At 41.3% G+C, this 72,089-nt stretch overlaps 3 protein-coding genes and 3 long non-coding RNA genes across 7 annotated transcripts; all 6 read right to left on the bottom strand.

Moving 5' to 3' along the window:
• Window positions 1-9,005: 9,005 nt before the first annotated feature.
• On the bottom strand, window positions 9,006-11,485 carry LOC146716429 (carboxy-terminal kinesin 2-like; the record flags this gene model as incomplete). Its single annotated transcript, XM_085441371.1, has 6 exons — window positions 9,006-9,050; window positions 10,275-10,350; window positions 10,502-10,575; window positions 10,667-10,806; window positions 11,045-11,183; window positions 11,315-11,485. Coding segments are annotated over 6 exons (645 nt in total), but the record flags the coding sequence as incomplete, so codon positions are not given.
• An 11,592-nt stretch (window positions 11,486-23,077) lies between these two features.
• On the bottom strand, window positions 23,078-26,004 carry LOC146716428 (uncharacterized). The gene is made up of 2 exons (XR_014919210.1): window positions 25,835-26,004; window positions 23,078-25,159 (listed from the first exon to the last, which is right to left on the bottom strand). It is a non-coding gene; the product is annotated as an uncharacterized LOC146716428 (long non-coding RNA).
• A 2,339-nt stretch (window positions 26,005-28,343) lies between these two features.
• On the bottom strand, window positions 28,344-37,027 carry LOC146716427 (ribonuclease inhibitor-like; the record flags this gene model as incomplete). Its single annotated transcript, XM_085441360.1, has 2 exons — window positions 28,344-28,555; window positions 36,828-37,027. Coding segments are annotated over 2 exons (396 nt in total), but the record flags the coding sequence as incomplete, so codon positions are not given.
• Window positions 37,028-39,843: 2,816 nt separating this feature from the next.
• Window positions 39,844-56,530, bottom strand: LOC146716426 (protein NLRC3-like). Its single transcript, XM_085452531.1, has 7 exons — window positions 56,236-56,530; window positions 53,199-53,334; window positions 49,447-49,548; window positions 47,901-47,977; window positions 45,969-47,784; window positions 44,282-44,458; window positions 39,844-40,359 (listed from the first exon to the last, which is right to left on the bottom strand). The coding sequence occupies exons 2-7, from the start codon at window positions 53,306-53,308 to the stop codon at window positions 40,164-40,166; spliced, it is 2,478 nt and encodes an 825-aa protein (XP_085308657.1). The 5' UTR covers window positions 53,309-53,334; window positions 56,236-56,530; the 3' UTR covers window positions 39,844-40,163.
• Window positions 56,531-58,253: 1,723 nt separating this feature from the next.
• On the bottom strand, window positions 58,254-59,623 carry LOC146716425 (uncharacterized). Its single transcript, XR_014918992.1, has 2 exons — window positions 58,586-59,623; window positions 58,254-58,505 (listed from the first exon to the last, which is right to left on the bottom strand). It is a non-coding gene; the product is annotated as an uncharacterized LOC146716425 (long non-coding RNA).
• An 8,933-nt stretch (window positions 59,624-68,556) lies between these two features.
• LOC146716424 (uncharacterized) lies at window positions 68,557-71,131 on the bottom strand. Of its 2 annotated transcripts, XR_014918991.1 has the most exons (4): window positions 69,853-71,131; window positions 69,536-69,768; window positions 69,025-69,208; window positions 68,557-68,863 (listed from the first exon to the last, which is right to left on the bottom strand). It is a non-coding gene; the product is annotated as an uncharacterized LOC146716424 (long non-coding RNA). The 2 variants fall into 2 exon arrangements; XR_014918990.1 differs by lacking the exons at window positions 69,536-69,768; window positions 69,853-71,131 and having other exon boundaries at window positions 69,025-69,529.
• Between the last annotated feature and the right edge of the window lie 958 nt (window positions 71,132-72,089).

Raw genomic sequence — 72,089 nt, 5'->3', positions numbered from 1 at the left:
GGTTCAATGCTGGGAATGACAAATGTTAGGAAGGTATCCTGCTGACTGTCCAGCCTTCACCTGTACACAAGACACCTGTCAAGGTCCTCGCTGGGGTTATAGTTGATAAAGCTTTCTAGCTTTTCTTGTCTATTCAGCTTACCTGCTTAAATCAGACCTTTCTGTTAAAGCTAATGCAGACTCCACTGATCCGCCCGCTCAGTGTGGACGGGAGAATAACCTGAACATGGCCTCTGGGACATCATCGTACTGATGTTATGAAGCGCTCAGTCAGGTTTTCTTCTTGATCAGACTGAGGGGCAGACTGAGTGTGTTTTGGTGCCTCAACATTCAGTCATATTCTGTAAAGCCATTTTCTGTCTGCATGCTGCACATAACCTCTTTGGACCAGAGTGCTGTGACACCTACACCTTACACCTGCAGGAGCTGCTCGGCCATAGAAAGCTGCTCTGTGAAGTGCACGGCTTTTTTGCCAGTGTTGATTTTATGGGTTTAATGTAATAACTAATTTTTCACATCATCGTCTGAGTCGTAATCCCAACGAGGAAACCTGGAATGTAAAACTTGATGGACGCTCCAGCTGAAGAGTGAAGTGTCAGGCCTTTAATGGATCTTTCAAGCATTAGCGTACTTACAATGGCAGAAACAGTGCCACGTCTAAAGCATAGGAGCCATCTTCATCTCATTCTTCCCATTTCATGCAAGTTTCTTCTCATCCTCAGATGGACAGAATTTGGTTTGCTGACTTCATTCAGTCACACCATACTAGAGCATAAAAAGTGGAAATAAACTGGTCAGTAAGAAAGTGTGATGCTTGAAAGTATAGCGTAAGGACAGCAGCAGCACTGCATTTACAGCTGATATGATGACTTCAGCATCTTTAAAGAACTGTGAAGGAATTATCAGTGCTAACACAACCTTAAGCACGTGATGTGACCGTATACACTGCTTACACTTTCAGTATCCTTACTTAAAGAGAACATCTCAGAAAAAAGTACAGTTAGCAAGAAGCTTTGAGAACAAGGCAGTGTTATTGTATGCTAACCACCGTGGTGGTGTAGCTTGTCCTGATAAAAAGTGAATGTGGTCACATTATACTTGTTAACTAAAATGAAAAAATAAAATAATTCCACTACATGGGTAAAGATATTTATGATATTTATGGAAAGGGTACTATAAAAGTAACACTGGCCTTTCCATGAGAGAAACTTGAAGTACAGTATGCATGTTGAGATTAATGTTTTTTTAATATGTTTTTGCTACTATGTGAAGATGTGATGTTATTAACAACACAGAATAGACAGAAATAAAGATTTTCATACTCTTGGAGTTTTATGAAGAGTTTGTTGGGTTGTTCTTCTTTGAATGTGTGGATCGATGCTTCTGCGATTTATATCTTAATCCTTCAATTTGTAAAAAACATTTTGAATTCTGTTTGAGAAGATAAATGAAGGTTCTTGCGTTCAAGTGGAGGCTCTAGCAGACTGAGAAAGTAACTGCATAACTGGTCAAAGGAGCTTGTAAAGAAAAGCGTCTGGACTTCTTTAAGTTACTTGAAGACGTTTCACCTCTCATCCGAGAAGCTTCTTCAGTTCTAAGGTCAAATGGTGGAGAGTCCCAGATAACTGCATAACTGTGTTATTCCTGCACCCATAGCAGCAAGTAAGTGAAGGCAGTGATGAGGGCTGATGAGTTCTCAGATCACTCAGTCAGTCTCTGAGCGTCACCTTTATTGTGATCGCGCACTTTAAGCTTTCATGCCTGTATTTTTGCACAATTGTGATAATACTGTATTGAAAGAAATCTGTGCACAGACGAACATGGGGTGGCTTTGCTCAGGTAGTAGAGGAAGGTGCTTCAATCCCCGTCTGCATGCCAAATATCCCTGGGCAAGATACCAACCCAGAGTTGCTCTCCGAATGTGTGTGAACATTACACAGAAAGTGCTTACAGAGAAAAGTGCTTGCGTACACCTGAATGAGGCAAGTTCTTTAAAGTGCTTTGAGTACTATATAAGAACCAGTCCATTTACATCGCCAAAGCACTCAATACTCTCTTTACGAAGTTCTCTGTAGTTTGTTTCTCCAGCACCATATTTGACCGCGGTCAAGTGAGCCCTCACTTAGGACGACACAGTCAAGCCAGCCGCACCTAAAATGTTGTTGCACTATTCTTATGCATATTACGGTACGGGTGCCGACTGGCTTAGAAATGCAGTCTTTTGTGTCCTGACCAGAGATGGGCAGTAACGCGTTACTTGTAATCCGATTACTTTTTTCAAGTAACAAGTAAAGTAAGGGATTACTATTGCAAAAACGATAATTAGATTACCGTTACTTTCCCGTAGGAACGCTGCGTTACTAAAACAGTGATTTTTTTGCGAGAATGTCTCATGACAGTGACGTAAGCAAGTGCAACGTCCGTGACAACAGCTGTGTGCAGATCAACAATGGATAATATATCGAGTGCGGGAGAGAATATGAGCGTGCAGCGTTTAAAGCGTGGAAGTACTGACCTTACTTTGAGTTTGATTCCATAAAAAGTGACAAAAACATTAGTGTCCGTTGTGCGTGGGAAGAAAACTTCTTTTTACAGCGAAAAAAACCCCCTAAACTTCCAAGCAAGCACCGAGTGCGCTACGACGTAATGGGAAAGTCACAGAGAAACTCGCGGATTCTTCAACTGACCGCGGCACACCTGCACCAGGGTAAACCTCCGCCTACCCTACTCCTGCTTTACAGGTGAAAATAGAGCCAAAGGACCGCTAGTCTTTGATTTTATTTATTTTCTGCTGTGTTTTACTTGCATCTATTTGAAAGAGTGAGTGTAAACACAAAAAATATTTTATTTTATGTGCTGGAATGGGCAGAAAATAAGTTTAAATATTAAACAAATTTCTTCCAGTCAGAGAATGTTACATATAATTCAATTTTTGCTTGATGCATAAAGTTAAAAGATTAAAACTAATTAAACAAGTTTTAAAAAGAGAGACTTTTCCATTTGATTACATTTTATATGATGAATTATGCAGAAAAAGTAGAATTGGGCTGAAAGGTCTATCGCTTTATCACCTATTCAGGTTGTAAATCGTGTTTTTAAAATGTAACTAAGTAATTAATTACTTTTGAAAATAAGTAATCAGTAAAGTAACAGGATTACTTTTTGGGGGAAGTAATCAGTAATTAGTTACTGATTACTTTTTTCAAGTAACTTGACCAACTCTGGTCCTGACACTATTGTACTTCACAATCCACTCCCAGTTTTGGTTCATCTCCACTTTTCCACTTTTTCCACTCCACCCTGTGATCCACAGCCCAAATTACTGTACGATTCAGAGAAAATTAACAGTAAAATTTACCCAATTTACTGTACTGTACTCTATATTTTCTCATATTTGAGCTCAGATTACAGGAAAACTGTAAGAGGTGACACTGATATCTCACTAGATTCTGACTCTGGGTGACCCCCACACACCCAAGATTACTGTACGGTTTCTGAGATTGCTTTGTTAACCCTCTCAAGGCAGGCATTGCAGATATGCAACAGTTAAAAGCTAACAACCTGATCACCCCACATACATATTTCATGAGTTTTTTACTCAGAAGTACCACTGCAGGTATTCTTTTGTGCATTAGCAACAAAAACTTAATTTGAGCCTGAGAGGGTTAAGCATGAGTATGACAAAGGCTAAGAAAATATACTGCCTACAATAATATCAAATTTAAACAACAAATTACAAAATTGCCACACCTGCTGTTATTGCCAGGTGTTCGATAGAGCATTATTTAGTCATAAAAAATACATATCACTGAAATATCATCAGTAAAAGAAACACTCTGTCATGGTCCTGGGTCAGTGACCCAGTGCTTTTAGTTATCATTTTCTAGTTTATTATGATGATGATGATTATTATTATTGTTTGAGTTCTATGTGTGATATTCGGTCTGCCTTTGAGTCTGTGTCTCTGTCTGTCTATGGTGTCACCCCATCTGTTTGTGAAGCTGTCTGTTTAGATCTGTGTCTTGTTTGGTTCCCCGTGTCTGAGTTTCCTGTTTTATTGTGAAGGTCTCTGTCTGATGTGAGTATGTTCAGTTTACATTTCCCCTGTCCCATCAGCTCTGATTTCTCCCAGCTGTGTTGCCCTCCTGTCTCTCATCCCCTGATTACTGGTGTGTGTGTATTTAAGCCCTGTGTGTTCTCCTGCATGTTGCCGGTTCGTCTGTATTACTCAGTGTATCCACCGTGCCTTCTCCCTGCTTTTCATCGTCATTCTCCTCTGCTCGTTTTCAATCAGGATTGTGCTCTGTAGTTTAGTTGTTTCCCAGTTTAGTTTAGTTCGAGCCCCGTTTGCTGTTTGTCCACATTCTTTTTGTGTTCAATAAATCACCTTCACTTCTCCACGACTGCCTGTGATTGGATCCTCATTTATTCCGCACGGCTCGCCTCGGCAGCCGTGACACACTCACTATGTAAGACATGTTAGCAAATTCAGTTAATAAATAATGTATCAAATCTATACAGATGTTTGAAGGTATATTGCAAAGCATGTTTGTTTCTTATGGCTTACAAATGTGTTTGCCTTTAACATAATTTACATTTTATTTATACAGTTTCACAGACGAAACAAAATAGGTTTCCTGAACTGTTCTTCGTGGCCTAATTTTGAATCCTTCTGAGGGGGATGCATTATCCATGAAGGTGGGCAATTTGTTCGTCGATCTCTGACCCTCGCTGACTCTGACGCCTCCTAATTCTGCTTCCAGCCTCGCTGATTAATTTGTTGTCACTGATGCTGTCACCAGTTGTACACAACATCTGTTTGTCCACCAGTCTAATCTGTAATTCAGGTGAACCCAGAATTACCTGCATCTTTGTAATGTTTCAGAAAATATACACTATATGTTGATGGGCTTTGTCCCACTTTTCTTTCCTTTATAAGTAAGAATCTCTGTGGTTTTAATGACAATTCATATACAGATTGTGGAGGACATTTTATTCAACACTCAAAAAAGTTCCTCACCAGCAGACTGTAGTACAATTTCAGCCCACCGTTAATAAACCCATCCAATGCAGCGTTATCAGAGAAATTATGCAAGTGTTATGTTTGTATGTACTGGTAATCTATTTATCATTTATCATGATTCCTGCTCTGATGATTACTTTCTTCTCCTTCTGTAATTTTAATAGATAAAGGATGTTGAACATTAAGCTCCAAACAGGATGAATGAGGAAGACCACAGAGGAGAATCGTGGATGTAGTGAAAGAATATATGCAGATGGTTTTTTTCATGGTGGAAGAGCAACTTCTGATACCATCTTAAAGAAAAAAAACACATAAAATTGAAGAGTAAAAATAATGACAACAATATGTCTAAATTTTTTATTAATTCTTTAGAGCAAATGCAGTCTTGTCATGGTCAGAGTTGCCCACTCATATTTAACTAATTCAAATACAATTACTGCATTTAAATGCTTATGTTCTAATAAAAGGCATTGTTTAATACTTCTGCCATGACAACCCAAATAAATCAATGAGAGGGAAACGGGAAGATTAGTCATCAGGCAAGGTTTACTGTTCATTTACCATGCCTTGATAACAGTAAGCTTAACAAAAGAAAAATGTTGGGGACGAGAACCGGTGTTCTGTCAAAACATCCTACCGTAGCGTAAATTTATAGTCTTGTCTATCAATCCGTGCTAACTTATCAGAATATGCTACCTTACGTGGTTAATGGCTCCGTTGTATAGGTAGCGTTTTCAGATGACCCAATCACACTATTAAAACATGCTTCCTGCTGGGATTTATATAGGTAGGGTGTTCAGATGGCCCAATCACACTATTAAAACATGCTTCCTGCTTGGATTTATATAGGTAGGGTGTTCAGATGGCCCAATCACACTATTAAAACATGCTTCCTGCTGGGATTTATATAGGTAGCGTGTTCAGATGACCCAATCACACTATTAAAACATGCTTCCTGCTGGGATTTATATAGGTAGGGTGTTCAGATGACCCAATCACACTATTAAAACATGCTTCCTGCTTGGATTTATATAGGTAGGGTGTTCAGATGGCCCAATCACACTATTAAAACATGCTTCCTGCTGGGATTTATATAGGTAGGGTGTTCAGATGGCCCAATCACACTATTAAAACATGCTTCCTGCTGGGATTTATATAGGTAGGGTGTTCAGATGGCCAAATCACACTATTAAAACATGCTTCCTGCTGGGATTTATATAGGTAGCATGTTCAGATGACCCAATCACACTATTAAAACATGCTTCCTGCTGGGATTTATATAGGTAGGGTGTTCAGATGACCCAATCACACTATTAAAACATGCTTCCTGCTGGGATTTATATAGGTAGCGTGTTCAGATGACCCAATCACACTATTAAAACATGCTTCCTGCTGGGATTTATATAGGTAGCGTGTTCAGATGACCCAATCACACTATTAAAACATGCTTCCTGCTGGGATTTATATAGGTAGCGTTTTCAGATGACCCAATCACACTATTAAAACATGCTTCCTGCTGGGATTTATATAGGTAGGGTGTTCAGATGACCCAATCACACTATTAAAACATGCTTCCTGCTTGGATTTATATAGGTAGGGTGTTCAGATGGCCCAATCACACTATTAAAACATGCTTCCTGCTGGGATTTATATAGGTAGCGTGTTCAGATGACCCAATCACACTATTAAAACATGCTTCCTGCTTGGATTTATATAGGTAGGGTGTTCAGATGGCCCAATCACACTATTAAAACATGCTTCCTGCTGGGATTTATATAGGTAGCGTGTTCAGATGACCCAATCACACTATTAAAACATGCTTCCTGCTGGGATTTATATAGGTAGGGTGTTCAGATGACCCAATCACACTATTAAAACATGCTTCCTGCTGGGATTTATATAGGTAGGGTGTTCAGATGACCCAATCACACTATTAAAACATGCTTCCTGCTGGGATTTATATAGGTAGCATGTTCAGATGGCCCAATCACACTATTAAAACATGCTTCCTGCTGGGATTTATATAGGTAGCGCGTTCAGATGACCCAATCACACTATTAAAACATGCTTCCTGCTGGGATTTATATAGGTAGCGTGTTCAGATGACCCAATCACACTATTAAAACATGCTTCCTGCTGGGATTTATATAGGTAGGGTGTTCAGATGACCCAATCACACTATTAAAACATGCTTCCTGCTGGGATTTATATAGGTAGCGCGTTCAGATGGCCAAATCACACTATTAAAACATGCTTCCTGCTGGGATTTATATAGGTAGCATGTTCAGATGGCCAAATCACACTATACATAACATAAGTGGTGGCTCGTCCGGGATCTTTGGACATTTTAGTGGAGACTGAATGTCAGTTTGTTTTGCTTTTAAGTGGGTGAGTGATGGTGTTCAGTGTAATTGAGCAAACTCCCTTTAGTGTGTTTCAGCTGGGTGACTGTGCTGCCCTTCCATCGAAGCACTTGTTTGTTGTTTTGCTTTATTGTTTTAGTTTGTGTTTGGTGGCTATCCTGGGTGGGGGTACGCTTCAGAGTTTGGTAGGAGACTATATCTCTGGTCTGCTGCCTGCTCTCGAGTTCGCGTTTAAAGTTGCCTCGAGCCTGGTACACCACTGAAGACTAGGGTAGGGAAAGTAAGGGATTTGTTTTTAGTGTACTTTTGGTTTTGTGTTGTAGCAGGTCAGGTAATCATTTTGGGTTTGACTGTTGTGCTCTTGTGTTGGTCACATGTTACTTTTTGTGTGTTCAGTGTGGCAACTTCAGATCCTCATGTAGGGGCATCCATGCTTAAAGATGCCAACTTGCTTCAGAGGAACTTTTAATTTGTTTAGGGGTCCTAGAGGAACCCTTTTAAGGGAGGAGGTGTTACGTCCCTCTGCAGCTTCTAATCGTCTCAGTGTTTTCAGCTGGTGCTAATTGGCCACACCTAGTCAGGTGTGGATAAAAGCATACCTGAGGCAAGCTTCCCGGCAGTGCACTAGTCTTTGCCTTGGTGGCACCAGCCATTTTAGCCAACCTGGTTTTCCATTTTAGGATGAAACCTCTTCTCACCCACACTCTGCTATTCATCTCTGTTTTTATGTTGCGGCTTTTGAGCCGGGTCGTAACACTGAAGATTACAAAGATCAACATTAAGACCAGTCTGTGCATTCAAAGCAGTGACAGAAAAGAGTGTGGGGCATTAACCCCCACTCACTGAAATGGCATCCAAGATGCCTTCATAACTTTAAGAAAAGGAAAGAAAAAAGGCAATAAAATGCAACAGCCTTTAAATTTGGTTTTATTTGTAGAGTAAATGTAATAGCGTACATGTTAAATAAACATTTAATTCCCACGAAACATACTAATGATATGGCAGACATCGAAACAGGTAAAAGAAACAATCATATTTATTCATTTTCATTAATTTAAAATACCCTTTACAAAGTATATATATAGAAACATAATCCAACATATGTGGAAAAAAAACAAAAAAACCTGACACCCTGCTTTAAACGCACATATATAAAAGTTACTCTTTTAATAATTTCTACTTTGTTGTCCTGATGACGCAGTCGTTCACCTGCATGTGGTGCAATCCAATTAGGCTGTCAGTAGTACTTCAGGTCTCCCAGCCCTTTGCCAGACAGGAGGAGACACCAACCCCCAGGTAACTCAAACAAAGATGTATTAATATAACATAAAACAGAGCTTTGACCTTGCAAGGTTAATATGTGTGCACGCCATATAAACATTGGAAGGTGTGATGGAAAAATGAATACATTTAATAAAAAAACGATATTGAACAATAAATGGAATATTTTAAAGTAGTGACTGTAAATTAAACTAAAGTGAATCAACGGGTGGTGAGGTGTGGAGCTTACCATGTGTGGCATGCCATCACACATGGCAACTGTCATGACCAACTCAGCGTGGAAACCTGAGATGAACCTAAAAAGTAGAAAACTCAGGGTTTTTTTTTTTTAATAATTTCTACTTTTTGTTGGCAGTCGCTGTCCTGATGACACAGTCGTTCACCTGTGGGGGAGAAAACAAAACAAAACTGTCAAAAATGTTAAAGTTACAGTGAAACTTCAAATCCTTGTACAATTCAGTGGTATTTATACTGTAAACTTAATCCCTATGCTGTAAACTGACATGTAACTCTAGGAATCACTCATTTCAGCCACCTTTGCCACCATTTTCCACATTAATTAGAAGAAGAAATGAAATAAATGAATCGATTAGCTCAAAGAAATTCCACTGCAGACGAGTGTTTTGGTGGTTAAACTGCAAAGCAAGCCACGCACATGGTGCAGGCCACTTCTGTGGGCTCTCAGGGATTTATGTGACTAGTCGACTAATTGTCACTAGTCTGTATCAGACTTACCAGTCGTTCAATCTAATTGTTAACATTTTAATTGATGCCCAATGCTGGTACATCATTGTGTTCTAAATGTTAGGCAGCGATCTACCACCAGATGGTGCACTGTTGTTGAGAAACGCCATAAATCTATTAATCTACCCTGATCTTCTTGTTAACACTGAGATCGCAGATACACGCAGAGGAAATTAGTTTCCTGAGAGGTGGAAAACCTCTCCTTTAGGAGAGCAGTTAAGTCAATGGGGGAGGGGCTCAGAGTAGAGTCACTACTCCTTCACATCAAAAGGTGACAGCCACCTTGGCCAGGAGGCTGTTCCAGCTGGGCACGTCCTACCAGTAGGAGGCCCCAGCATCCTTGGTCATGCTAGCCAGTTTACATCTATCAGCTGTGGTCAGGAGTAGTCCTTCCTGCTGCCCCCACAACCTGACTAGAAAACGGCTGTATAATGTATTACCTGAATCATTCTCGCCACACTTAGACGTACTTTTAGATTCTCAAATGATTGTCATACTTTAATAGAACATCTTTTGTAGTAATGCATTTTCATTTGTATTTAACAGAATGTGATGAATGGTTTAAGATACCTCTGCGTCTAGTTTGACAGTTTCTATTAATCAGTTCTGAAAATCAACTCAATATCTGAATGTTCCTTAGTTTTACATTAGTTGGTTAGTCTAATTATTTCCCCCTCGATTAGTCGACTAGTAAATAAGACGCCAGGAACATCCCTACTCTTCAGACAAAATGTGAGTATGAATTACACACCAAGGTATTAAAATGGATATGGAGTATGGCTTTGGTTTACCATAAACAGCTGATGTAAGGACATCATTAATGTACTCTGTCCAATGAACACTGGAAACAAGACTGCACTGACCTTGCTGGCAAACCTCAATGAGTTCAGAGTTTCCCCAAAGCTGTCGGGCTCCGGAGCAATGTTAACAAACATCAAGCTGCAAATAAAGACATCCAAAATTAGTGCCAAAGAATAAACAGTCACAATCTGAAGTGATGAGATCAAACGCTGTTAAATATTTTTTGGGGATAAATTCCTTCAGTTTTATGTGTCGTCATTATAAAGATTTGTGATGTCAACAAACTCACGTTTTGCCGTTTCCCCCCAAACATCCCTGAAGGAGGTACGTGAGCTTCGAGTTCCTGTAAGCTACGTAAGTCTCCTGGAACACAAAGGCCAAAAAAATCATTAATACTGTAAATGTAAAGAAAGCAGGTGTGACATCTAAGACTACAGAAACTGCAGCTGCAGACCTTTTTGGCCAGAGCGGCGATAACGACGCCCAGGTTGGACAGTGAGCTGTTGATGGCGGTCATCTCTTTGAAACGGTCACCCTGAGACTGGCTCTTCACCATTCGCTCACTGCCAGCCAAGTCCACCAGGCACAGAGTGGCTACACACACAGAGAAAACCAACTCTTATAGGAAGCAGTGATCCGTTTTTCCTTCCATTAAAGGTAGTTTTAATACTTTACAAAACACTTCTTTTAGCGCTCAGGGGCTCAAACATTAACGTTGAGTCATCAGAGCAGATTTTGCACTGGTTACAGTAACAATAACTAACCAGACTAAATATTATAGATCCAAAAAGAAGAAGCCACATTCCTGATGCTGGTACTTCCAGTGTGATACATTTGCACTTGACATCCCTGCCGGCATTAACTCCCTCAATATCCAGCTGGAAGACTGAGTGGGAGCGAGACGAGCGGTCATTCTGGGCTGTCTGGGCAGTGGAGCGATTCTGATTGGCCAAAGCAATCAGACGGAGAACCTGAGAGGACGAGGGAACGTTTTAAAACATAGAGCATCGATAAAGTTTGATGTATTTTCAAAGTTTGGTAACAATTTGTCAGCAGATTTGAAATTAATTTGTTCTGAGCTACAGATGTCTGTCTGCTGTACCTGATCCTCATTGGAGACCCGCTCATAGGTGAGATTAGTGATTGTCAATTCGTTGCTGGCTGTCTTGCGGATCTCATGCTCAGGTCTCTTGCTGGACTTGCCGGTGAACACAAGGTCCCTCAGGGTCTCATTGTAAATTTCGACGAAGCTCGCTGTGAACGTGAACTGTGAAGTGAGTGGGGGTTAATGCCCCACACTCTTTTCTGTCACTGCTTTGAATGCACAGACTGGTCTTAATGTTGATCTTTGTAATCTTCAGTGTTACGACCCGGCTCAAAAGCCGCAACATAAAAACAGAGATGAATAGCAGAGTGTGGGTGAGAAGAGGTTTCATCCTAAAATGGAAAACCAGGTTGGCTAAAATGGCTGGTGCCACCAAGGCAAAGACTAGTGCACTGCCGGGAAGCTTGCCTCAGGTATGCTTTTATCCACACCTGACTAGGTGTGGCCAATTAGCACCAGCTGAAAACACTGAGACGATTAGAAGCTGCAGAGGGACGTAACATTCAGTATTGATATTTGTAAATGTAAACTATGAGGATTTATTTATTTTTAATTCTTTTCTTTTTTTTTCTTTTTTTTCCCTCTTTTTTTCTTTTTCCAAATAAATGTCCCGATTGAGTAATGAAACTAACCCAAAGGAGAATTCTAACAATATTAGACAGGCCATTCAATATGCTTTATCGTGGACAACTCGTGGCTAAAAACCCACACACACACAGACACACACAAACCTCTAATCAAACATGAAAACGGATAATCCAGCTGAAGCTTCAGACAGCCGTCAGACAGTGAAACACTGCCATCTGCTGGACGCGAATAACAAAGACGCTGCTTTGACGGGTGAGGGAGTTTCAACAAGTCTGCAACGACTCAAGCATCAAACTACAGAACTATTCTAGCGGACATGGTGCTCTAATGACTGCTTCATTAACGCAGGTCAGAAAGGATCAAACATATCAATAAATCATAAAACACAAAACGTCTCTTATTGCCCAGGGCTCAGGAAGTGAGTGTGTTCCTTATAGCCTATTAAACCTTAGCAGGTTATTTTGATGTGTTACAGATGAAACAGCTATCCAGTAACATTCAGCTACAAAAACGCTTTTTTATAATTACTTTTTTACAGCTTCGCACTTTTACACAAGTTTTATCATCAGTGTCACAATGGCTGCTGCTAAAATTGAGTACAAGATATTTGTTGGCCTGATTAAAAGGTCTTGATGCGTGCTCAATCATCAGGGAAGTAAATCTCCAAAAGTTGATTCTGTTCTTCTGGACGTAGCGTTTTCAGTCAGAGAAACCAGCCGACTGAAGGAACAATGGGCTGGGAGGTCAGTTCCTTAATCATGATTATGCAAATTCTCATGACCATTGATCAGCAACCACTGATCAATGGTCCTGAGTACCATTCACAGAGAGTTGGAGAACGGCTGCAATCACAGCATTGTAAGATGGTGACAGATGTACCCTTAGGCCCCCTCCTTGATTCAGAGAGGGTCTTTCCCTTTTCACGTAAATGGCCTCCTTGACTCCGCCCTCAAACCAGCGTTCATTGCAGTTATTGTTGACAATCACATTGTGTCGTGTAACCATCCAGCTCACATATTCAATGTAAATGATTTGTTGAACTGAAGACATGATGAATGTTCCTGCATTAAAACACATCCAGCCTAGTGTTCTCACTCTCCCTAAATGGATCTGTTACATTAGTGATATATGGGAGTTGTGTTTCAGTCTTTTCCACATGAGGACATTTACATTTAGTTTTTGCTTTACTGATGAGTGGCTGGTTAACCTGCAGTGGTTGAAGCATGTGTCGGTCGTCTGGAAGAGTAGGTGTAGAAGACGTCTTTAATGAATGTAATGCTCTGAAGGTGTCAGTGATTACTGTGAATTCATTATAAAAGTGGATTTCAGTGAATAAAGTGAATAAAGACAGGCCCTCATGGTGACGCTCAGGTGTCCATAAAGTGTAACAGGAGAGCTTTGTCATACTTTCAGAGATTTTACATGAGCCAGTCTTTCAAAAATTACATAAATAAATAATTCATTCATTCATCCACAGGAAACACAATGCTCATATCTGAAAGTAAACTCTGATATATATCCCCGACTAGAGTTACTACTAAATAAAGGATCGCCCCAAAATGACTAAATATATAAAGACACTCTCCAGAAGAAGTTAAAGGGATTTTATTTATTGTACAAGCAATATCTTCATAAGAATTACAAATTCTGCAGACATATTACCTTCTTACTGAACCTGAACAACTCACACACAGACGTGTCTGCTGCTTATCTTTGTTCAAACATGATGTTTTATCTTCTCTTCAAAACACATTACTCATCTTTCTGGCATCGTGTTACATGAAAACACCTGCATTCTACCTGTGTCATTGTACCACAAAGACAATGATTGCAACACTGTGCTTGCAAAATAGAAGAAATAAGACGACCAGCAAATACATAAAAGATGGTAAAAGTGATTCCATCTTTGTGTCTCCTCCCATTGTTTCCCCAGTCTGTCTAGTTCCCATATTCCCAGGACACCGCTGGACAACAAGTGGGTATTCCAAGACTGAGAGACAGCCAGAGTTGGCAAAAGATCAGACATTCTCCACTTAAGTAGAAGTAAAAATACTATTGTTCCAGTGAAAGTTAAAGTACTGATTCAACTTCATTACTCAGCTAAAGCAAAAAAGTACAGGCTCGAAGCGCTTACAGAGAAAAGCAGACAACAGAATACAACAGAATGCTGATGGCGGCAGTAACACACACTTGGAGGAGAGGCTCCAGCCGTCCATTCCAGCCCTATCCCTAACATTAACTCTAACCATAACTTTAACCTTAACCCTATCAGGTCTTGTTTTACAAAGCGATTCATGATTAGAACAAAAAACACATTTACACATACCGATGATTTGTCACATAGCATCGTTACCTGTTGGGATGAGAACGTGTTGTTTCCAGAGCACCACAAATTGGGGTGTCTGTAGCTCAGGTAGAGCAGGAAACCTACTAATCAGAAAGTTGCTGGTTCAATCCCCGCCTGCTCCAGCCTGCATGCCAAATATCCTTGGGCAAGACGCTAACCCCAAGTTGCTCTCCGATGCATCCATCGGGAGGATGAATGCGTATTAATGTTAGATAGAAAGCACTTACAGAGAAAAAGCATAGAAAAAAGTGAGTGCATGAATGAGGCAAGTTGTAGAGAGTAGAAAGGTTTTATACAAGAACCAGTTCATTTACCGATATATTTTAGTTTCATTTTCAGTTCTGTACTTTTTACATGTAATATTGATTCATTAGATTGACTACATGCATTAGACCTAACTTGCTGACAGCAAATTTAAACAACCGTAATCATTTATTTTCAGCGTCTGAAATATTTATTTAGTTTGTTTTTTGTTTTCTTTTTGGCTCCTGATATTAGTCAACTACTATTTGTCAATGTTGAACTAATAATGAATCTAAGAAAAGCTATTTGTCACGGTTGGCCAGCGTCAACCGTGGGGATGTGAGGAAGGAGGAGCCAGGCACGGAGCTCTGAATGCAAGCAGTGCGTTTATTTACAGTGAATGGAAAATAACAATAAATCCGCAGTGCGTTCCCGACTCCCGTGAAATGTCCTCTTCCCAGTGCTAGTGTTCCTTGTCTCCGCTCCTCAGTGTCTGAGCACCCCGTGCTCGCTGCCCTCTCGTCTCCACGCTTCTCCTGGGGAGATAACAAACAGGCAGCCGTAAGACACATACAATGCGGCAGACTATCCGTACTGACTGGCCGAGAGACTAACGTGAAGTCACGCAATGATCCAGCATCAGAGAGAGCGCCACCGCATTCTCAAGTAGCTCCTCTGACAAGGCTTGATCAGCTGTGTGATGGTCTTCAAGTGTGGCCAACCACCTGGCAGGGCCACACCCACCAGGCCTGAAGGTGCCTGTAAACAGGTGCTCTCAGAAACTCCGGCATCCACACACACACACACAGATATACCTGCAAGCAGGGAGAACGAGGGACAGCACACCAAAAACACACATGTCCATAACTGCTGGGTCGTTTAGACTCCTGAGCTGTGCACGAGGGGTCGAACACCCACTGGAAGGCCGGGCACTGGTTTTCAACCGTAATATAACTGATGTGCTCAGGTAACCTGTAGCGCCATGAAACCACTGTCACACCAGGGCGCATAAGAAATGATGCTTTAAGAGACTGATGGGATCGGGCAGCAGGGAAAACATCCACAAAATGCTACTTTCAGTTTGACTCCCTAAGACTACCTAAACTAAGTAGAGTCATTACATGCTTGTTAAAAGCAAACTCTCATATAGTTTTTAATGTGCTTCTTTCATTACAATGACTAGATAAAGAATGTGGCCCTGTCTCTATTTAACACTGGCTACCCCAAAATGTTTCCAAACCTACAACCGTAACTTTCACTGAGAGATTTTTAGATACGGTTATTGAAGCTGTGGGGTTAATTTTTTAAGTAACATGAGAGAGAGGCAGCAGCATACTGTTAGATTATAATATTATTTTATGCCATGTTATACCCCTAACTAAAGATTGTGAATTATTATGTAGTTTTAGTTTGCATTATTCTCCTGAATTAGAAGAAGCTGACAACTATTGCATTAGTTAAACTGATTTGCATTAAAGTAGACTGCTGATTTATTGTGGATGAATGATATTGTTTTATGATGCATAATACTGCTGCAGAAAGTCATCGCCTTATTTGTCTGATTAGAAGAGAACAGAGCATGCTGGAGTTTTCTGCCCCAACTCAGCAGGAGCAGATAAACGGGGAGCCAAGGTCGTAGCTTAGGCGCCGTGTGAGAGAAAAGCATGTGAATGTTTAGGCTTTTATGATAAGGTGGAGGCACCAGAGGCTATAAGAGTTTGAGCAATGCTCCACCATTTTGAGATCTGAGGCTGTCTGCATACGGTGTCCATCTCCCACGCGTGTGATCATTAAAATCATCGTTTGACTTAACCCGGCCGGACCAGTGTTGTTATTGTGGTTTTTTTCTCTTGTCTCTTGTCTCCATCCCCATATTTTGAACCATAACAATACACACAGAGCATCAGTGATAGAAAGCTAGGCTAACATAGGGTAGCTACCTGTTCAAGGAGAAACATGTATAGGCCCATCTCAAGTGCCAGTGAACATCTAAATGATTCAGGGAAGACTTTGGAGAAAGTGCTGTGGGGAGATGAAACCAAATTCCAATTATGTGGCTTTAACTGACCTTTTGAAATAGGAGTGTGATGCAAAAAGTAGCATCCCCGCAGTCAAGCAGAGAGATGGAAACATTATGATGTGGGCTACAGGACGACTTAGTCGGGGTTCCAAGCAGTCAGGAAATGTGACATCGTCAGACTGCAGGCCACGGATTGGCTCGTCAGTCGCGGCGCTCAATGAGTCATGAGACGGTGTCTTTCACTAAAATCAAAACTGCAGTTTTTTAAAAACCCTGCAACAAGGCAAATAGCTGCACAACACCGTGGTTTCCAAGTGTGACAAAAAGCCACAGATACATCATTCACACATTCACACACTGGTGATGGCAGCTACATTGTAGCCACAGCTGCCCTGGGGCGCACTGACAGAACATTGCAGAACCTTCAGCACCTCGTATGAAAAATATTTGACTGTGTGCATGCTTTTAGCACTGTTTGGATTTGAGAAAATCTAAAATAAATCGAAATTTGCTTTTAGAAGTTGTTTTATAAAGTTCAGTGGTATATTATGCATACAATAGGACATCTATTTAGATTTACATATTCCACAGAAAAAACTGCACATTACTGAAACTTAGTATACTGGACTTTGTTGTTGTCCCACAAAGGTTCAGTTTCGAGTGGTAGATGGCTCAGTGCTCAGTCAACCAAGATTTTATGATAGTGGGCACAATGAGATAGATAAGCTGCTTGTAAACAGTACTTTTATGCTCTCTTTTTCCATTTGGATAAGAAAGAAAGAACCAGGAAACAAAGGCAAACAAATAATCTGTGCCTTTATCCCAGATTCACATTATAGGAACAGCTGCTCAATGACCACTGTAGTCTTTGCTTACTGCACTTTTATCTAGATCTATGCAAAGTGATCCACTACACCTACTTTTACAGTTAAATCATTTTATGAGCACTGATGCCATTTTAATCTGAGTTTCTACTCAAATACAATCAGTAAAGAAAAACACAGTCTGTGACGTTTGTTTTGAAGGAAAAGGTATTCCCTGCAAATGTTTATCTGTGTGAGACTATTCAGAAAACAGTCATTTTGTTTTATAGGTGAGACACTTGGCCTCTTTTTTCCTTGTTCTACGTTTGTCTTTTGTCCGATTACTCTGGAACACAAGATGGAAAACTGATATTCTCATGTTAAAAATATAGAAAAAGGATTTTATCACCCATAAATGTTAACTTCTCATGCCTCTAAGCACAAGCAGGAGCAGAAGTGCCCTCTGCAGTTTGTGTGTGGAAGTGCAAAAGCTAACAGCACCTGGTTTTCCCAGGCGGTCTCCCATCCAAGTACTGACCAGGCCCGACCCTGCTTAGGTCATGATATCGGGCAAGCAGAGCTGAAGAGGAGGATGCAGGAGGCCTGTGTGTGTTCAGCAGCCTGCTGCATTGGAGTTTGCCTGGTAACAGATGACTCAAACAGCCCACACACCCGCTGGACGTGACCGCAAACATGCCCCCCTACACCTTTTACATAGCCCGGCTGCTCGAGTTCTTTTGCTGGTTTTTCCCGCGACCCCCCACCTTCTTCAAATCCAACAAAAGTGGTATCAAACGTTTATGCTACGTTTGTGCTGTAAAAATTTTTGTTTGTGCTGCTATCATTTTAAAGATATTCAAGAAAATTTCTAGAGGTCCCCAGAGGTCAACCAGCCCCCCCACATTAATTAAATCAAACAAAACTGGTGTCAATCAACTGTGCTACGCTTGTGCTGGTTTGTGCTGCTAAAATTCTCGTTTCTGCTGCTTCTGTTTTAAAGATATTAACGAAAATGTAAAGGTCAAAAGGTCTCTTCAGTATCCTTCCTGATGGCAGCAAACTGAAGACGCTGTTGAAGAGATGAGTGGAGTCACCTGTAATGAAGAGGACCTTTCGAATGAGGCAGGCACAGTAGATCTCCTGGGGAGGGAGGCAAGAGAGGACCCTGCAATCCTCTCCACTGCTCTCACTACCCGTTGTCATATTTTTCCTGCAGGACCCAGTGCAGGAGTCATACCACACAGTGATGCAGTTGGTGAGGATACTTTCAATGGTGCTCTTTAGAAGGTGCTCATAGTGGGGGTTGAATCTCTTGTCAGCAGAGTGAAGAGAATTGTTATGTGCATTATTATTCAGCCCCCTTTGGTCTGAGTGCAGTCAGTTGCCCATAGACATTGCCTGATGAGTGCTAATGACTAAATAGAGTGCACCTGTGTGTAATGTAATGTCAGTACAAATACAGCTGCTCTGTGACGGCCTCAGAGGTTGTCTCAGAGAATACTGGGAGCAGCAACACCATGAAGTCCAAAGAAACACTCTGATGGACGTGTGGACAGCAATGCTGCCTTGAACAGTACCGATGTTTCAGGGCTGGGTGACGTTGTTGGGTGGGACATCTACATCCTGACATATCAAGGTTACTTTACTTTTAGGTCAATTTGCTTTACAGAAAAATAATAGCATTTGTCATCAAGATATTTATATGACTGCACTTGCTCAGGTTTGTCCGGATTTCAAACTGTTCTAAAAGTCTTTTGATTCAAATCTGGGGCTGTGTTATTGAAAGAAGCAGAGAAATCGATGAACTGAAGTCCTTTACTCTCTACATGTTTGACAATCAGGTGAAGTAGAATCAAAAGCACGTCCTCCACTCCTCTATTGGGCTTATGTGCAATCTGCATTGAATCAAGCTGAAGTTCAGTGTCTTCCATAATCACATTTCTGATGATTTTTTTCAAAGACTGAGGTGAGGGCAGCAGGCCTGAAGTCGTTTAGAACTTTTGGACGACTAGATTTAGGACCAGGAACCACAACAGCTTCTTTCCAAAGAGAGGGCATGAACGATTTATTCAGAATAACCTAAAATATGGGACTGAGTTGTCTGTGACGGTTCTCAGTCATCCAGGTCATTGTAGACTAAGGAGCTTGCAAAGAAAAGCGTCTGGACTTCTTTGAGTTGCTTGAAGACGTTTCACCTCTCATCTGAGAAGCTTCTTCAGTTCTAAGGGTCAGTTGGTGGGGAGTCCCAGATTTAAACCCAGTGGGAGTTTCCCCCCAAAGAGGGACAAAGGACCCCCTGATGATCCTCTACGTAATCACATGAGCCAAGGTGTGAAAGCGGGTGGGGGTCCTAATCAGCCAGGGTTTCGGGTGAGCTCATTGTGAAACCTGGCCCCACCCTATCATGTGATTTCCTGAGGTCAGATGGCCCAGGATGTGAGTGGGCGTTAAGGTGTCTGGGGAGGGAACTCAAAACTGGATTATAGATTATTTATATTATATATTGATATTATTTATCTGAATATTTATTTATCATAACTCTGTTTCTACACTCACTTTATATGAGTGCTTGTTGTTTCTTGTATATTTGCTGCTATGACAACTCAGTTTCCCTCCTGGATTAATAAAGTTTCTCTGATTCTGAAATACAGTGAGCCATTATATTTGTAGTTTCTAACTAACAATATAAAGGCTCTGCAACCGATAGTGCCACAGCACGTCCCACTGGCAGCTGAAGGAGCTTTTATACAAAGGACTTTGTAATTGAAGCTTTATTTATACAGGTCGGCTCATTGAGACTCAATGTCTCATTTACAAGAGAGACCTGTTCCAGACACACATATTAAAATTACAACAATAAGAGAAAAGTTTGTGTAATGTACTCAGTCACATTAAAAACGAGAACAAGTTCCCAGAGATGGTTTCACAAAAACATGTGTACGTCTTTTGAAGTCTGCAAGTGAAATCAACGGAGAGCCTTAAATCCTTCGGTTATGTTTTCCATGAAGACGGAGCAGAAAAGGAGAACGCCTTCTTCCCAAGCTCTGCATGAACTGATGGAACAGTGGATGTAATGATGTCCTGAGACTGCAGGCTGTGACTAAACTGTTTGCCTAACATGTACTCTGATGAATAGGAGGCAGTAACCCAGAAACAGATTGATAGATAAAATGATACTAATGGACCATCCTGTGTAAGACCAATGAGGACCAGTTAACCAGAGAACACAGAGTATAGTGGTGTTCTTCTGTTGTAGAGAAAGATTAAAAATATAAGACACTGGCTCAGCTATGATATTTGCAGCCAAGTGCAAGAAGGAAGGAGAACGATTGTGAGGACGAGTTTCTGGTGTTGGGGCTATTCAAAGCCTTACAAACCTCTTCTACTGTGACAGGTGTGAAGGAAAAGGTATCAGTAAGCAGGAACTACGAGCAGAGTTGTGTGCAAGAGGTTTACCATCAGATACTGTGCTGAACAAAGAGCAAGAAGCAACAAAGTGTTTGTTAAAGCAACATTTCAGTTTTGTCTGACACAGGAGTGGAGTCGATATTTAAGTGAGGAGGAAGCTCTGAGGAGTCACAGCTGGCAGAGACACTTTATAGTTTGCCAAAACCTCCTACGGTCGTTTGGACTGTCAGTCGTTAAAGTAAAAAATAGTTACATCTTGATGATGGAGGCAGTAATCCGATTACACAGCTAATGAAAACGTAGCCAATCAGCATCAGAGCCAGACTTCCTGCCCAGGCCTGGTTTCTCTCATGTAGGAGATCGGCCGGTACTGAACCAAACCAGGCCTGTCCCGACCTTTCACCCTGACCTGGCAAAAAGGGGCGTGTCTGTCCACAAAGTAGACACAACTCTCCTGTAAATGTTCCCAAACTGACATTGTCAGCCTGTTTAATACGACCCCAGTTCAAACTGATGCGGGCTCGGAGCTTGAGATTTTAGTGTTTCTCACAGCACCAACTACGCAGTGATCACTCAGGTCGTTGGCAAAAACTGCAGATGTGGAAAACTTATGCAGCATATTAGTTAAAAAAGGTCAATAAGAGCAGATTTATCTGGGTGTTTAGGATCAAGGCGTGTGAGGCTTTAAATAATTTGAGTCAGTTTTAAAAACAAGCAGCGTGCCTTAAAATCATCAGACACAGAAGAAAGCCAGTCCCAATGAAAATCATCCATCTGAAAGACGTCATTAAAATGCAGCTCAGATAAAAGTTGAACCAGAGACGGTGATGTGCTGGGGGAAGCAGGTGGAGGCTGATAGCAGCCAACAACAGTCTGATTTCCAAACAGATCAATAGTTAAGGCCAAGATTTCAAATGGCTGAGGTGCAGATGGAGAGAACAAGACTTGAGCAGCAAGACAGAGCTTCACATAAACTTCCAGACCTCCGCCTTTTCTGGGACAGTCTGAGAGCTAAATGTTAAATCCATCAGTTGCTACGTTTTTATCCAGTAAAGATTTGGAAAGTCTCAGAAACAACAATGATACCAGCACCGCTTGAACAGCCCAGATTCCAATCATATCCATGTCAGGAAGCACACGACGTGATGCACGTGTAACCCAGACAGTTTTTAACATCTGCTGGTGTTTCACATTCAGCCAGAGGCCCAGGGTTAGGTTGGATACCAGACAATAATAAAAGCATCGTTATTAGACTCTAGAGCTCGTTTATAGCTGACACCACATGTAGAGTTTAAGTTCACACAGAGACGATGACATTTTTCTACAACCAGCAAACAATAAACAAGAAATGTAACAAGAGTTTCAGAAGAAGCTGTTTTACAGAGAAATGATTCCCTGAAGACAAAATTATTATTATCATCTTTATTTCTCCAGGTGAAAATTTAATTGAGATTAAAAATGTTGTTTTCAAGAGAGACCTGGCATCATGGCAGCAAGAGTCAGAAATACATCATAATTCAAACAAATACAAAATAGGAAAAACATCCTACATAAACTTCATAAAGTTTCATTAACAGACTTTGAACAATGGACTTCAAACTTCCCCCCAAAACAACAGAAACACATTTGAAGACAATGAATGACATTTATCCCTCTAAAGAAGGACTTAGACTACGATTTAATATGAATGAGAACATGTTCATAAATGGATGCAATCAAAGATTTCATCAATCCCTGATTTAGAGACAACAGAACATTTGGTTTGATTTCACAAGATAAGAATGACGACTGAGTTGGAAGATTGTTTTACGTTTAGTCAAATCTTTCATACATAAAGTTGGATTACAAAATCATCCCCTAAGTTTGTTGTTTTATTCAAGGAATTGAAATTATAGAGAAAATCTGTGAAATGACTTAAAGAAAACAAACCACAAAAACTCTATGATGCTCTAAACCCCCTGGTTTAGGTCGGCAAAACTTTACTAGATCCGCCCCTGCAGTTACCAGCTGTCAGCTTGACAAGATGACATGATCAACATGACAAGAACTAAACATAACCACGCAGACATGACACATGAACCAGGGAGACTTAGTACAGGGGGAGATGACATAAACAACTAAGGAACAAAACTAAACTGCAATCTAGAAATTAACTAGGTGAACTAAGCTAGGTGCAAATGAATACAAAAGATACATGAAACTCAAATACTGGGTCGCTTGACCCAGGACCATGACACCGATACTCTAAACCCCCTGGTTTAGGTCGGACACCTTTCTGATGATGAGTGCATCTAACATTTCCTCAGAAGTCAATGTGCCATATGATTGCATTAGCAATAAATTACACACTATATAGAACCACTTCATAGGATTATATTTGTGCGCAGATGTTTGCAGCTATCAGCGAATATTTATCAGCTATTTTGAAACAAAGAAAGACTTTTTATCCATAACAGCAAATGAACTGTACAACAGAAAATACAAATGCTATTTATGGTCTCCTCACAACAATGATAAGAAAAATAAACTGGGCCAATATGTCATGTTTCTTAATACAGAGACACACATGTTAATGTGATCTCTGGTCTCCCACTCAGAGACACAGGTCTCCGAGTGTCCAGCATTCAGACCTGAGGACTCTCTTCATGTGAGAGAAAATCTGCTCACACAGATATGTAGAGCCAAATACTGTCAATAAGGCCTCTGCAATGTTCTGAAGACAGTTAAACCTGTCAGGTAGTGATGTCCAGCAGGTGAACATGCAGCTCCATGAACTCCAGAGTCTTGTTGGTATAACTGTCAGCTACTTAGAAAAGGATCCTGGTGTTATTTGTCTCTCAGAAACAGTTCATAACTTCCCTTCAACACATTCATGTCACCTAAAAGGTAAACCTGTTTCTCTATCACCTGTTCAGCTCTGATGATTCAGTAAGGACATCTCCTGGTTTCATCTTCATGTTTACCTCTCACCACATATCCAAACCAATATCATGACCAGCAGCTTTACAGCTGTGGCTCCAGCAAACATCAGCTGATACTAGAAATTAATATTAAATAAATTCTAACAACAGCTGATCAAGCTAAAACGTGCTGCTGTTGTTTAGCGCGACATCCGCTGGTTTCCTCTTTCTGGCGCAAAGTGGATGATAAAAAAACAAGAGAGAAAAGCCGATCAGCTGATCATTGATCAGTTTCATGATTGAAGTAGCAACAGTAGAGGGAGGGGAGAGAATGACAGTGTAAAGACACAGAATAAATCCAGCTTTGTGTCTTTTCCATTCTAGCTGAAGTCCGGGACAAATTGCGTAATATTTTCTCTGAATACGAGACGATTCTGTTTTTTACAGGACGGTTGGAAACTCTAATAAAATAAAGTTCACTATCAGTAACATCATAGCACCACCCAGCTGTATAGAAACTCCGTCATGCTAGCTAGTACGCAGTAAGAGTTATTGTCACTAACTGTAAAAAGTCAGCACAAGGAAAATAAACTGCACCTAGTGTTACATCCTGTTTGTTTGCTTCCATCTGTATACATGTCCAGATTCACTGTTATGTTTCTATTCTTACATTGCTGTGTGATCACTGTTCCCTCTGCTGACTGATGTGACCTTTTGTATCTCACACTGATACTTGTCATATTTGTATCTGCGCCTAAAAGATAAAAAGTTTTCCATGCTAAAACACAGCTCCACCTCCTGCAGTTCTCCCTCTGAACCACTAGATGTCTCTGTTATCTAAATGAAGACGTGCAGCACAGCAACCACAGCAGCGCTCAGATCACACGTGTCCTGTTATTATGTATAAAAGCATGAAACAGGTGAGACAGGTGGGATCAATATTAATGTTGTGGAAATATATGAAAAAGCAACAGAAGAGTGAAAACATTTCGTGTTTCTAGAAAGATCTTTCAGCTCATAGCTGCTCACAGACTGTATTTACAAGTGACAAACTGCAACTCTACAGTACATCTACAGTATATATCAAATATATTCTGTATTCAAATCTATTGAGTGATGTTTGAAAGTCTTTCCAGGTGAGTTTGATCCAGGAGGGTCTGAAGCCAGAGTCAGACAGAGACTGTGCAGAGACTGTAGAAGGACAGAGCAGCAGCAGAGCAGTCCAGATACACTGATGATCCTCTGTCAGATCCAGAGGGACACACAGGGATGATGCTGGACTCTACATTGTGTCTGACAGTGGAGCTGTTCTCAGAGCAGTTCACTCTGCAGCACTGACAGTCATCTGCACTTCTTCTCATTCCTCTGTCAGTCACTGCTGGATGAAGCTCTCCTCTCCACCTCCCAGTAACATGGCCCAGTCAGAGCGTCTCTACACACAAGCTGCTGCTGCTTCAACCTCTCTGGATCATCAGGACACAGCTCCTCCTCTCTCAGCACACACACCGTCCTGTTTACCATCATCAGCTCCACCTGCAGAGAGAAGAAGGAAGAGCAGAGGAGATAAACGAGTGTTTCCAGAGACTCTTCATCAGCTGTCAGTCAGTGATGCAGCACATCCAGTATAAAGAGCAGCAGGGACTTCAGTGCTGGGACTGTACTAGGACTCATTGTTGCTTCACTTTTTCTAATCTTTGGATTTTTATTGAAGTTGATGAAAATGTTTTTCCCTCCTAGTTTGAGTTTGGACTTTCATTCATTAGAAGAACCTTGGTGTGTCCACTCTGAGCTCTGTAGGAACCCCAACAACAAGCCCAACAATCCAGATGGACGGTTCCAGCTGTTAACTGGAGGAATTCCATCCAAACATCTGCTCTCACTAAATTCTTCCTCACCTACAGACTGTGTTCTTCACTGCTTTAAACTTGGAAATGAATGCAGTCATTGGTCTGCGTGCTGCTTTGTTCAGAGAGCTGATTGGCTGTTGACAGCGTTTGATCAGAGCGTGTCAGCCGTTACTATGGTGACCATAAAGATCAGAAACAGGAAGTGTTTGTGTCCAATCCTGAAGCCTGTCACCATTCTCCTCTCACAGCTTCACTGAGAAGCTGCAGCTTTACAGGAAACACTGGATCTTTGTTTCATACTGACTGTGTTTAGTACAATACTGCTGACAGCACCACCCACTCACTCCATCACTCTACTGACCCCAGAGTCTCCAGTCTGTAGTCTGGACTCTGCTGAAGATCAGACAGCTGCTTCACATCTGGATACTTCAGGTAATTTGCCCACAGCTCCAGCTGTCTCAGATGGGAGGGGTTGGACTTCAGTGCTGCTCCCAGATAATCACAGCTGATCTCTGACAAACCACAGCCCCACAATCTGTATAAAGAATGAAAGATGTAAGTTTATTAGACAAAGTGTGAGCTTGAAATCATTCAGTGTTTCATCATCTGTTCAGAGCTGAAGAAGGTTCAGAATGTAGAAGTTTAGAAAATGGAAACTCCAAACAGCTGAAGCCAACAGGAAGCAGCTTCAAACAGGAAACTGTGCAGAGTTTCAGACTATATGTCCTGATGCAGCCAGTTGGATTTTGGAGATTTGAATCTCTGTTCTGTGACTAAGTCCTTGAATCATTTCTTCCAGTTGGTCCAACAAGACAGACTAAGTGTTGGACATGTGTTGTGGCTCCATTAGGGGAGCTTCTAAATGTGATGTGATGGCCCCTCTGGGTCTGTCAGGTCACAGGACTGAAGAGAGCTCAAACTGGGCACACAGTTGTTCCAGTCTGGACCAAAGACTATATACTGGGACTGAGGGACTGCTTTGACTGCACCCACTGGGACTTTTTAAAGGCTCATGTTCTCACTTAGATCATCGATTTCTACTTACATTTCTTTCTGGGAAAAATGGGGATTACTTTGAAAACAGGAAGTATTTTCCCCAATAAGCAGCCCTGGATTAGTAAATCACTCCAACATGTTCTCAGGCAGAAGAAGCTGTCTTGTTATGAGGAAGAGAAGAAAAAGATTGAGGCACAGAAACTTGTTGAAAGAGAGATAAAGCAGCTAAAATCAGGTGTAAAAGTAAAGCAGAGGATGAGCTGAATAAAGGACACTCAAGGCTGGCTTGGAAAGGAATGAAGTCCATGGTGGGGATGCAGAACAAGGAGCAAAGATGAATGTGATGCTGAATCAGCAGAAGACTTGGACTCATTTGATTCCAGCTTTGATATCATTGATTTCAATGAAGAGCTTTGTGATTGTAGCAAAGGGCTGGTAGCTCTGAGAGTCCCACTGATGAGGTGTTTGTGTGGAAATCTCTTAGTGGGAGCAAAGAGAGAAAAAGCCCTGGTCCTGATGCTGTGGGAGGGAAATGATTGAAGTGTGCTGTGAGGAACTGACTGGGAGATTTTCACACATTTTCCAGTCCTCCTTGGAACAACAGGAAGTTCCCAGCATATGGAAACAAAGGTTAAGTGTCCTATGGCACTCAGTGATGATGGTGCTGTGGCCCCACCACCTCCACCTCTTTGTAAAGGAACTAACTGTCATCTGAAGCTTCAAATGGAACTAAGACTTCCTCCACTAGGTGGCAGTGTCTGATGAGAAAGTTTTAGTGGAGCTGGCCTGGAGTCAGAAACAGGAAGATGCAGGATTTGGGCTGAAATGGGGAAAAGTGGTTCGCACTAGTGCCTTAAAGCAAGAAGGTTGTAGGTTGAAGCTTGTTGGCCTTTCTGTGGAGGTTGGATGTTCTCCCACAGTCCAATGAAATGCTGCTTAGGTTCATTGGTGCTTCTAAATTGGCTGTAGGTGTGGATGTGAGAGAGTGCTTCTCTGTCTCTCTCTGTTGGCCCTGTGATGGACTGCTCACCTGTGCAGGTGGACCACGCCTCTTGCCCTATGACAGCTAGGGCACAGGCTGCAGCCCTGTGAGCCTAAGCTGAATAAACAGTTAGCAAAAATGATCCATAGATGGCCTGAAATCCCCCAGTTAGCAGTTTGGTAGATAGCTATGACATGCTAATCCCATCCAGCAGCTGTATTCTACCTGTAAGCTGATCCCTGCTGAGCCAAAGCACTTTTTCATATACAAATTACAACCTTTAATAGAAACCTATTGGTCAGCATCTTATTAGCCTGCTGTTAGCTTCATTCCACAGAAAACTGAGAGAAACTAACAGAGTTGATAAAGAATAAAGAGAAATGTGCTGATTTAAAGCCTTTGAAGTGCTTCAGATGATCTCTGTCCACTTCTGTCCACTCATTCATTCATGTAAGCTTTCTAATGCAGCTTTGATCTTCACAGTCTGCTTCATGAAACTCATTCTAACCCTGAATGTCAGAGTGTTCCTCCTTCTCTTTCCCATCATTCATGCTGGCAGTGGAGGAGATTTGGATGTTGGACTGTGTTTTGGATGATGTGTGTATGTTTGTGTTGGACTGCTGTCTGTAAAGCAAACGCACATTTTGCTTTGGATTTCAGTGTCAGACAGACTTTAAGGTGGAATGAAGAGTTGGAGAGTTTCACAGTGAATTATCCAGTGGAGGATTTTTCTTCTTCTTTGAAGGTTTGAAATGTGAACATTGTTCTGCTGCAGTCAATGGACTAAACCAGAGAAGAAGAAAACAGACTTTACCATGAAGATCCTCAGTGTGGATCAGTATAATATCAGCCTGATGTCTGCAGTTTAGTGTCAGCACAACTTTCACATCATATTCATCTCAGCACAACTAAAACATGCTGACTGACCTCAGAGTTTCAAGTCCACATCCTGGACTCTCCAGGAAACCACACAGATGCTTCACTCCTGAATCCTGCAGCTTGTAGTTGTCACTCAGGTCCAGCTGTCTCAGATGGGAGGGGTTGGACTTCAGTGCTGCTGCCAGATAATCACAGCTGATCTCTGACAAATCACAGCCCCTCAATCTGTATAAAGAATGAAAGATGTAAGTTTATTAGACAAAGTGTGAGCTTGAAATCATTCAGTGTTTCATCATCTGTTCAGAGCTGAAGAAGGTTCAGAATGTAGAAGTTTAGAAAATGGAAACTCCAAACAGCTGAAGCCAACAGGAAGCAGCTTCAAACAAACACAACAAGAGAAAAAACTCTGAATGTTTCACATTAAAGTCGTACATTTATCATAAAAACAGGACAAAGACTTGAAAAAGTCGTGTTTTTCCTTCCAGGAACCACAAGGCTTCACTTTTAAAGGTGAAGTGTGAAAGAAATGGACATATTTGAAGTCCAACACCTTTTTCCAGTCACATTATTAAAGCAGACAAACTACAAGCTCATTTTCACTCCAACAAGTCATCTTCTGACCTGGACTAACAACACTGGTCTCTATGTGCAGCTGGCTGTGAGACCAGTGCTCAGGGAGCGTCTACAAAGTGCAACACTGAAAGAACATCACACACTAGCTGTGTCCCAAAACGTCGGCTGCATCCTTCGGAGGACCCGGTATTCGCGGTCTACGTGGGCCGGGTCCTTCAAAGACTGAAAAGGCTGGAAGTGCGAGGCTGTGAAATGGGACGGTCTAGCCTTCAGATTTGCGTCACCGCTGTCTTTGTGGAGTTTAATAAACTCGGCCGTCTGCTCCTTGCTATCTAAAATATAACAGGACACTGGCGTAAATTCTCGACCGTCTCACACTTCTGTTTAATCAGTTTCCTGTTTAACGTTTATTCAGCTGTGTGAAAATCCCGGAGGAACTTTGATCTCAGCCAAACCGATTTACTCCGGAACAAATAAAACACAGAAAAAAGGCAAACAATTACATTTTTAAGTTATCCGAGCAGTGACTTATATATCATGTTTAACCTGAGTAGTGAAAGAGCAGGGGTCTGAAAACGATGAAGCCGGGTGTCCGCTGCTCTCGCCGGCTGGAGTGACCATTGAACCCCCCGGCTTGCTAGCGAGCGGGTGGGTAACAGACGTCTCCGAAAACGTCGGCACACTTTTGCAAATATGTGATGTCTTGATAAACCGAGCAGATATTTGAAGTTTACACAGCTACTTTCTCGCCTGAAAATATGTTAAAAGTTTATTTTGTGACCCAGAAAGATTAATAAGAGTAATTTGAAAACTTAGTAGCTGCCGCCATTGTTGGCAGCTGAAATTTGGCTGGGCCGCGCTATGAATTCTGGGATATGGTGGGCCACGAAGGACACACCCGACGAATCCTTCAAATTCGGGGAAATGAAGGACGCATTTGTCGGGCACATTTGAAGGAGTCGACAAATACGGACAGCCTTCATCGCCTGGCTGTGACGTAATCGGCCTTCAAATGCAGCCTCTGGAGGATGCAGCCGACGTTTTGGGACACAGCTACTAATTTGCTTCCATCATCCAACCTGAAGAGGAAACAGAGACGCCTCCCCTTCAAAGTAAAAGCTGCTCCTTTTGGACACAGTATCAAAGAAAGTCTACAGTATAACATAGAAAAGACAGAACAAAGTTTTGGTTGTTTTTAAATTGTGCAGAAATGAAACTACACTAAGCTCAATTATGTGACAGACATTTCATCCCATGTCAGTTTGGCCTCATCCTGGGCCGGATTATCCAGCACACACTCTGACCACAGGTCCATGTTGAGCAGGATGAGCTGCTGGCTAATCTGGAGGCTGTAGCAGCAGCTCACAGTCACAGTGGATTTCCACTCATGAAAAAGCTCTGGCTGCTTCATTTCTCATCTCATATCAGAGACTTTAAAGCTTCACTGAAGCTGTACTGTGATGCTTCCATATCCCAGTGAGGCCTCCATAATGATTTCAGCTGTTCTGTACACACACTGTGTGCCCTGTATGGCTCAAAGTCTCTGCAGCCTGTTTTTATCTGCTATCATCAGATCTTCATCATCCTCATTCACATCCCTCACACACTCTACAGCCTCATCAGCACTGACTTCATCTTCACTGACTGATGGAGCACAACATGAACCTGTGGAGGCTGAAACACTGTCCTGTCAAACATCTCCCCGTCACCACTCCACTTCTGTCAGCCTTTAAATGAACCCTGCTCAAGTCTGTCACTTCTGTTTGGAGCCAAAAGAGGTTAAAGATTACGCCACTACATTGTTGTCTAGAAAATATTAAAGTGTATTTGGTGACACACAAAAAAGGGTAAAAGTATAGTTTGGGTCCACACATGTCCAAACCCTGGTGTGTAGGCCTACTTAGTATTGAGAAAAGCCCACTAAAAGAACGCCCACCAGACCAAAGCAATGGTGTTGACTTGATCAGCATTAACCCCGCCCCCTGACTTTGATGGGTGAAGCTGACAAATAAAATGTATTTATGAACAGCGATGCAGGGCCAGGAGTAGCAACGTGAATTAAATAAATACATCATTAAATAATTCATTAAATGTGTCAGTAAAATAATTAAAATAGAAAACAAACCAACAAAATATGTAATTAACTAATTTGAATTGTACATAAATACTTAATGAATTATTTTAAATGAAATTAACCGATAATTCATTGTGATTTTGTTTTGTGTTTTGATGAGCTAATAATCAGCTCTCTTTTTCTCATTGTTGTTCTAAGCCGCTTATCCAAAGGTAAGGCACTACCTGTTGAATTATTTCCAAAGTGTGCCAAATTGGACATTACAAATTAAAGTCTACTCACTGAAATTACTGGGGAATGTCTGCTTTGATTTTGATGAGAATCTCATGACAGTACTGAGGATTTAATGCAGTTGGACTGCTAAAAATGATTGAATGCGGTTGGACCGCTAAAGGATTTAATACGGTTGGACCGTGGAAAGCAGTTGGACTGCTGAGTGATTTTAGTATATTAGGGAATTTGGTTATTGTTTGGGGTGGAGCCCGTATTGGTTATAAGGTTGGACCTGCTTCAGTCTTACACTTTTTTGCCTGTTTTACTGTTGTTCCAAAGTATTATAAATTATTCAAGAACGTCAGTTGGACTGATAGGAAGCGCAGTGCTCAGAGGTAACGCTTGCCAATGCCAAGGACGCTTAGGCATTGTCCTCGAAGAGGGATAGTCAGTTGGTCACTGTGGAGCTTGGGGCACTCCAGAATAACTAGGAGTTAGAGTCTCCTTACCGTTTGGAACGGTAGTCTGCGCTTTTTTGGCCAGCAGAAGTTGGACTTCGGGCGTGTAACTTTAACTTAAAACTTCGGGGTAAGCCTTGGCTGTGAAATGCCAAAAATAGAGCTTCAGGCAAAGTTTGGGTTGGTTGACGCTTTTAAATTGAGTTAGGGATTTTAGAGATGAGGCCAGAAACTGTTGGACAGATACTGGTTAATTGATCACAAAAAAGTTGGACTTTATCGGTTGGACCGTTAACTTAAATTTGTCGAAATTGTTTAGGCGCTAAAGCTGACAGATGTGACAGTGGTTGTAAATATAAGACGTCTTTGTAATATAAAATAAGAGATCTCTGTGTGAAAGGAGTCTGAGGCAGTGCTGGAGCTATTTTTAGACTGTGTGTGTGTGAGTGTGAAAATGCAAATTAGTCAGCAGTGAACTGTTTAAACCACAGTTGGTTTTACAAATACTGCTGCAAACATTGTTGAGTGTGTGTTTAAGACGCCATTTATGTTCATTAGAGGGCTATAAATAAAGTTTTGAGTTGCCGTAGTGGATGTATAGTAATTGACTGAGTTTTGATATATAAATATAGTGAGTGCACTGTATATATTTAAGACTAACATATTACTTTTAGGAGTAACCTCTCATCAGCAATAAATGCTGGTGTGTTTTATTTTTTCTATTCTATGTGTGTGCTGTGAGAATTAATAGAGGTTTCAATTGTTTTCTTTGACTTGCTCTTTCTGATTATGAAAGGCATGTCTGAAATACTCTTAGGAAAGCGTGTTGTGAGTATATTCCTCAACTCTTGTCACAGTTTAAGTGTGTGAATGCTGTGAGTAGCAGGCTTTGAGTGATTGGGTGTGATTTGTACAAAATAATAAATAATAATAACACTATGAAAGTTGATAGTAGAGTGAGTGCAGAAGTGGAAGTGTGAGAGAAAAGGCGGTGTGTGTGTGAGACGATCTGACAAACGCAAAGAATTTAGTATATTTAGAAGTGTGTGCGTGAAATAAGGGTGAATTGTTTTAGATCAAGACTTAGTAAAACAAGAGTTTTATTAGCCTGTAAAAAAAACAAAACAGGAGAGATAGAAACAGAAAATATGGTTCTGAGCAGCTGCAAGGTTGACAGGAAATGGTGTGTGTGACAGGAACTTTGCATGCCCATAAAAGGAACTGACTGTGACAAGTGAGCACACAGAGAGAGAAACATACGAGTTAAACTCCAGGCAGATGAAGCAAATGGAGGTTTTAAGAAAAGAAATGAAAAGGATATTAATTGTATGCTTTAGTGTGTCAATACAGGTGGACTTCTTTCAACCTAGAATCTTGAGTACAAAACCATTGATTAACAGAATTGGGAGGAAAACAGGCCAGATTTTGGCTTAAAATTTTACAGCTTGACCTCCCACTTGTCCCGATCCTGAGAAGAAGCTCATAGGACAGTTAATCTCCTGATGAAGACCGACAGAACATCGTGGACTTCAAGAATTAACAGCAGGCAAAAGACAGTGCAACTGAAACTACACTGACGATACCAGCAGCAGCATGGAAGAAAAGCACGTGATGGAAAATGCACGGTGAACTGCAGGCTGGTAAGAACAGTGTGACATAACTGTTTAAAGACACTGAATGGGATATTTTGCCAGGCTGGGATTTAATCTAAAAGGAAAATACTGAAAAGAGCAACGGAGAAGAAACAGAGAAGAAACAGACTGTGTTTGCTGGGGATCACAAGACAACAAAGGACACTAAGAGAAGGGCACAGGGGCCAGTGGGAAGGTGAAGCCCAGACGAGTTCGACTGCGAGAATAGAGGGTACAATTGGGTTGAAATTGAAGCCGGAACTCAGGATGGTTTAGGGATGTCCACGTCACAAACAAAGAGGTAAACAAGAAGAAGGTAAAATAAAGAGAGAAAATAACTGACAATTACATTAATGAATAGAAGACACACATACAGATATTACATAGATTTATTTTTAGGATAAAGGGGAGAGCTTATACGTAGAAATGACTTTTTATACATATTGCATTTTGTGCCTTTAAGGGAGTTGTGGCTCAATTCGTCTCTTGTGGGTCACAAGCCTTTGGCTAGCGCTATGATTAGCCAATCTACTGTGAGGATGATATGAGTTATTGAAGGATTGCACACGCTCACAGACATATAGAGTCCATAAACACACATGACAGTATTGATTCCAGGCAAAAGGCCTCAAATTAATTTAGCGTTTAACTGAACTTGAGCTGGCCCTGTAACAAGTGACAGAAAAGAGGAACTGAATAGGAGTTTCTTGCTTTAGAGAAGGACCAAAGGAAGGAAAGCATATATTTTGGTTAAGTCTGATAAACTAGAATGAGAAGGTATTGTTACATCAAAGGAGCAAGATGAAATAAAAAGGCTGTACCAAAAACAGGCTATAACATAGGAAATGTGAGTTTTAAAATGAAGTTAGTGTTAACACACAGGAGTTGTTTCAAGGCAGCGTTTAGCTGTGATAAAATGTATGCAGGAGTAATTGCTTATATGTTTAAACTTAATTGATTAAAGTGGTTGTTTTTTTTTTTGGATCTTTTAGTAGAATAGGCGCTTATAATGATTTTCTTGTGAAAGGAGATTCTAGGTCAGAGTGGAGGCCTTGCAGCAGCGAGACTTCTGTGTACAGGATGTTGATGATTAGATAAGGCAAGCGACAGGAAACGCATGCAGGGACGTGAAAGCAGCGTTTTAAGAGTTTTAAAATGATGAGTAATGTTGAAGAATATATATAAATACAAGTCAATAAGTCAAGAAGATAATTAGGATCAGGCTTTTGATTAAAGAGTCCCAAAGATGATAAGTTAGGGAGGTGCAGGAAAAGGTGTTTGGTTTGCTTTACAGAAGATCTCGGCGACCACAGGGGGGTGAGGATGCTGGAGGCCCGAGGCATGATGGACCACAAGAGAGGGACGCAGAAAAAACCTAATCTTACGCATGGAGTGTTCTCGAGGGGGAGCTGGTGTTTATTACTGGACCACTTAGATGACATGAGGTTGTCTGATTTGCTGAGCCAGAGGACGGCTAGAGAGGGTCAGAGCGGGAGTGGTGACCCCGATGTCCATGATGCCATGGATGGACATGGAAGCAGCTGAGTGGGCCGAGGAGTGACCCAACACAATGTATTGTGACCTCTGGTGTTCCAGAGGTCGAGAGAGGGAGTATTGAGATTGGAGAGATATTTTGCTGCTATTGTTAAAGGCTCATGTTCTCACTTAGATCATCGATTTCTACTTACATTTCTTTCTGGGAAAAATGGGGATTACTTTGGAAACAGGAAGTATTTTCCCCAATAAGCAGCCCTGGATTAGTAAATCACTTCAACATGTTCTCAGGCAGAAGAAGCTGTCTTGTTATGAGGGAGAGAAGAAAAAGATTGAGGCACAGAAACTTGTTGAAAGAGAGATAAAGCAGCTAAAATCAGGTGTAAAAGTAAAGCAGAGGATGAGCTGAATAAAGGACACTCAAGGCTGGCTTGGAAAGGAATGAAGTCCATGGTGGGGATGCAGAACAAGGAGCAAAGATGAATGTGATGCTGAATCAGCAGAAGACTTGGACTCATTTGATTCCAGCTTTGATATCATTGATTTCAATGAAGAGCTTTGTGATTGTAGCAAAGGGCTGGTAGCTCTGAGAGTCCCACTGATGAGGTGTTTGTGTGGAAATCTCTTAGTGGGACCAAAGAGAGAAAAAGCCCTGGTCCTGATGCTGTGGGAGGGAAATGATTGAAGTGTGCTGTGAGGAACTGACTGGGAGATTTTCACACATTTTCCAGTCCTCCTTGGAACAACAGGAAGTTCCCAGCATATGGAAACAAAGGTTAAGTGTCCTATGGCACTCAGTGATGATGGTGCTGTGGCCCCACCACCTCCACCTCTTTGTAAAGGAACTAACTGTAATCTGAAGCTTCAAATGGAACTAAGACTTCCTCCACTAGGTGGCAGTGTCTGATGAGAAAGTGTTAGTGGAGCTGGCCTGGAGTCAGAAACAGGAAGATGCAGGATTTGGGCTGAAATGGGGAAAAGTGGTTCGCACTAGTGCCTTAAAGCAAGAAGGTTGTAGGTTGAAGCTTGTTGGCCTTTCTGTGGAGGTTGGATGTTCTCCCACAGTCCAATGAAATGCTGCTTAGGTTCATTGGTGCTTCTAAATTGGCTGTAGGTGTGGATGTGAGAGAGTGCTTCTCTGTCTCTCTCTGTTGGCCCTGTGATGGACTGCTCACCTGTGCAGGTGGACCACGCCTCTTGCCCTATGACAGCTAGGGCACAGGCTGCAGCCCTGTGAGCCTAAGCTGAATAAACAGTTAGCAAAAATGATCCATAGATGGCCTGAAATCCCCCAGTTAGCAGTTTGGTAGATAGCTATGACATGCTAATCCCATCCAGCAGCTGTATTCTACCTGTAAGCTGATCCCTGCTGAGCCAAAGCACTTTTTCATATACAAATTACAACCTTTAATAGAAACCTATTGGTCAGCATCTTATTAGCCTGCTGTTAGCTTCATTCCACAGAAAACTGAGAGAAACTAACAGAGTTGATAAAGAATAAAGAGAAATGTGCTGATTTAAAGCCTTTGAAGTGCTTCAGATGATCTCTGTCCACTTCTGTCCACTTATTCATTCATGTAAGCTTTCTAATGCAGCTTTGATCTTCACAGTCTGCTTCATGAAACTCATTCTAACCCTGAATGTCAGAGTGTTCCTCCTTCTCTTTCCCATCATTCATGCTGGCAGTGGAGGAGATTTGGATGTTGGACTGTGTTTTGGATGATGTGTGTATGTTTGTGTTGGACTGCTGTCTGTAAAGCAAACGCACATTTTGCTTTGGATTTCAGTGTCAGACAGACTTTAAGGTGCAATGAAGAGTTGGAGAGTTTCACAGTGAATTATCCAGTGGAGGATTTTTCTTCTTCTTTGAAGGTTTGAAATGTGAACATTGTTCTGCTGCAGTCAATGGACTAAACCAGAGAAGAAGAAAACAGACTTTACCATGAAGATCCTCAGTGTGGATCAGTATAATATCAGCCTGATGTCTGCAGTTTAGTGTCAGCACAACTTTCACATCATATTCATCTCAGCACAACTAAAACATGCTGACTGACCTCAGAGTTTCAAGTCCACATCCTGGACTCTCCAGGAAACCACACAGATGCTTCACTCCTGAATCCTGCAGCTTGTGGTTGTAGGTCAGCTCCAGCTCTCTCAGATGGGAGGGGTTGGACTTCAGTGCTGCTGCCAGATAATCACAGCTGATCTCTGACAAACCACAGTCCCTCAATCTGTATAAAGAATGAAAGATGTAAGTTTATTAGACAAAGTGTGAGCTTGAAATTAGGGCTGGGCGATATGACCCAAAATTCATATCTCGATATTTTTTAGCTGGATGGCGATATAAGATATATATCTCGATATATTTTTTTAAAGCCATAAGTTAAGAACAAAAAGAGAGTTCTTAGTCACACTGTGTCCCAGATGTCACACGGGCACTTTTATTTACATACAGCGTAGATGTACATGAAGAAATTACTTAAAAATAAATTATCAGCATTTATTAAATAATCATGGTCCACCTACCTTGTTGTTTTTGTGCATAACAAAAAGCTCACAATTGTGCAGTCAAAATGTAAACTAATAGACGCTGAGCATAATAACAAAGAGACAGATTTCACAGCTGCACCACGTCTCTGAACAGGTGCCATTTATGGTCCTTATACACACACAGTACGGTAATATTACGTTGAAGCACAGTACGTATCACTCCGCGAGGCTCCTCCCCGGTAGCCGTAATCCTCCAACAATCCATCAAGCGGTGCAGCTCCGTAGCTTAGCAAAGTCATATTAAAACATTTTTTGACAGATTGCTGAGCGCTGTGTACCACATAAAATCGGTTCGCGGTCAGTAAGCACAACCAGAATTAATACATAAGGCGCACTGTCCAGTTTTGAGAAAATGAAAGGATTTTAGGCCGTGCAGCTCCTCCGGGCTGCATGTCGTTAGCGCGGTTAGCTCGTTAGCGTGGTTAGCTAGCTAACACGTTGACGCCGTCCAGCCCCACGCACGGGACGATCCGCGGTAACTCGCTAACGGAGATTTTCCGCTTTCATCTTGTCATTGCCTGCAGGTGAAGCTATGGGGGAGGCGGAGTTGTGTTCAGTGAAGGAGAGGCGAGGCCGAGTAACGTTTCGTAGAGACAAAAGTGGACGAAAGAGAGGCAAACCTGCGGCTCCACAAGTATAATTATAACGTAACATAGGCTATATCGATATAAACGATATTGTCACATCTTATATCTCGTATGAAAATATATCGATATTTTTAAAAAACTCGATATATCGCCCAGCTCTACTTGAAATCATTCAGTGTTTCATCATCTGTTCAGAGCTGAAGAAGGTTCAGAATGCAGAAGTTTAGAAAATGGAAACTCCAAACAGCTGAAGCCAACAGGAAGCAGCTTCAAACAAACACAACAAGAGAAAAAACTCTGAATGTTTCACATTAAAGTCGTACATTTATCATAAAAACAGGACAAAGACTTGAAAAAGTCGTGTTTTTCCTTCCAGGAACCACAAGGCTTCACTTTTAAAGGTGAAGTGTGAAAGAAATGGACATATTTGAAGTCCAACACCTTTTTCCAGTCACATTATTAAAGCAGACAAACTACAAGCTCATTTTCATTCCAACAAGTCATCTTCTGACCTGGACTAACAACACTGGTCTCTATGTGCAGCTGGCTGTGAGACCAGTGCTCAGGGAGCGTCTACAAAGTGCAACACTGAAAGAACATCACACACTCATTTGCTTCCAGCACTTTCACACAAACATCTACTGTCATTATTGTCACCAAACTCTGTGGATCCTTTATTGCAAATTCAAATGGGATCAAATGGTCAGACAAAAGAGGCTTATGAGGAAATATGATGAAATGTTGTGTATTAGCAGCAAGTTATTGAATCATTTTCCTCAGAAACCAAACAAAATGATTGACAAACATGTTTTTACAAACTCAGTGTTGGACTTGGATCAGCAGGATAAGCTGATGTTTAAAGGCATTTGAGTCTCGCTGTATGAGAGTCCAGTTATTACTCAATATTTATGGATGATGTTCTTTCAGTGTTGCACTTTGTAGACGCTCCCTGAGCCTCACAGCCAGCTGCACATGGACCAGCTGACATTACCCAGCATTAGAGGCAGCTGTAAAAAAATGGATTTTCCTATTTAAATGGTTTTAATTTGAATAAAGCGATGTTGATTCATTCAATCCTGAATCGATTTTTAATATAAATGTATTTTGCCAGAATCTCAGGTTAAAGCTCCCAAAAGTATTTCAACAACAAGCAAACAGATAAAACAGTAAATGAGAGCAGCTAAACACACAAAGATGGAAACACAGAGCGTGGATCGTTCACTCGACGGCACGTACACGGACACGCCGTCGGGGCTGACAGTGGACAGCTCACAGATCCTGAAGCTGCAGGTTTCATCTGCCTCCAACCAAAACTGACTGAACCAGCAGCAGAAGAAGATCCAAACTACGCTTTACGTTTGATGAACATCGTCATGAATTCTCTCTGACTTTGACGTTTACTTCCTGCACAGCTCTCTCTCTCTCAGTGTACTTCAAGAACAGTTTACCTTCAAAAATCTGTTTCCTGCATTATTCACTGCTTATTACGCACCAGTCTGCTGTTGTGTTCACTGCTGTCGGCCTCCCAAAACAAAGCCTCATTTCTGCTGTTCAATACTGAAGAAATGTAAACCTTTTAAAATGATGACAGATTACAAACTCTCAGCTGTGTCTGTAATCAAACCTCTGTAACTTTGCTTCACTTCAGCAGCATCAGCTCATGTTCACATGTTGATTCATGGTTTGCTTCAGTTTTTGATGGACTGCAGAATATTTTGAAGGTTATCTGCTATAAAAAGCCAGAACAGGAAAATCTGCTTCATGTGTTTCTGTTTGATCCTCAGTGACTTTGACACAAAGGCCTCTGCTGTGATGATCACACCTCTGATCAAGTCTCACAGTGTCAGCTTTGTTTTTATACATATGGATATGTGCTGATAAATGATCAGAGTTATAATATTTCCCACTGTCTGCTGTGTGCCGTGACCTTTGACCTGCTAAAGACAGTCAGCTGTGGATTATTCATTGTTGTGTCTGATACTTAGAACTGTGAGGAAGAACACTACACAGTTAATCAGGGTCCCCTCTCTCTGAATCAGGGAAGGTGGGCAGGCCGCATGTGGGCCACGGGCCATACGTTGAGTCTCACTGTTTGAAATGTGAACATTGTTCTGCTGCAGTCAATGGACTAAACCAGAGAAGAAGAAAACAGACTTTACCATGAAGATCCTCAGTGTGGATCAGTATAATATCAGCCTGATGTCTGCAGTTTAGTGTCAGCACAACTTTCACATCATATTCATCTCAGCACAACTAAAACATGCTGACTGACCTCAGAGTTTCAAGTCCACATCCTGGACTCTCCAGGAAACCACACAGATGCTTCACTCCTGAATCCTGCAGGTTGTTGTTCCTGCTCAGGTCCAGCTCTCTCAGATGGGAGGGGTTGGACTTCAGTGCTGCTGCCAGATAATCACAGCTGATCTCTGACAAACCACAGCTCATCAATCTGTATAAAGAATGAAAGATGTAAGTTTATTAGACAAAGTGTGAGCTTGAAATCATTCAGTGTTTCATCATCTGTTCAGAGCTGAAGAAGGTTCAGAATGTAGAAGTTTAGAAAATGGAAACTCCAAACAGCTGAAGCCAACAGGAAGCAGCTTCAAACAGGAAACTGTGCAGAGTTTCAGACTATATGTCCTGATGCAGCCAGTTGGATTTTGGAGATTTGAATCTCTGTTCTGTGACTAAGTCCTTGAATCATTTCTTCCAGTTGGTCCAACAAGACAGACTAAGTGTTGGACATGTGTTGTGGCTCCATTAGGGGAGCTTCTAAATGTGATGTGATGGCCCCTCTGGGTCTGTCAGGTCACAGCACTGGAGAGAGCTCAAACTGGGCACACAGTTGTTCCAGTCTGGACCAAAGACTCTATACTGGGACTGAGGGACTGCTTTGACTGCACCCACTGGGACTTTTTAAAGGCTCATGTTCTCACTTAGATCATCGATTTCTACTTACATTTCTTTCTGGGGAAAATGGGGATTACTTTGGAAACAGGAAGTATTTTCCCCAATAAGCAGCCCAGGATTAGTAAATCACTCCAACATGTTCTCAGGCAGAAGAAGCTGTCTTGTTATGAGGGAGAGAAGAAAAAGATTGAGGCACAGAAACTTGTTGAAAGAGAGATAAAGCAGCTAAAATCAGGTGTAAAAGTAAAGCAGAGGATGAGCTGAATAAAGGACACTCAAGGCTGGCTTGGAAAGGAATGAAGTCCATGGTGGGGATGCAGAACAAGGAGCAAAGATGAATGTGATGCTGAATCAGCAGAAGACTTGGACTCATTTGATTCCAGCTTTGATATCATTGATTTCAATGAAGAGCTTTGTGATTGTAGCAAAGGGCTGGTAGCTCTGAGAGTCCCACTGATGAGGTGTTTGTGTGGAAATCTCTTAGTGGGACCAAAGAGAGAAAAAGCCCTGGTCCTGATGCTGTGGGAGGGAAATGATTGAAGTGTGCTGTGAGGAACTGACTGGGAGATTTTCACACATTTTCCAGTCCTCCTTGGAACAACAGGAAGTTCCCAGCATATGGAAACAAAGGTTAAGTGTCCTATGGCACTCAGTGATGATGGTGCTGTGGCCCCACCACCTCCACCTCTTTGTAAAGGAACTAACTGTCATCTGAAGCTTCAAATGGAACTAAGACTTCCTCCACTAGGTGGCAGTGTCTGATGAGAAAGTGTTAGTGGAGCTGGCCTGGAGTCAGAAACAGGAAGATGCAGGATTTGGGCTGAAATGGGGAAAAGTGGTTCGCACTAGTGCCTTAAAGCAAGAAGGTTGTAGGTTGAAGCTTGTTGGCCTTTCTGTGGAGGTTGGATGTTCTCCCACAGTCCAATGAAATGCTGCTTAGGTTCATTGGTGCTTCTAAATTGGCTGTAGGTGTGGATGTGAGAGAGTGCTTCTCTGTCTCTCTCTGTTGGCCCTGTGATGGACTGCTCACCTGTGCAGGTGGACCACGCCTCTTGCCCTATGACAGCTAGGGCACAGGCTGCAGCCCTGTGAGCCTAAGCTGAATAAACAGTTAGCAAAAATGATCCATAGATGGCCTGAAATCCCCCAGTTAGCAGTTTGGTAGATAGCTATGACATGCTAATCCCATCCAGCAGCTGTATTCTACCTGTAAGCTGATCCCTGCTGAGCCAAAGCACTTTTTCATATACAAATTACAACCTTTAATAGAAACCTATTGGTCAGCATCTTATTAGCCTGCTGTTAGCTTCATTCCACAGAAAACTGAGAGAAACTAACAGAGTTGATAAAGAATAAAGAGAAATGTGCTGATTTACAGCCTTTGAAGTGCTTCAGATGATCTCTGTCCACTTCTGTCCACTCATTCATTCATGTAAGCTTTCTAATGCAGCTTTGATCTTCACAGTCTGCTTCATGAAACTCATTCTAACCCTGAATGTCAGAGTGTTCCTCCTTCTCTTTCCCATCATTCATGCTGGCAGTGGAGGAGATTTGGATGTTGGACTGTGTTTTGGATGATGTGTGTATGTTTGTGTTGGACTGCTGTCTGTAAAGCAAACGCACATTTTGCTTTGGATTTCAGTGTCAGACAGACTTTAAGGTGGAATGAAGAGTTGGAGAGTTTCACAGTGAATTATCCAGTGGAGGATTTTTCTTCTTCTTTGAAGGTTTGAAATGTGAACATTGTTCTGCTGCAGTCAATGGACTAAACCAGAGAAGAAGAAAACAGACTTTACCATGAAGATCCTCAGTGTGGATCAGTATAATATCAGCCTGATGTCTGCAGTTTAGTGTCAGCACAACTTTCACATCATATTCATCTCAGCACAACTAAAACATGCTGACTGACCTCAGAGTTTCAAGTCCACATCCTGGACTCTCCAGGAAACCACACAGATGCTTCACTCCTGAATCCTGCAGCTTGTGGTTGCAGCTCAGGTGCAGCTCTCTCAGATGGGAGGGGTTGGACTTCAGTGCTGCTGCCAGATAATCACAGCTGATCTCTGACAAACCACAGCGATACAATCTGTATAAAGAATGAAAGATGTAAGTTTATTAGACAAAGTGTGAGCTTGAAATCATTCAGTGTTTCATCATCTGTTCAGAGCTGAAGAAGGTTCAGAATGTAGAAGTTTAGAAAATGGAAACTCCAAACAGCTGAAGCCAACAGGAAGCAGCTTCAAACAAACACAACAAGAGAAAAAACTCTGAATGTTTCACATTAAAGTCGTACATTTCTCATAAAAACAGGACAAAGACTTGAAAAAGTCGTGTTTTTCCTTCCAGGAACCACAAGGCTTCACTTTTAAAGGTGAAGTGTGAAAGAAATGGACATATTTGAAGTCCAACACCTTTTTCCAGTCACATTATTAAAGCAGACAAACTACAAGCTCATTTTCATTCCAACAAGTCATCTTCTGACCTGGACTAACAACACTGGTCTCTATGTGCAGCTGGCTGTGAGACCAGTGCTCAGGGAGCGTCTACAAAGTGCAACACTGAAAGAACATCACACACTCATTTGCTTCCATCATCCAACCTGAAGAGGAAACAGAGACGGTACCCTTCAAAGTAAAAGCTGCTCCTTTTGGACACAGTATCAAAGAAAGTCTACAGTATAACATAGAAAAGACAGAACAAAGTTTTGGTTGTTTTAAATTGTGCAGAAATGAAACTACACTAAGCTCAATTATGTGACAGACATTTCATCCCATGTCAGTTTGGCCTCATCCTGGGCCGGATTATCCAGCACACACTCTGACCACAGGTCCATGTTGAGCAGGATGAGCTGCTGGCTAATCTGGAGGCTGTAGCAGCAGCTCACAGTCACAGTGGATTTCCACTCATGAAAAAGCTCTGGCTGCTTCATTTCTCATCTCATATCAGAGACTTTAATGCTTCACTGAAGCTGTACTGTGATGCTTCCATATCCCAGTGAGGCCTCCATAATGATTTCAGCTGTTCTGTACACACACTGTGTGCCCTGTATGGCTCAAAGTCTCTGCAGCCTGTTTTTATCTGCTATCATCAGATCTTCATCATCCTCATTCACATCCCTCACACACTCTACAGCCTCATCAGCACTGACTTCATCTTCACTGACTGATGGAGCACAACATGAACCTGTGGAGGCTGAAACACTGTCCTGTCAAACATCTCCCCGTCACCACTCCACTTCTGTCAGCCTTTAAATGAACCCTGCTCAAGTCTGTCACTTCTGTTTGGAGCCAAAAGGAAAAACTGTTGTTCAGTCGTTTGGAAAGACAACATTTCTGAAAGCACTCAAACTTCTTCACATTTGTCTTCAGACACATCCTGAACATTTAGGAACTGAAGAAAGTTTCAAACATCAAAGACCTGAAATATAGAAAAACAACAACAGCCGCAGTCAGTGAACTCACCTCAGAGTCTCCAGTCGACAGTTTGGACTCTCCAGTCCAGCACACAGAAGCTTCACACCTGAATCCTGGAGGCCATCATTCCAACTGATGTCCAGCTGTGTCAGATGGGAGGGGTTGGACTTCAGAGCTGAGGCCACAACTTCACAGTGAGACTCTGAGAGTCGACACTGAGTCAGTCTGTGATGATAGAAAATATAAAATGTGTTATTATAAAAGCAGAAAATCTGCATTATAAACACAGACTGAATGTATATGAAGACAAAACAGAGTGAGGTCATAATCTGATGAATCTGCTCTTCACATCTGTGCTTCAGCTCCTCTTACTGTGTTTGACATGACACAACGATTGAGTCTCTCTCAGACCTGCAGACTTTTAATGAGAATCTTTGTTTGGCTTTAATCTGCAGATGAAGGAGGAAGATGGTGTCACATTTAGGCTTCCATAATGTCCACAGTCTGTCACTGAGATCTGATCCAGAGTCAGAGTGAAGACACACATTTGGACTGTTTCCTGTTTTGACTCCAGAACATTTTGAATGAGTTCAGCTCAGTGAAGAGTTCCAGCTGGAAAGATGATCTCTGTTTGCTACCTGCTGTCAGGTACGACTGTTCACGTCCACACGCAGGAAAAACCTGCTGACTGTTACCAAACGGAGCAGAAAACTCATCACTGGACAATAATGATGAATGAACTCAGAGCTGCTGATATCAGATCTGATTTCAGGGGAACTAAACACAGAAATGATTGGCTCATTTTAGCTTTCTGAGCCATTATCTGCTGCTGTGTCGCTAGTTGGCAGAAAATGATTTGTATTCCTGTTCAGGGCTTCAGTGTTTATGAGTCCAGATCCAGGTGACAGCAAGTCAAAATGATGTTACCTGTCTGTGTCCAGCAGCAGCCTGTATTCACTTTGAATATTGTTATAACCTGACATGGATCAGTTTGTCTTTGATTGGTTTGTAAATGTCACTGTTTCCATTGGACCTGAGTGACGTACAAAGACAGAGAGGGAGAGAAAGGAGAGAGAGGATGGAGACAGCAAAGAGAGAGCAAACACAAACAGGTGAGAGTGGACAGGTGACCAAGGTCAGCAACCAATCAGAGAGCTTCTGTTTGACCCACAGTCACTGATGATGACTGCACATAACCAAGCAGTGTGTTACTCTGATATCAAATATGGATCCTGCTCTTATAATAATGATCATCAGATGATATTATTGTGTTATTTTGTAGCTGAATACGATGTTTGTGTGATTATCAGTGAAAGAAGCAGTGAGGAGGATGGAGAGAGAGAGAGGACAGAGGCTGAAGTTAGAAACACTAAAAGGATTTTTCATGGATTTCATGGATGATTTGAGTGATTTCCAGCAGGACACTTAAACATGTCAGTGGACGTCCTAAAGAACATATTCACTGATATGAAACGTGTCATTGAACAGGATTAATATCAGTGGAAACATGGTGGAAACAGCTGTGACTGCATGGATGTGACACACTTCAAATCTGTTCTCCACTCTTGGATTTGGGATCCATGGAGCTGCTGCTGAGTCTGTACAATAAAGGAATGGTGTGGAAGGTTGCAGCGTACGGACACAAACACTTTCTGCTTACAATCTGATTTTATTTTCAACATTAAACTACTAACCTACACTGATCAATGATGTTAATGATCACATCTGGACTCACCCAGCCTTTCTGCAGTTCCTCACAGCTGGAATCAGTCTCTGTCGTCCCCGCTCTGATGTTTTGTACTTCTGCAGGTCCAACTCATCCAGAACCTCCTCTGACATCTGCAGCATGAAGGCCAGAGCTGAGCACTGGATCTCAGAGAGTAACTTCTCTGACTTCAGGAACTCTTGGATCTCCTGAAATAATGAGAGGTGGTTCATCTCCATCAGACAGTGGAAGATGTTGATGCTTCTGTCAGGAGAGATTTCATCACTGTTCATCTCCTTCAGGTTGTTGATGACTCTCTGGATGGTTCCTGGACTGATCTCTGTCTGACCCAGCAGACCTACTAAGAGTCTCTGGTTGGACTCCAGACAGAGGCCATGAAGGAAGCGAACAAACAGGTCCAGGTGGCCGTTTTTACTCTGGAGGGATTTCTCCATGACTCTCCTCAGAAATACATCAAGTGATTGGAGATCTTTGTTATCAAAAAGACTGAAAATCATCTTGGTGAAAGATTCTGATTTTAGAAACATCTTCAGCACCTTTGTCTTCCTGTTGGTGAAACAGTGGAACATGTAGACAGCAGCCAGAAACTCCTGAATGCTCAGATGAACAAAGCAGTAGACTGGTTTCTGGAAGATCACACACTCTCTTTTGAAGATCTCTGTACAAACTCCTGAGTACACCGAGGCCTCTGTCACATCCAGACCACACTGCTCCAGGTCTTCTTGGTAGAACATGATGTTTCCTTTCTCCAGATGTTCAAACGCCAGCCTCCCCAGCTTCAGAAGAACTTCCCTGTCAGCCTCCGTCAGCTCCTGTGGACTCGTCTCACGTCCCTCATGGTACTTGTTCTTCTTCCTCTTTGTCTGAACCAGCAGGAAGTGTGAGTACATGTCAGTCAGGGTCTTGGGCAGCTCTCCTCTCTGCTCTGTAGTCAACATGTGCTCCAGAACTGTAGCAGTGATCCAGCAGAAGACTGGGATACTACACATGATGTGGAGGCTCCTGGATGTCTTCATGTGGGAGATGATTCTGCTGGACAGCTCTTCATCACTGAATCTCCTCCTGAAGTACTCCTCCTTCTGGGCGTCAGTGAAGCCTCGTACTTCTGTTAGCCTGTCAACACATGTAGGAGGGATCTGATTGGCCGCTGCGGGTCGGGAAGTTATCCAGACGAGAGCCGAGGGAAGCAGATTCCCCTGGATGAGGTTTGTCAGCAGCTGGCTGACTGATGACTTCTGTGTGACATCAGACAGCAGCTTCCTGTTGGTGAAATCCAATGAAAGTCTGCTTTCATCCAGGCCGTCAAAGATGAACAAAAGCTGAGAGACAGCCAGCTTCTCTGCTGTGACCTTCTGTAATGTTGGATGGAAAACATGGAGCAGCTCCAGAAGACTGTACTGCTCATCTCTGATCAGGTTCAGCTCCCTGAATGAAAGCAGAACCACCACACTGACATGTTGGTTCTCCAAGCCCTCTGCCCAGTCCAGAGTGAACTTCTGCACTGAGAAGGTTTTTCCAACACCAGCCACGCCGTTGGTCAGAACCACTCTGATGGGTCTCTGTTGGTCAGGTAAGGCTTTAAAGATGTCCTGGCACCTGATTGGAGCGTCATGGAGGGCGTCCATCTTGGAAGCTGTCTCCAGCTGCCTCACCTCATGTTGGGTATGAACCTCTTCACTCTGTTCCTCTGTGATGTAGAGCTCAGTGTAGATGGTGTTGAGGAGGGTTCTACTTCCTGTTTCATCACTTCCTTCAGTCACACGTTCACATCTCCTCCTCAGACTGATCTTATGTTCATCTAAAACCTCCTGCAGACCAACATCTGCTGAAAGAAAGAAAAACAATGAGACTAAAGAGAAAGAAAACTCTTCAATGTCTGAACAACACAAGAAGTCCAGTTTTCAGAAATGAGTCCATCAGCAGACAGATGTTCAGTCTTACTTTGTACACAGCTGCTCTGACTGGCTGTCTGCAGTCCAGCTCTGCTTCTGGATCTTTCTCCACACTGTGCAGAAGCTCTGATGGTGACACAGAAAAGTCACAGTGGAGATACTTCTGTCCACCTTTGATTAGACTCATTATAAAAAGGAAAACAAAGTTTGAACACAGTCATGTTTCCAGTTCACTGACTTACATTTATTCCATGGACACTCACTCTAACCTGAAGCACAGCTACAACCCAACATTGTTGAGGCCTCATCTCCTCCTTTCCTGACTGTAGAGGTTAAATATGCAACAACCAACAAATAAAAGAATTTGGTTCATTTCAAAGAAATTCACACGGTGACCAAGTAAAGTAACCGTAGTAAAGGAGACAACATCCCGTTGATGGTGGGATTATTTGAAAGATTTGCTTTAGTCACGTCACCAAATGCAGTTGAACCACCCGTGGATCCATGTTTGACCATTCTACCACTCTGAGCTCTGCTTTTGAATCATTTTATTATTATCATCATTCATTTATTCATTCTTTGGAGGGGGGCTATTTCCTAATGCCGCCCTAATAAGCTGATGTTCAAGGGGAAATATAACAGAAACTCTTTCAGTGTTATTCATTAATAAATTAACAGATAAACTGTGAAGAAGAAAAAACTGAGATTTAAAGGAGAGAGTGAGAAACTTGATCATCATCCTCATAATACATGTTTATCAGTATCTGCTGTGACCATACTGCAGTAATAACTACAAGTCTACATTTCTGTGACTGTTGATCAATCACAGCAGGAATCTGAGCTCATCTCTGCACACAGAGCAGCTTCAGCTCTGGGATAAACTGCTCGCTTCACGTCCTTCTCAGCTCACAGACACTCATCCTGATATTTTCCTTTAACATTTGATGGTATAATTCATCTGAGTTTACACTTTATCTGCATAAATACAGAAAAACAGACCCAAACACCAGAAACCATCAGTTTCACCATGTAGAATATATTGTTGTTTCCTTGCTTTTAATTCAGAGAAAAACTCTGATTTGGATTTTCTCTGTTCTCTTTGCCACAGCCCATCCCAGCAGCAGCTGAAGCAGCTGACTGTCACAACACTGAATAACACTTTAGGAGGAATTTCAGAGGTCAGTAAAGCTCCAGTTTCAACATCAGTTAATTAATCATAGTTCATCATAAATGTGAACCTGGCTGGCACACATGTTAATGTTAGCCATTTAAATATTAGCAGTTAGCTGAGGCCACAAGAAGAAGAGGCCCTAGAAGAACAATGGATGATAAGATTCGATTTTCAAGACTAGGCAGAGACGTGTTTTCCTTACCTAACCTAACCTACAGTTATGTTTCCTTATTTCTGCTGTTTGCATGTTCACAGCTGAAATAAAGCTGCCTCTTTGACTTCATCCTGTTGTGTTTGGGTCCAATCCTGCCTGCCACACAGCGCTACAGGACAAAGTCTAAGATTTTTATCTTTTTAATGAATCTTTGGTCATATTTATCCAGGAAAACACAAACATGTAAAGGAGTCATCACAGTTCTCTGACCTCGTTGGTCCAGGTTCAGCACTGAAGTCTGGAGGGTGACCTTTGGACCGGTCACTCCTTACAGACGGACAGCTGGATCCTGCAGACTGTGACCTCTGACCTCTGCAGACACAAACATGTTTTATTCAATGATCAATTCTCTGATAAAGTGATTGAAGCAGCTGTGATCACACAGACTGCAGATAATGCAGCTGTTTCCTGTCAGTAACAGTCCTCTTAGATTAGAGTTCAGCTTTTTACAGGAAAACAAATGTCCCTGAATGCAACAGTGAGACACAGGCTGCCTGTGTGGCTGTGATAGCTGCCGTTAGGAGCGCTCATGTGTTTGCAGTTAGACGAGGAGATGTTACCATCATGGACACGTTAACAAATCCTGCAGCATCACGTGGCACAAACACTTTGTGTTCCTGTCATCTGCAAGCAACAGGAAGTTCATTAATAAAGGCGGGATGGAGACGTGCCTGTGATGGTTCTCCTTCATCCAGCTGTTACACACATCTGGGCTCACACGACGAGCCTTTGTCTAATACAGCAGCTGCTCTCTGAACACTTTTCTGAAGAGGAGCTGCACAAACTTTTGTTTGCTTTCTAGAGCAGCGTATCAAAGTCAAACTACCCACTGCTAGCAGCTGTTTCTATCATAGTTTAGGATCCAGATGTGTGAGGTCTAGATTTACACCTCTGATTAAAATACATAGTTAAAAACAGCCAATTGAGTCCAAATGTGTCTTAAACCAGATAAACTGACAGTTACAGCTGAGCCTGTGTGTCCTTGGAGACACTGCTCTGCTACAGAGATGCATTTTAGAAACCAGGAAACATCAAAATCATTTAAATCAGAGAGTTCATGTTACTAACAGCTCACCTCTCTGCAGCAGAGACTTTAAAATCAATGATAAAATCTTACGCCTAAATTAACTTTACTGTTAACCAGTTTTCATGTTTCTGTAATCCACCAGTGTGCTCATGCTTTTTTAAGTGAAAACATATTTTTAATGATCAAATATAATTATGTTTGTTATTTGTGGATTTTAAATGTCCTTGACAGAGACAGATGATGATCATTATCCTGCACTGTGCTCTCAGGTTTGGTCGAGCTAGCACAAAGAATGGCTATGTTGAACTTCCTCCTGGGATCTACACTAAGAAGTGAGTCCAACATTAGCAGGGTCTCTTTCCTTTATCTGGATTCACTTTAGCATTCACAGTCACGTGAAGCTTGTTATTAACTCGATAAGTCAACCCAGGGTTTCAGCTGAGCGCTCACATGAAACACATGGTGTTGGCAGCATCTGATCAATCATATTCATGGAGACGTGTATCAGCAACAGAGCAGCTGAGTTTGCAGAAGGAAGTCAAACTAAACCACAGGAACAATATGAGGAGATTACACACATAATAAAATACTAGCAGTAACACAGCTGCTGCAGACAAATCAGTCGTGTGATCGTGTGTGAGAGGAGAAGGACTGTAAAGGAGTTTGGTGTTAAAAGCTCTGTATGAATGTGGGAGACTTTGAAGGGCTTTAAAAAGGCCAATATAAAATAAAAGGCAGCAAAACTGCTGAGTGTGAAAGTCACCAGACTTATCAGAGCTCTGTGATTAAGACCTGTAAGAACACCTGTTTGTACTTGTTGGCATTATATCAAACACACACGTATATTAAGCCTTTGTTTGAACTCTGGTTGAATTTGTTACTTTCAGACTGTGAAACATCACAGAGGCTGCAGCTGCAGATCTTTTATTCACCTGGAAATTTACTTTAAATGTTAGATGGAAAATGTGTTGCTCAGTTTCACGAAAGTAAGAACAAGAATCCATAAACCTTCATAAAGACAAACATCTCCCAGAACATTGAGCTGCTGAAGTGTCACTGAAGGGAAAAACTATTTGTCCTCCTCCATCCAGCAACACCTGAAACACCTGAGTGGAAGCTCCTCCCTACACTGTGTTTGAAGCAAAGCACAAAGGAGACACCTGCTGGAGCAGCTGGAGTCCTACAGACACTCAGCCTCTTCACTACACAAACACCTCCTACAACATCCACTCTTTCCACTCTGACTGCTGTGTTTGTGGAAACACTCCAACACACACCGCTTCACATACCAACATAGAAATGTGTGTGAAAAAGAGCTGAGCTGATATTAAACATGAGGATTTATTCAAAAATACAGAGTCAGCCTTTAAAGTTTATACCGATATCCTTTGACTCGTTGCTCTTTAAGGAAACACAGCTGGGTTCAGGTCCAGGAGATTCTGGCCTCTTATTGATCCTAAAAGAAAAACAATTGTCGCGTATTATTGAGGATGAGAACAAAACAACGAAGGTCCAGAAGAATTAGGTCAAACGATGATTTTAATGAACACATGCGTAGGGAGATGAACACCGTTACACAATCAGCGTCAATCTCCGCCCAAAAGCACACAAGCAGTTGCTTTTATAACATCAGGGTATTATTACGCCCCCTCTTGCATCAGAACAGATACTTGCATGAGTTAAAAACACAAATGTTCTGTTGACAACTTTTGACACAGTTTGAAAAGAACATCGTCTCCACGCCAGGTGCTTCCTGTAGCTCGTCTTGCTTTCACTTATCCCTGGAACATCAGACGCACGTCCTGCAACAAACTATCACTTATGCAGGCACAAAATGCAGTTACAAGCAAAATATGTCTGAACTCTAACCTAGAATATAAGTCTACCTACGGTGTGTGTGTGTGTGTGTGTGTGTGTGTGTGTGTGTGTGTGTGTGTGTGTGTGTGTGTGTGTGTGTGGATGTCTCGACCTCAATTGCACTCTGTCTCACCTCTCGCCTACTAAAGCTCACACCCAGACTCTCATATGTGTAACAATTTAACTGAAACTATATGTGTAATATATTGAATAAATGCTTTAATCAAATGCCACTACTCAAAGCTCAATAAAAAGGATATAAACGAATAAAAGATAATAATGAATACTTGTATCATGTGTGTTTTGTAAGCGTGTAGGCAATCCTTCCATACCTCTAAGTCACTTTGCACAATAGATCGGCATCGCGACATCGCGCCAGACGAAGCTTCTGACCATCAATTATCAGACTGAGCTTAAACTCTTTAAAAGCACAAACTGCAAGATGTGTATAAAAATAGTTATAACTGCACCTGGAATAAAGGTTAATATAGGATTATGATAACACCTGTAAAACAAGTTTTAACGTAATACCAACAGCATCAATAAATGCTTTGATGAAATGATGATTAATGCAATGGTAATGATAATGGTTATGACAGTAACAGTAACATATCTCCCTGATCTCCACACAATAAATGTAACAGCTTCATGAGACAGGAAGGAAAAAATGGAAATGTTAAATTAAAGACATGATGAACAATCTGAAACTCATAAAAATAATGTACTTACTCTTTGTCACATAACAGTCTTTTGTTAAAGTTTACAATAATACCCTTTGACATGTTGCTCTTTAAAACACACTTTTACTCCCTGACCTTTGACCCAGTGTGACATGTTGACTCACTACCTCAGACAGCTTAAAATAGTCTTTTTGTTTTTTGGTGCTGCCTAAAAGAACCGTAAATATCTGTCCTATATACAGTTATGTTCATATATTTTTGTACTACATCAGGAAACTCAAAAACATAGTTTGTAATATTTTAATCCTTATTTTTAAAACTGTTTTTGTCATTTTTCTTCTCCCATTGCATCAAAAATCATTATTTACACTGAATAAATGAGTCAGCAGCTCTCTTACATTGTTGCTGCAGGTTCATTACTGAAGTCTGGAGGGTTTCCTTTGGACCAGTCACTCCTCACAGACACACAGCTGGATGCTGCAGATCCTGCTCCATCCTCTTCCTCCATCTTCTTGATGTCAGGGTGGAGTTAGTCTGAGAGGCAAACACACACACTCAGAGGTGCTGTTGTACTGGAAGCATCACACTGACGGGTTTCTAAAGTTCTCATTGATCATTTCATGGAGTTTCTGTGGTAAACAGTGTCCTGTGACGTATGTGTTATGGTGAGGGTCATGAGGGCTAACCAGCCCCACTCCTTCCTCCTCATATTTCAGCCTGAAGCACAATAACAGCCTAAACCTAACCCGGGCCCTGTTTCAGGAAGCCGGTTTAGAAAACTCAGAGTGAAAAACGATACTCAGGGTTGAGTAACCCCGAACTGTCCAACTCGGAATATTCGGTTTCAGAAAGGCTGATAACAAGTAGTTCAATCAACGCGGAGTTGCTTTAACCCCAAGTGAAGCGCGCGCACGAGGATACATAAAGCCCTGATTAGTGGAGCACAGATTAAGCGAGTCACCATGGAGACGGAGGGAAAGAAGGCGCGGTCAATGTATTTTACAGCGCTTGAGGCCGAAATTCTGATGGCAGCATATGCCGATAACATGCAAATTTTGCAGAAAAAAGTAACACAGCCTCAGCTGCAAAATAAAGGGAGCATGCATGGCAAAACATAGCCGACAGAGTCAATGCGTGAGTGTTAATTTAAACATTGATCTAGGGATTTCCACCCATTTAACATGTTATTTATTATATTTCATTTTTTATTTTATACATTTTATTTTGTGATGTGATGTGAGCGCAGGTGCAACCCAACAGGCCCCAAACGTTCCTGGCAGCAAGTAAAAATGAAATATAAAAATATAGTCCAAACAGGTAAGGTGTAATTGTATTATGAGCCATAGTGCTTGGACTGTTTGTCCGATGTAAATCAATTGCAGTTAGAGGCTACATTAATTTTCTTTCTGTAAGCACTTATTGAAATTATCTGAGCACATTACAAGTACATATTTGCTTTCTCTGTATGCTCATATGTGACCCGTTATGGCCACTAGAAAAAAAAGCGGAGGCCCGAAAAACAGGTGGGGGTCCTCCACCACCACCACTCACAGAGCCTGGCCACTTGGCTTCCACATTTGTGATAATGTTGGCAGCATCACATATGATCTTCACAGTGCAGAGAACACAAATTAGCATCCATTACTATAATGGAATGATTTGTTAGTTTGAAATGCTACAGGGAACTATGTACCTGTACATTAATGCTGTGGAACGACTTCCTGTTCACATAGTCTCCTTCATTTACTGAAGGAGCAATGATTGGAATGTGAGTGCCATCTATACAGCCAATCACGCCTGGGAACCGTGAAAATAAATGTAAAATTTAAGTAGTAGTTCAAGTATCACCACATCATGAATTAAGTTTTGTTCATCCTGCTACCTGCAATTTTGTGGCATCCCTCTTTGATAAATCTTGTGGGTCTATGACGGGGGAACACCACAAACGAGTACAGGAGACGTTTCAGTGCAACTGTAACATTCCTGACTGCCCGACAGATGGTAGCCTTGGAAACGTGCTCAGCGTCACCAATATTATACAGAAAGCTCCCGTTTGCAAAAAACCGAAGTGCAATACAAATAATATGTACAGAACTGAGAGAATGTCCACGATGTGTCACATGAGCAATATTAGGCCTGAGGATGTTATTCAAATAACTTATAGATTGTGCTGAGAAACGGTAACGTTCACACAGGAAATCATCATGAAATGATAAAATGTCCGAACGCGCTCTAATCACTCTCTCCCGGCGGAGAGCTCTGCGGAGAATTTGGGCTTCAACATCTACTGGCTCTTCAAGGAAGGAGCACGCCATGTCTGACACTAGTGATGGGCAGATGAAGCCCCATGAAGCACTGGAGCTTTTCATCCAATTGGTTCACCCCAACGCGAAGCTTCATGAAGCTTCATTTGCTCTAGCAGGACACCTACTGGACGTAAAAATAATAGCTGGCATGAATTTGAAGAGTGTGGCATTTTGCACACAGCCTGTAAATGTCAACAACAAAAGGAGTGTGTAAAACATGTATATTGTAGTGATGGCAGTATACTGTGTATATTTATGCTGGCAGTATGGAAAATGATTATTTGCGGCAAAGTTCGAACCGCTTCATGAACCAGTCACGTGGTACAGCCGGGCAGCGAGGCTTCGGACGTCATCATTTTCAGCTCCTCCCATAAATGAAGCAAGCCTCGATACGCGCTTCGCGGAAACGCCCCCTCCATTACTCGACACACGCTCCGAAGCCTCGATACAGAACGTCCCATCACTATCTGACACTTCCTACAGTCAGGTTTCCGACACAGAGGCGGAGAACGTCAGGGTTAGTTGAAGTAAACCTGCTAGGGGGCAGGTTAGCTTCACGGAGTGTGTCGTCATAGTAACTCACTCAGGATTAATCTAAACTCGCTTTGTGAAACCGAAAACCCAGAGTTTTCGTTAACTCAGGGTATACTTACTCAGAGTTTGCACTAAACCGGCTTCCTGAAACAGGGCCCTGAACCCTGAACAAACCCACCTGTTCTCTGATTGGATTGTTAAATTTGTGATTGACATGACATTGGCCAATCAAATGAAAGGCAGAAAAATAGGGACGTACTTGTAACTTGAAACTTGAGTGCAGAGTTTCACACGTATTGCTTGGCTAAGTCCACACACAAATCTTTTTTCCACCTACAAATCCTGATTTACAAGTACAAAATATTTATGACCACAATTTGAGCCCATACAGCCACAGACTGACGGAGGCAGGAGAAGCTGCCTACAGACATCAGTCAGTGGATCCACAGTAACATCGAGTTCAGCTGCTGATCATCAACTGTTTCTGTCTCGTTCCCAGACTCTGATCTCACATAAAACGAAGCAGATTTATGCTGAAACTAAGCTGCACACAGCTGATGTCAGCCAGGAAAACAGTACAGACTGCTAACGTTACCTTAACATGGAGACGATCAACTGCGCCACAACATTCACGAAAGCGACGGAAGGAAACGCCCAGAGAGGCGTTTGAGGGACGGTCAGAGTCAGGAACCTCAGAAACTCATCAGGCTGGAGTTTAAGTTTTAATCTGTAGTCTCACACACATGTGCAGAGCACTTTTTTGTTTTGGTTCACATTGATTGATATTCTGCTGCAAACAACTAATGAGGACATTTTCTAAAAGCTTTGAGTGTCCATCAGGATCCTGTAGAAACAGCTTCTGGCTGCAGCTGCTGTGGAGCTCCACAGTAACCGGAAACACGTAACTTCAGTTAAATCGACTTTGACAGCGAAAACTAAATTGCGTTTTTGTTACTATTGATGCTGCTGAGAAATAAAAATGGTTTTAAGTTTTTTTTTAACACTCTGGGTTTGTTCATAAAAATTCCCCTAAATTGTTCGTGGCCAAAAGTGACACTTGCTGTTTCGCTGATTCATTTATTTTTTTTACAGTACATCGCGTTGTGCGTTCTGATTGCTGTAGACCATTGTCAATCAATCTAGTCCAGTGTCTCCTGTACAGGAGCGGTCCCTAATAGGCCCACGGACCGGTCCGTGAGTCTTTTGGTACCGTTCCGCGAGAGTTGATCCTCCGGTGTGAAATGTATGGTTGTAGTTGTGTCTTATTTTGAAAGAACTATTTACGCGTTACCATAGTGACCAGAGAGCATTAAAAAGCAGAGAGGAGGATGTCACTGTCATTGTTGTTGGCGCACAGCTCAAGTCACGTTTATTATTATATTTACAAAATACCACAGTTTCTTTTTTTTATTCTTTTGTTGTATTTATCCGCGACACCTTAAAGGTCGTTCCCTGAAAATATTGTCTGACATTAAAGTGGTCTGTGGTGCAAAAAGGTTGGGGACTCCTGCTGTACAGTACAGAATGCGTTTAGCTTGTCGAATTTACATAAATCTTCGATCGCTAGCAGTGTAACTCTGAAGTGCTGCACTGTGTGTTTGTACGTTTTCTCCCAAACAAACACAACAATGCCGACGAAACGTTTTGCACCCTCAAATGCACCTTCAGGTTTCATTCCATGATACTGGACTTATGTTTCTACGAAGGTTTGAACTCTAAGAGTGTTTAACATGATAGTGATTTATTGATTCTAACCCTAAATCTATCCAGTAATGTCTGCACATATTTTCAGTACTGATTTTAAAGTGTTTTAATCCTTCTGTCACTCAGGGAACCCAATAAGGATTCAAATACTTCAAAAGTCAACCAATGACATTGATGTGTAAGACTATTTAATAATTATTTATTGTTTATATTTCATTTATTCATTCATTCTTTGCACTGTGATTTAACCCATCTTTGTGTAAAGCAGGGGTGTCAAACTCCAGGCCTTGAGAGCCAGCGTCCTGAAGCTTTTAAATGTATCTCTGCTGCAACACACCTGAATAAAATTATTAGGTCATTAGCATGACTCTACCCTACTCAAGTACATTTAAATAAATGTAAGTACATACCACCAGGTAGCTCCACTCGTACCCAGTGTAACGGGAAGTGAGAGGGTTAGGTTTTGGCGCTTTGAATGTTCAGTTGTGTGATGCAGCGATTAACGTTTGAGTAAAATATTGGGCTCCCTCGTGTCTTCCCTACATTCCTCCACAATGTCCGTTTTTGCAAAAATGTACTTCTAGAAGTACTTTTATTGCACGATGTTCATTCACTCATGAGCTGCTGCAACATGAATCAAATGGCTGAACTGCCACCTTGGCGTGCAGTCAAGTTCTACAGTCTGCTAATGATCTAATAATAAGTATTAATATTCCTCACTCACCTTACTAAATGTTTGTGAACACAGCCAGAAACATTTGCATCACAAACACAGACTAGTGTTTATTAGCAGAAGCTTTTGGGTGGTTGCTCTCAAACCTGTGTACAAGTTGAAGCATTAATGGTCCCTTCACTGATTTCCAGGTATCCAATGTCAGGGCTAACAGATGGATTCAGACGCAGGCAGCGTTCTGGCAAGCAAAGGGTTGACAATTTATTAACACAGAAGGGAAACCACAGTGATGTGTATATACAGTGCATGGGGCAGGGCTTCAGGGCTCCAGGGGAAGGAATCCACACTCGCTCCCCACTCGGCCCAAACTCCGCCACTCCTCTTCTTACGCACACTCGCTTCTCCACAGCCACTCTCGCTCCAATTTCCACTTATGTTGACACACACAGGGATCACAGGTCAGGGTCCGCCACCAGTTCCGGGGAGATCTAAACACAAAGAGTCCAATTAGATCAATACGCCACACAACACTGAGAGAGTTTGTCTTAGGAGAGCTGAGAGCACGAACATGGGAGGTTCAACGTTCCAGTGCCGAATACTCCGTGCCGCAGCGTTAAATAGGCAAGGGGGACGCCGCCTGATCAGCAACAGGTGTAGAAATCACCACAGATACGTGGGCCAAGGGTGAGAGCCCACAATGAGCTCCACCCAGGGAAGCAGGAGAGAAAACAAAACAAACCTGTGGCCAACATGAGCGAGCCGGAGAGGCACAGGGACCATGACAGCCAATACCAAGTGCACAAGTTCACCCCAGATGGTTCCTCTTCTCTGTAACTTGGAGGATGTGGAGTAGGCTGTATTTTAATCACAGACATATCAATCAATCAATCAATCAATCAATCAATCAATCAATCAATCAATCAATCAATCAATCAATCAATCAATCAATCAATCAATAACCATGTCTAAAAACAACACAGGTTGACCAAAGTGCTGTACACAGTAAAAGAAAAAGTAAAAAGTAGAAACAAATACACACAATGAACAAAACAAAAAATAATCCCAAATTTCGTTTTTTTTCCTGAAGGGGTCAAACACTTTTATGCAAGAATGACAGCGAGGTGAAAAACCTTCACCCGCAAGAAAACTCGAGCTGTGACTCATAGTACGAACACACACCTCACAGTAACACACTTTGTTTAATGTGAACTTTTTGCCAAGCTAGCTAATCCTGACCAACACACCAGACACAGAAGATAAAGGAACGATGTTTTACTGTTAGAGACAGAAAGGTTAAAACATTTTGGCAGAGGGCTAAAAGGGGCTAAAATTACCCAAAAAGAAATTCCATTTGACCAAAAACACTTAATTTTTAAAACATTAAGTATATAGTTATGAATAATGAACAAATAATTAACAAACTGGGGTTTATAAATCGTGTAACACATCCTTATGGTAAGAAATTTTACCTTCATGCGTTACATGTGTTAGAAGTCAATGTATCTTTAACAATATACTCCTTATTTTATATCTCCTGATCCTTCACAGAGCTGCATGAACCTGTTGTTGATGTCAGAGAGTCAAACTCTGCTGAAGAGTGGGTTGTTTCCTGTTCAGCCACTGGTCGACCTGCTCCCACTGTAACACTCTCACAACAAGACCTCAGCTTCTCACAGTACAACACTGTCAGTGTGTCCAACACCAACGCTACATTCACTGTCACCACTACAGCTGTGCTCTCAGGTTCACGTAAACACAGCACACAGGTGGGATGTGCAGCACGAGTGCTCTCTGCTCCTCACAGAGAGGTGATGGAGACGATTCCTGAGGTCCAGCAGACGTCAGATTATCAGTGATGGTGAGAAACTGAGATGCAATAACAATGCATTGTGCTAGTATGCATTTTCTCTTTGATCAATAATTGATGTATTCATTTTGATCAGTGTCACATTTTTCCTGCTTTTTCAAGTTTCCTCCTGGATCATTGTATTAGCTGCAGTATTGGTGATGATGGTGTTTGTCAGTGTTGCTGCTCTACAGTAGGCTACTCTTTAAAGAAAAAGACCAGATAACTTTCATTTTTCATTTCTTGTCATTTTTTTCTACACCAAAATCTATCCAATAATATCTGCATAACATTTTCTACTTGTGATTTAGTTATTAATTCTTTGCTTCATGATTCAATCGGTCTTTGTCTAGTATTAAATTTTATGTTTCCCATTTAATCCCACTGGCTTTAAAGTGTTTCACCAGATTTTTACGAAGTATTTCCAGTCTTTTGTTGTCTCTGTCCCAAATGTTCTGAAATGTGTTGCATGTATTAAAAGAAGTTGGACCAAAAAATGTACTATGTACTTACAAACTTACATTTATGAAAGCTGAACAAACATTGATGTACTTGACTTTTGTAACAGTGAAAAGGCGATCTGTTTTTATTGATAAATATATATGTTTGCATTACTGTTATTTAGATTGCCATGTTAGAACGTAGCAAACAACATTGTTTGTTCCTCTATGGTTTCTTTATTTTTACAAATCTAAATGTTTTTGGTCAAAAGATTAATAATTTCATATTGAGGTCAGACGGTCAGCAGTTTTGATGTTTTTGCAGAGATTTTATTTTTTGCAAAATAGCACAAGTAAACATTAAAAGTAGTTCCTAAATCAAGGCATTTATTATTAAGGCGGCCATTATTATGGCCCTGTGTGGAAAAAGTGATTGCCCCCTAAACCTAATAACTGGTTGGGCCACCCTGAGTAGAAACATCTGCAATAAAGCGTTTGGGATAACTGGCAATGAGTCCTTTACGAGGTGCTGGAAGAATTTCTGCCCACTCATCTTTGCAAAATTGTTGTAATTCAGCCACACTGGAGGGTTTTTGAGTATGAACCACCTTTCCAAGGTCACAGCACCTCAATCAGATTCACGTATGAACTTTGGCTAAGCCATTCCAGAGTCTTTATTTTGTTTTACTTAAGCTGCTTAGAGGTGGACTTGTTGGTGTGCTTTGGATCAAGTGCACTTCAGCTTGTGGTCGTGAACAGATGGCCAGACATTCTCCTTCAGGATCCCAGAAACTGGATTCTGTTCATCTTGACGTTGCATCTCCAGACTGAGAGATCTCAATTACTTTGTTTCTTATTTGCTTCTGAATTTCCTTGGATTGCGCCATGATGTGTAGTTTTTGAGGATCTTTTGGTCTACTCTACTTTGTCAGACAGGTCCTGTTTAAGTGATTGATTCAGCACAGGTTTGGCAGTAATCGGGCCTGGCTATGACTATGGAAAAATTGTATATTTTCTATTGATAAATGCAAATATTTTATGTCTGTTATGTGCATTGCCGTGTGGAGAATATAAGGAAAACAATTGTGTGGTTTACATTGTTTCTTCCTCTTAGATTTCTTGATTTTTTTTTAAAAATTGCAATAACTTTATGTTAATTTCAGTGCACTTTCACATTTCTTTAAATTCAAACTACAGTCCTGTGAATAACTAGAAACACTTCTAGCAGCACAAATGTGAGCTAATTGTTTTCTGCTTGACTTTATCAGTCTCTCATATTGTTGTGGAGGAATGTTGGCCCACTCTTCATTACAACGTTGCTTCAGTTCTTTGAGCTTTGTGGGCATTTATTTAAGCACAGCTCTCTGAATGTCCCAGGTTGAGGTCTGGACTTTGCTTTTCAGCTATTCTGCTGTAGATTTGCTGCTGTGTTTGGGATCATTGTTCGACTGCAAGACCTAAACTTTACCTATTAAACAGTTAACTCTGTATTTTACACTTTATGTGAATATTGTTGCAGATTTCAATTATTAATGTTTTTATAACTTTGTTCTTTCTTATATTTAATATTATACAATATTTATACTTCATGTCTCTGTCTTCTTTTGAACACTCCAGCACAGCATCACTATAACTTTGTCCTCACTGACAATAAAGCTGTTTTATATATTTCATTGCAAATGTTTCAAGCAATTTGTAGCTGTATCTTAAGATATTTTGTTAATAATATAGTATTTTATATTGTTTTTTTCCCCATATTTGAGAAATATTTAACATGTAAAAGTCTGTTTATGTACAATTTGGTGATATTAGCCCTGATTATTGGAGGAACTTGTACATGAAGCAGATTTCTGAGACTTCAGATTTGAAGGTTGTTGTCATATAATCTAAATGATGGCAGATTAACGTTCCCTACCTCTGTCCTACAACCACAGGACTCCTTTGCATTCGACTGATAGAAATTTCAAGCTCAGTGTTAATGAAGATTTCAAAGGCCTTAGTGCAGGGGTAGGGCACGTCTAAAACCTGCAGGGACACCGGCCCTCGAGGCCTGGAGTTCCCTACCGCTGCCTTAGTGTGAAAGGAATGAAGCTGTAGCGCCTCCCAGTGGTTGAAAAGAGGTACACAAGAGGTTTTTGCAACCTGCTGTTTAATGAAGGTAATCAGCTGGGACAAAGGTACATTATGAGAATAATATCTCTGACAAACCTCTACCTCAATTAAAAGATGCATTTTGATTTACATGAATGCATTTCATCTTCTCTGCAAAGGCTACACAACCTTCTTTGCCATTTGAGTGTGTCCAGTCCAGCTGAAACCAGCTCATTACTGATGGCATGAAAACCATCTGTGAGGTAACATTTTTACTGTCATTCATTCCTGTTGAAAACTTGTCACGTGTTTGCTTAGGTTCTTCTCAATAATCCTCCCGTATCCTGTGTAAAAACTACCCGAGCTTAAAGTATACAGACTGCCGGGAGGGGCGAGACGGGAATTTTCATTGCATATATATATATATTAAAATACAGATAGCAGCAGCCACGAAAACATAGGCAAGAGAGAGCATAGCAGTGTCGTAGATGTAGCCAAATAAGACAGATAAATTAAGATGGAAAATCCCCAAAACAAAACCCAATCTTTAGTGTGGGAGCATTTCCATGTCATTCCCAAAGGTGTAATTATTTTCAGCGACTGCAAACTGAACACAAACTTTTCATAACTGAGTTTGTTTCTTCAGTTGTATTTTGGTAATGCTGTTGTACAGCAGGGAAGCAAACACAAGTGCTAACGCTAACAACATCCAATCAGGATTTATTGGTTAGATCAAAGCTAACATCTGCATTACATGTGAGCACTACACATGTTATTTAACATATATAACGTATAAGATTTTTACATCTTTCTCTTTCCCTCGAGAAGAACTGCTAAAACTGTAGAAATAACATTACAGAAAAGCAGGACATGCTCAAGCAAAACATTATAGAAAGTCTGTCACGGTTCTGGGTCAGTTTGACCCAGTATTTTGAGTTGTCATGTTTTTGCAGGTTTAGTTTAGTTCCATGTGTCATTTTCTGTCTCTCTCTCTATGTCGAGTCTGCGTCTTAGTGTGATGGTTTCTTGTTCCTGTTTTATTGTGAAGGTCTGCGTCTCATGTGAGTGTGTTCAGTTTGACCTCTGTCTCGTCTTGGTGATTATTCCCAGCTGTGTCCACCACCTGTGTGTAATTCCCCTGTGTTTCTCTGTGTATTTAAGTCGTGTCCTCTGTCATTGTAGTTGCTGGTGCGTCTGTGTATCCACCATGTCTCACCCGTGTGTTCTCCCTGCTGTCCATCTCCTCTGCTCGTTCTTGTCCAGGTTTGTGCTCTGTAGTTTAGTTGTTTCCAGTCTAGTTTAGTTCGTGCTCCATTTGCTGTTTGTCCATATTTATTTTTGTGTTCAATAAACCACCTTCACTTCTCCACTACTGCCTGCGATTGGATCCTCATTTATTATTTTCACACGGCTCTCCTCACCCGCCGTGACAGTACGGACCAGCCAGATATGGATCCAGCGGCAGTCACCCCACCTAGGGAGCTTCAGGAGGCCGTTATCGACTCTGCTTCTAAATTGATTTACCAGCTGTTAGAGCATGAGGGAGAAGTGTCTCTTTACACTGTGGAAGCCAGCCTACAACACCTTATTTCCAGTTACCCCTGGTTATTGGACTCACTGCATCCGCTCGTACAGAATTTTGTTCTTCACGAGCTTCACCTACACCCCCCCGCCGCTACCGCTCGCCTGCTCATGCAGTGATATCATCAGTGACAAGTCAGGTGATAGAGGCTAATGCAAAATGGTGTTTCAGTGAGGCAGAATTTATTATGACAATACATTTTTTTAAATACTCAGTATGAATTAAACAGGTTAAAGGTCAATGCTCTGTTGTAATATAAAGACAAAATGATTGACAGCAGCCCACTAATATCAGTAAAACGCAAATTAGCCACATGGTGCAATGTAAGGAGCTCTGTGATTGGTTAGGAAAGGACAGACTGGCCACCTCGATTTTTCTTCACTGCACATTGATCCATAGCTTTGCTCTGTAAAGGCTAACAAAGTGCTTTTGCTTTACAAAGACATTCAGCGTCGGTATTCACTCTTTTAAAATGCCACTGAACACTGGAGTGAAATGGAGCCCTGATCCTCAGAGTTTTATTGTTGCTAACATTTCTTATAGATAGCACAGATAGTGCCCCACTGCAGTAATCACTCATGTCTAGATATTCCTGTTAAAAAGGAGTTTTTCCTCCCCACTGTAACATGGCAAACATAGCAAACGGATAATCCAGCTGAAGCTTCAGACAGCCGTCAGACAGTGAAACACTGCCATCTGCTGGACGCGAGTAACACAGACGCTGAAGGAAAAGCACTCAGAAGGAAAAGCACGCACACTTGGAAGACTTGACCATTTGCACAAAATGAATGGCTGACACTGGACAGATGAGAGAATGTGGATGGTCACACCCTCGTGCATTAAAGAGGGCTTTCAGTTCATTGAAAACACAAAACCAAACACACAAAAGACACAATGAGACAGCTGATCAGTTTGCTTCACTAAATCATCGACACAAGCCGTGTTGTAGAGGGTACTGCAGCCGTGGCAGGTTATCATCTTAATGTGGCCCTGACACTCCATCGTATGCCACAAAGCTGTGAATAAATGAAAAGCAAAGAGGCATCATCACTAACATAATAACTGTAGAAGTTATCCCGCTGCATTACATTTATCAGGATATCGTAATAAATGTTCATCATATGTTGCTTTGACCCATCATTGTTGTCATTAATATCGCTACGTGACACTGGACACTTCCTGTCATTCATATGTCCTGACTTTGTGATCAGTGTAGCAGCTTGAAAATAACTGCTTGGTTAACAGCAGGTGTACAGGCAGGTGCTCTGATCAAATAACATGTTTGGCTAAAGAAACAGAAAATAAAAACATGTAAATAGGAACACCCACATCTCTACTTCTTCTTCTATTTTCCATTTCACACTTACAAAAAAGTTCTCCTGCGTAGGTGTTGAGACAAATATATGTCAATTTAATACTTCAGACAGGCCCCAGAGCAGGTCTGAACAATTAGTCCACTTAAAATCAAAACTGCAATTTGAAACCATGCAATTAGCAATTTTGCAAAGAAAACTTGGCTAGGCTAAGCTAACTGTTAGACAAAGTAGAGGAGTTGGAAGAGTAAAGGATTCTGGTTAACTCCAGTTCAACTTAACATTAAATTAAACTGACAAATATCATGTTTATATTCATATCTTAGTCTTCTGATGAGCTCTATCTTATAAATCTATTAGACTCAGACGAGGTCGGCACAGGGACAGGCCTCGGGGGTCCAGGCCCACCCGGTGAAGTGCTTCTTCCCCAACATCTTCTGATGTACTTCATTTATACATTTTGGTAATGAAGTACTTAAACTACCACCTCACTGATTAGTTATTGCAGTGTGAGCTCAGTTCAATTAATCAGGTCACAGTAGTTTAGCACTTCTACAGCAATCATGCAACCAGCATGACTGAGGAGGACACTGGGTGGACGGGCTTTGCAGGTCAGACTTTGAAACTATCTTTTATTGTCATTACGCCAAAAGCAGTGAAATTATATGCTGTCCCATTCAGTGCAAATAAAGAATCTGTGTTTACTGACAGGACAAAGCACTGAACATGATTTCATCTGTTAACCTGGACAAATTCCAAAACAATTCCTTATTATTTCTTTTTCTTAAGTAAAACCAGTAAAAGCTTCTACTTCAAAAATATGGACTTAACACTGAGATCCTGATATTTTAGACCAGTTGAATTTAGATGATCTTTTTTAGTTCGTTCAGTTTGCTGGTTCTAACGACGACGGTCTTCATCAGTTTTAATGTCACTGTGACTCATATCTCTGCATGGCTGTTTTGTTCTGAGTGCACTGTGACAATGAAGTTAAGATCCGGTGATCAGCACAGCAGCCTGGGAGTGACTGCTTGGTTAACGACAAGGTTTACAAGACCTGATCAAATGTCACACTGGAAATATTTTGCAAGTGAAACAGCAAATGAAAAAATGTAAATATGTTAACTGGACCACCTACATTGTTTCGAGAGCAGGGGTGAACTAAAGAGTGCGACCCATCACTTCAGTTTCAGCATATAATTTCTATTTAACACTCAAAAAAATCTGTTGTACAAGTATTAAAAATATATTCACAAATGAAATTGACATGCCTGAGATGAAAACATTACTCATACAAGTTGTCAGGTAAAGTCTATAGCACTGTTACATCTAAATATGGACACTGAGCTGGGACGATGTCACAGATCTGAGCCTCTGCACCTTCACTATACGTTTGTGTATGTCAGGCCTGTCCTGTATCTCTCCACCACCTGATCCAACACACCACCAAATCCTGATCAGCTGATCATCTCTGCTCCTCTAATCACCTGAATATCCAAGTATCCGAAAGTGTCCATCGATCTGACAATACAATTGTAAAACCGATCATTGACCTGTGCCCTAATGTGTTCTGTGCACTTGTGAACACACTTCCTTATGGAGTACGTTTATTAAGGACACTCTTTCATTAGCACACAGGTTCAATAACACAACAAATAACCTCCAATAAACCTTTTAATAAACTGTCATTGGAGGCTGATGTGTTCTCTCTTGGCTTGTTTTCTTGTTGTGTGCCACACAGAAAATAAATGCATGGTGTCTTAACTCACTGATACGGGGATATCAATGAGCACAGAGTCCAGCCAACGATGGCACAAAGTCAAACCTCCTTCAAGGAAACTGGAGAGTCCAACACTGGCATTGAGGCTACCCCAACAATATCAATATGGTGTAACTTCCTGCTCTAACTCAGGCTCCTTCCCCACAAGAAAGATGATATTTTATGTACTCGAAGTCAGACCTGGAATCTGCGGGTCAGACTTCCTGGGCCCCCGACCCCTGACCTCTGAGATTTTCATGTCTTGTATTTTATAATATTTATCTTTTGTTCTCCTGCCAAAATTGTAAACACTGTCATCATGCCATATTGCACTGTTGTTCGATCAGCTTCATTAAATATACTTTTATATATACTTTTATCCTTTGTTTTGTTATACATCCATTTAAACCCTCATATGAAATTATTACAACCAACTGGTAGTAAAACAAAAATAAAAAGATTGTTCAACATTTTAACTGCAAATGGTCAAAACACTCACTTTATTTGCCAAAAATTATACTTAAAAAGGGGAAAAAGAAGTGTTAATAGTTTATTTGAAAGGTCAAAATATACCAACACATCTTTTTATTTTAAATCTATTTGTTTGTGCATTAATTTTTTTTCTAAAGCCAGATGTGGAAAAACAGGCTGCATCTACATGCAGGTTCTTGTGGTCAGTGGTCATCATATTTGCATTATCTTTCTGAGTCACAAGCAGGGAAGTGTTAAAGTTTCCTAGAAGTGGTGGGCCAGTGATGTAGGTGTGGATGCAAAGGATTATTTGAGGTGGTGCTGATCAGAAGTATAAAAATCAAAGTGTCCAGATCCAAACACACTTTGTTCCTCTGTGACAGAAGTGAACTAGAACTCACAGCAGCATCTGAACTGCAGAAGAGATCTCTGCTCATCTCCGTCTGCATTCCTCTTTTGGTAAGAACTTATTATGTATCATTTAAAATGATTTTCCTTTTAAAGCTGGGCAGCAGGCTCACGTTGAACATCTCCATAAACTGTCATAATTCTGCTGCTACACTAAACACTGCATTCGGTGAGCATACTAAACTTACGTAAGCTGTATATTTGCACGGTGAGAGACCTGTTTTTGCTGATTTGTGTTCAAATACAACAAGATCTTATTTAAACTGACTGTCAGATGTTGCCTATCCAGTTATGTAATGAACCCACTATATACATTAACCACAGACCCTTCACCACATCTTCATCACCTGCTGTTCCAGACAACCAACTTATACCTGAACCACTGCAGGTTAATCATCATCATTAGTAAAGGAAAAAAAGGTGAGTGTCTTATTATTTTTATTTTGCAGTGTGTCATTGTTACTACAGAGCACACTGAAACATATGACAGGAAAGAATAACTGAGTGCAGAAAGGCTTTTATATTAAATCGGATTTAAACTTTGTTCTTAATGAACCGGATCTATTATGACCTGGACTTTTATCTATAAAATGGGCTTGTGAAACCCAGAGGAAAACTCTCTCAATATATCTGTAGATATAAATATATATTTATCCAAATCACATCAAGTAAAAAAGGCAAAATGACAAAATTAAAAAAAAGAATAACAAAAAGTATAAATTAAAACACAAAATTTTAAGGCAAAAACAAATATCTTGATGTCTTAATACGATGAATATAAAATATAAAGTAATACAACAAGGTTAAATATCTAAACATTTAAACTACTTCAGCTTTTCAAAGCTTCTTTTTCCAGTTGAAAATGACATCATCACGCCTGAATCTGCTTCCAGGAGCCGTCCAGATCAGGCTTGTTCAGGATATTTAGAAATCGTCCTAACAGTTGAAAAATAAAAAATAAACAGAGAACAAAGTAATATATATGATTAGAAATAAATAAAAAAGAAAACTATAAATAAAACGACTTCTTTCATTTAAAGAAAAAGGTCTATCAGTCCTCTTGTCGTGTGTGTTTGCAGCTCACAAAGACGACTTACTGAGCTTCAGGATCCAAAAGGATGTATCTGCCAAATTCTTAATGTGGAAAAATGTCCATGTGTTTTCTTCTCCAGGAGACGATGAAGACACTGTTTGTCTGCACGATGCTCGTGCTGCTCTTTGCTTCCGGATTTTCCAAAGTGAACAATTTTCAACCAAGCGAGCACCGACCTGAAGAAACACCTTATGAAAAGTTTAGAAGACAGCATGTAGATGCTAAGATGACTGAAAAGCTGTGTAACACAGAAATATCAAATAGGAATATCTACAAACTTGACAACAGTTGTAAGGAAACCAACACATTCATCCTCAGCATTCCAGCAAAGGTCAAATCCATTTGTAGAGGTGATGGGAGGTACGATGAAAATAGCGGCATGACGTATAGTACCGCAACGTTTCGCATAATTAAATGTAAGCTAAAGCATCAGGGAGCCAGGAAACCCAGCTGCCAGTATGAAGGCAGGCTTCTCACCAACAGGATCATTGTGGTGAAATGTGAAGGGAAGTTACCTGTGCACTTCGATCGGGACCTTCTACCCTCTGAGCGCAACGATGGCGAGCAACTATGAGGAAAGAGTGGTGTGGAGGGGGGGCGTGGTCTGCGATGCTGCTGCAGGTCAGATGGATGTACCTGCGCTGCATTTGCTATCACGCCTCGCCAACTTAAAAGGCTTTGTGCTGTCTGAGTTGTTGGTGTTGTGGATGTGTTGGCTGGCAGTCCACAGACAGACTGATTTACACAACTGTGGAAAAAATAAAATTAATAAATAAAATAAATTGGAAAACATAGATGTTTCATTATTTCATATAGATTTCAAATAACATACCATTTGATGTCAACATGTTTTAGTTGCATTTGCAGTGCTCGTGCTGTTATATTCTTATGATTCTGTTCATTTTATGAGTGTATCCTTCAGCCTTGCTTCACATATTTACTGCTGCTTGATCAGCTTTAGTCCTGCTAGCATCAGCACAGGTAGAAACAGATCACACATCAGAGAATCGGCCGTGCATCTAAATGCAAATGGAAACTAAAAATGAAAACATAGATAACTGAGCTGAACTTCATAGATCTGAAAGTTGACCAATGCATACATAGTGCTAAAAATCAGGTATCGGGAAAACACATTATTTTATATTATGCTGAAGTCAATTGTTATCCTTTTTTAAAACTATATCATATAATAAAGTCTGTTTTGAAGTTTACTATGGTAAAAAAAATATTTTAAGGCTCTTCAGATATACTGTAACTTCATAGGTATGAACCATCAAAGCATTTTCATCATAAATATAAAACTTCATTAGGTAGATCTGTTCAAATACTCATTAATGCAAATATCTGATCAGCCAATCACATGGCAGCAACTCAATGCAGGTGTAAAAGGTGAGGTCTAAAAAGAACCTTTAAGAAAATATGAATCATCTTAATCAGTCTTTAATTATGAAGCAATGGCCTAACTCCCTCTGACAAACAGACCTGTGGCAAAATTTATAAACCACTTTTGACTTTTTCCAAGGTGAACATTGTCTGGCAGCAGGTGCCCTTCCCCTCCCAGATCACGGTTCATATCTGATTTTCAGCTCTAAAGTTTATTTTTCTCTTCATAACAACTGTGCAAAGGATGATTTCTGAGGATGATGACTCATTTAAAATGCTTGGATGCTGACAATTATGCAGAGTCAGGCATGGAAAGGCTGCTCTTTGTGACAGGTGGGTGCTGTCATACATGGGTGTAGCTGCCAGCTGTCCTCGAGGCTTCACCTCTGCTAAACGTGTGTCTCTGAACTTGACCTGGTCTCATAAACTCTCCTGTGATTTTTATTTTGCATCCTTGGTTATTCAAATGAATGATTAATATATTAATATGAATCTATACAGATTTGTCCACACTGGATATGACAGTAAGAGTTAGTAAAGCTCTGTTAACGTGTCCCTCTACAGCCTGTTGTTTCTTAGTTTCACCAGTGAAACTGAATTAAAAACAAAACATAGATGACATATTGTCGCCTAGGCAACCACCAAGCTCCCAGTGCCTACAGACATTCACTAAAACATGCTGGTCATTGGATCGTTTGAATAAATACCTTTAACTAAATATCAATGTTTTCGACATGTCTTAGTTTACATTATTACACAGTTATTATGAGATTACTCGGGCGTATGCTCGGGCTCTTCTAGAAGCCCAAAACAACGTGGCTGATGGAAGCAACCTGAGAAATGAAGAAGTGTCAGGAAACCCTGAAGGAACCTCTGAAAGGGAAAACCCTGAATCCCTCCCTATGTCAGAACCAAAGGACGACGTGAATATGGAGACAGAGGCAAACATGAATAACGCCAGTGGACAAAACCCTGGGCCAAATGGAGGGACGTGGCAACATCAGCCAAATCCCAGATTTATACCCCATCATGGCAGAGTCCAGTATGATTCATGTTGTGAGATTGCTGCTCTCAGGCATCAACTACAAGCTTCCCAAAACCACCAGAACGAGCTTTACTGGAAACTGGTAGCTGCTAATAAGAGGGCTTCTTATTACCAGTCTAAGGTGACCAAACTTCATGCACAGATGATCGCCGACAAAAAACAGCATGAAGAAACAATTAAAGAGCTCATAGAGCAACTGGAGGAGGCTAATGATAATAATAAGCCTGATAAGAGCAAAACAGAGGTTCAAGCAAAGGACAACCAAGCAGTTGTCATGCTGGATGACATGATCCGTGTCCTGCACGAAGACGTCAGCGACCCTACCACAGAGCAGTGTGTGGATTCTTCTACACAAACCACAGAGGCTTCACACACGGACTGTGTAGGTCTGAAGGAGGCTCAATTTGAAGTCCAATACAAGACTCAACAAGAGCAAATAGGAACACTCCAACAACAGCTCCTAGAAGCTCAACACCAACTCAAGGAACAGGAAGACAAACATAGGCAGGACCAGGAGACACTGAACATGGAAATCAGTGAGCTTAAATCCCAGCTCTGCTCCAACAAGGAGCTTCATGACATGAAAGTAGAGACTCTTTATCAAGAGTTGAAAGAAGTCAAAGCGTCCTACATTAAAATCA

This window comes from Copadichromis virginalis, linkage group LG3, assembly GCF_057382275.1.
Source record: "Copadichromis virginalis isolate Kocher_CV1m ecotype Utaka linkage group LG3, C_Virginalis_male_GT1.1, whole genome shotgun sequence".
Lineage (NCBI taxonomy): Eukaryota > Metazoa > Chordata > Actinopteri > Cichliformes > Cichlidae > Copadichromis > Copadichromis virginalis.
Note: the sequence above shows the minus strand (reverse complement) of the source record. Positions and strands in the feature narration are given on the sequence as shown.

What these genes read in the sequence shown, in the direction of transcription:
- LOC146716426 (XM_085452531.1), bottom strand. Translation starts at nt 53,308, where the DNA reads ATGGAGGAAGAGGATGGAGCAGGATCTGCAGCATCCAGCTGTGTGTCT. An exon ending in GCTGAACCTGGACCAACGAG is followed by an intron (nt 47,978 to 49,446) that starts GTCAGAGAACTG and finishes TGTCACCATCAG; the next exon opens with AGCTTCTGCACAGTGTGGAG. An exon ending in TCAGAGCAGCTGTGTACAAA is followed by an intron (nt 47,785 to 47,900) that starts GTAAGACTGAAC and finishes TCTTTCTTTCAG; the next exon opens with CAGATGTTGGTCTGCAGGAG.